The 72,089-nt window shown below is 40.1% G+C and overlaps 2 protein-coding genes across 5 annotated transcripts; both read right to left on the bottom strand.

Annotated features, from left to right (window-relative positions):
* Positions 1 to 19,455: 19,455 nt before the first annotated feature.
* Positions 19,456 to 58,254, bottom strand: trpv4 (transient receptor potential cation channel, subfamily V, member 4). Of its 3 annotated transcripts, XM_061986393.1 has the most exons (18): positions 58,137 to 58,254; positions 54,353 to 54,433; positions 49,272 to 49,533; positions 49,103 to 49,196; positions 46,409 to 46,584; positions 38,575 to 38,727; positions 36,620 to 36,760; positions 30,680 to 30,978; positions 30,108 to 30,287; positions 29,842 to 30,000; positions 29,189 to 29,281; positions 29,032 to 29,105; positions 28,652 to 28,817; positions 28,512 to 28,578; positions 27,076 to 27,380; positions 26,706 to 26,833; positions 21,967 to 22,088; positions 19,456 to 20,989 (listed from the first exon to the last, which is right to left on the bottom strand). In XM_061986393.1, the coding sequence occupies exons 2-18, from the start codon at positions 54,359 to 54,361 to the stop codon at positions 20,889 to 20,891; spliced, it is 2,529 nt and encodes an 842-aa protein (XP_061842377.1). In that variant the 5' UTR covers positions 54,362 to 54,433; positions 58,137 to 58,254; the 3' UTR covers positions 19,456 to 20,888. The 3 variants fall into 3 exon arrangements, 2 of the variants coding, with proteins under 2 accessions (XP_061842377.1, XP_061842375.1); XM_061986391.1 differs by having other exon boundaries at positions 49,103 to 49,533; XR_012050746.1 differs by lacking the exon at positions 26,706 to 26,833 and having other exon boundaries at positions 20,955 to 20,989; positions 49,103 to 49,533.
* Positions 58,255 to 58,606: 352 nt separating this feature from the next.
* On the bottom strand, positions 58,607 to 67,937 carry gltpa (glycolipid transfer protein a). 2 transcript variants are annotated; one of them, XM_061986399.1, is made up of 5 exons: positions 67,627 to 67,937; positions 64,314 to 64,372; positions 64,087 to 64,220; positions 63,868 to 64,018; positions 58,607 to 59,392 (listed from the first exon to the last, which is right to left on the bottom strand). In XM_061986399.1, the coding sequence occupies exons 1-5, from the start codon at positions 67,727 to 67,729 to the stop codon at positions 59,210 to 59,212; spliced, it is 630 nt and encodes a 209-aa protein (XP_061842383.1). In that variant the 5' UTR covers positions 67,730 to 67,937; the 3' UTR covers positions 58,607 to 59,209. The 2 variants fall into 2 exon arrangements, with proteins under 2 accessions (XP_061842383.1, XP_061842382.1); XM_061986398.1 differs by lacking the exon at positions 67,627 to 67,937 and adding an exon at positions 66,896 to 67,110.
* Positions 67,938 to 72,089: the final 4,152 nt, after the last annotated feature.

Genomic DNA, 72,089 nt, shown 5'->3' with positions numbered 1-72,089 from the left:
GTATCCGTAACTAAAGAGTTGGACAATATCGGAATATCGGCAAAAAGCCATTGTTATATTGCTACTACGGTACATTTTTGTCTATTTTATACCTGCATTGTCCTTTCCATCCTTACACTTTCCATCCTTTGTAACTGAGCTACTGTGTGGAACAATTTCCCTTGTGGATCATTAAAGTTTGTCTAAGTCTAAGTCTAAGTCTAAATAAGACCGCCCACCAAACGGCGCATCCAGAATAGATGGTCAGAAAGTGGCATGAAACCGGTCTATAAAACATAATCTATACACAATTTTAACCAAAGAACCACCATTACAAGGAAGCGTTAAATGTTTAAAAAAAATCGTAATAGGACCCCTTTAGGCTTGTACAAGGCTTAAGTGACACATGTGAAGGACAGAAGTGAGCGATATGTGAATGATCGAACATTTAGATCTATTTGAATACTAACATGTTTTCAAGGGCATGCACGAAATGCTCGCCACATGGCCTGAGGGAAAAAGTGGGGGGCATGGGGGGAATGGACTAATGCGGGTGGTAAAGATCTTTAGTAAATCCTGCGAAGACCTTTAGCTGGTGTAAAGGTCACGCCGCACCTGAGAAGGGAAGCCAGTGTGGGCCATAAGGGAGGGAGCGTTGGTGAAAACAAAGGCAGCTGCTCGCTCTGCGGAGTCTTGGCGCTGCTTCTCTATAACCTAAACATATTGGAAGCGGGTTGAAGGGGGGCGGGGGGTTGCTCTGGTACCTTGTGTCCCCTGGCTGGCCCTCTTGGCCCCCTGGGGCTCCTTCCTCTCAACATCTATTACTGGCAGGAGCCGATAAAGTCATAGGAAAGTTCCAACCATGCAAGAAAATACTTTAATCAATAATTCACATGCATGTGTGTGGGGAAGAGCTGTGCACCCCCCCAATATGAATTTACTTCTTCAAGTGCAGCATGAGCACATACATATATATAAAGCCCGTACAGCAGGGGCTTAGGGACTTCTATATCTTCAGCATCACAAGCGTATAGGTTCAGCTGAACAAACTTATTGCCTCCAAATATTCTTATGTAGATTTTCTCTATCCAATGCAAACATAAAAGTCTGGGGATTGTATCATTTCCTCCAGTTTCTTTTATTGTTTGAGCGCAATGTTCCTTTGGGCTAACAGTTGTTGGGTTTTTTTCTTGAAGGATCTGGAATGCACCAACAATGACCATGGCTGAGGGTGCGGCAACCTTGAGAAAATAATATATATGGAAATGGGAAATCTATAAAGCATCTCTTATTGTTCTCCCTGCAGTGATGTATTTATGTTTGGGGAGGAGGGGAGGAGAAAAGAAAAAAAGAAAGAATGCTGTCTCCTCTGGATGAAGAGATGTAAAGTATACCTTTTCTTTTTTGGGAATGATATATTTTACATTTGGAAATAAGAGGTGTGAATATGAAACAAAGCTGGTAATATCCTTTCACCGCAGGAGAGGCGGTCAACTTTTAAATGTGCCTATGGAGCCAAGCATCCTGGTGATTGCTTACCTTCTTTCCTTCCGCAGTTGTGCAATTTCCTCCTAATCTCCACACAAGCGTCATCTTGAGTTTGCTCAAACTGCTACACAGTTCCTACCCCCTAACCAGCCGCCCTTCCATCCAGAGAAGTGGTCTGTTCCTTGCTTTTTTGTCAATCTCAGGACTGAAATGTTTTTATTTCATGTAGATTTTTGCTCCTTTCTTATGTATAATCATTTGACATGAGTAAAAAAAGAACAACTTCTATACAGTATGTGCCCCCCTTCGTGCCCCCGCTTTCTGTCGCCCTACTTAAGTTGACCCCTCACTCTTTCTTTTGCTTTATTTACAGTAATGAAGGTAAGCATATTAGTCTTAGGAGGACGCACGTCCACACCATATGTTGGCCACGGCAATCCCCTTTTCACCTTCAAGGGCTCCTACAGGGGAACCTTGATTTACAAACTTAGGGATCGTAAATAAAATTGTTTGCATATTAAAGCAAATTTCTCCATAAGAAACAATGTAAACATTGCCAGATTCAATGCACATGAATTTGCAAACACTGTAATTGACATACTAAGTGAGGCAACAACATTCAGCAGCCAACCCAAAAGGTGAGAGGTGAATGCTGACCTCTCTGGTGCGTCGCTGAAACATGTTCGTGTGCAACATAAAGACCAATTTCCAAGTTCCTTTAATTACACCACAAAGAAGCACTCTACAAAAGTCTGCTCCCCAGGATAAATGCTGAACAATATAACAATTTCATAAAACTAAAGTCGTTGTTTCTAGTACATGCTAGTGTAATGTTGAGCTTCAGCAGCTGTGCGGTTTGTTAACATAAGTTATGTTTAAAGACAAAATGTATTATTTACCGTATGTTGAGAGAGTAACCAGATGCTGAGCAGAAACATACATAAAATATATACAGTATGTCAAATATTGTTATGTTTACTGAGAGGAGGTGACGGCAAACAGACACCAGGGGGCAGTATATACAATTATTTATTATATATAAATATATATAGTCAACATATATATATATATATATAAATAATAATAAACAATACTACTAAACTAAGGAAATGGAGTGTGAACTAGAATACAAGAGTGTGTGGTGTAAGACTATGTGTGTAGTTAACTGAAGTGAGTGTTACCAACGTGTTGAACGAGATACGAGGAAGTCCATGGGGCAGGCAGGTTATCCGGGGCGAGAGAGAGGCGTCGGAATCCAGGGGCGAGCAAGAGGTCGAGGAACGAAGGAAGCAGTCAGAGTCCAGAGGGAGATCCAGGGGAAAATGAGACGCACAGCTCACTTTCCAGGCGACGGAGGGTACTGCGGGGACACGGGAGAAGACAAGGGACAAATCAAGGCACAGAGAGGAAACACGAATATAGCATAAAGCTTGTTGCTTACGGTACACCATGAGAAAGCTAAGTTCCCGCGCCGATCCTTGGGTCCACTGGTCCTTTATTGAGCTTGCCCTCATCAGACCCAGGAGTGTAGATTGCCGGTGAGTGATTGCAGCTTGCGGCTGCTGCAGGGCACCCATGTGCGCACCCATGGGCGTGTCCCGAGGTGCGCACAGACGGATGAGCGGCGTTGGCAGGAGCCTGAGCCGTAACAGTACCCCCCTCCTTATGGACAGCTCCCAGATGTCCTACAGGTCGTACCACAAAAGGCACAGGAAAAAAAATCAAGGGAGGGCGGAGGGGTGAATTGGTGGTGGGTCGCCGACCCAAATGTCCCCGAATCCACCGAGGACGAGTCTGATGACGGCGGCGAGAAGAACGCCGCTGAAGCCGGCGAGGCGGGCGACCAAGGGACGGCCACCATCTTGGCCGTCGGGAAGGCGGACGTGATTGGTGCCATGGTGCGTCTCGCCGGAAACGAGGATATGACGTCGGCGGCGGCGTGGAAGCGGCAGACGTCGGCGGCGGCGTGGAAGCGGCAGACGTCGGCGTGGAAGCGGCAGACGTCGGCGTGGAAACGGCAGACGTCGGCGTGGAAGCGACAGACGGCGGCGGCGTGGAAGCGGCAGTCGTCGGCGGCGAGGAAGCAGCAGACGTCGGCGAGGAAGCGGCAGACGTCGGCGGCGGCGAAGAAGGCGTGGAGGAAGACGTCATCGGCGAGGCAGGCGTGGAGGAAGACATCATCGGCGCCGTTGAAGCGGCAGACGTCATCGGCGCCGTTGAAGCGGCAGACGTCATCGGCGCCGAGGAGGGCAGCTGAGGAGTTGGCCGAGGTGCTGAAGCCGGTGCTGCCGGCCGAGGGACAGAGGTCGGGGCCAACCTGGGAGCTGGCGGAGACGAGGGGGCCAGCCTGGGAGCTGGTGGAGACGTGGGGGCTAGCCTGGGGACTGGTGCTAGCTCGGAGACTAGCCGAGGGGTTGGTGCTAGCTCGGAGGCTAGCCGAGGGGTTGGTGCTAGCTCGGAGGCTAGCCGAGGGGCTGGTGCTAGCTCGGACGCTAGCCGAGGGGCTGGTGCTAGCTCGGACGCTAGCCGAGGGACTGGTGCTAGCTCGGACGCTAGCCGAGGGACAGGTGCTAGCTCGGACGCTAGCCGAGGGACAGGTGCTAGCTCGGACGCTAGCCGAGGGACAGGTGCTAGCTCGGACGCTAGCCGAGGGACAGGTGCTAGCTCGGACGCTAGCCGAGGGACAGGTGCTAGCTCGGACGCTAGCCGAGGGACAGGTGCTAGCTCGGACGCTAGCCGAGGGACAGGTGCTAGCTCGGACGCTAGCCGAGGGACTGGAGCTAGCTCGGACGCTAGCCGAGGGACTGGAGCTAGCTCGGACGCTAGCCGAGGGACTGGAGCTAGCTCGGACGCTAGCCTCGGGACTGGAGCTAGCTCGGACGCTAGCCTCGGGACTGGAGCTAGCTCGGACGCTAGCCTCGGGACTGGAGCTAGCTCGGACGCTAGCCTCGGGACTGGTGCTAGCTCTGACGCTAGCCGAGGGGCTGGTGCTAGCTCAGAGGCTAGCCAGGGGGCTGGTAGCTGTGGCTGGGAAAAGCGAAATATAGGTGGAATAAGTCTGGCAGGGAGTAGCCTGTCTTGGTGCAGCTGCGCCACCCCATCAGTACAGCCACCAGTACTACCCCCCCCCCTCCGAAAGCGGATGCCAGACGCTTCTTGCTGGCTGAGGAACAGTCTCTAAGGGTGGGAGGAGGGTATCCAGGCGACGAGAAAATTCCTCCTTGCTTATATCGCTACTAAACATCCCCTTCCAAGACATGTCGACAGGGCAAGAAAAATCCTCCCGTGTGGAGCGAAAAAAAGAAAAAGACATTGTGAATGGGGCAAAAAGAGGAAGAAAAAAAATTCACAGGGGCGAAACTAAAGTCACTGGGGCGGGGCTAAGGAACTGTGCCGTCAGGTCCTTAATAATTTTGGCGGGAACTTACTGTTATGGTTTACTGAGAGGAGGTGACGGCAAACAGACACCAGGGGGCAGTATATACAATTATTTATTATATATAAATATATATAGTCAACATATATATATATATATAAATAATAATAAACAATACTACTAAACTAAGGAAATGGAGTGTGAACTAGAATACAAGAGTGTGTGGTGTAAGACTATGTGTGTAGTTAACTGAAGTGAGTGTTACCAACGTGTTGAACGAGATACGAGGAAGTCCATGGGGCGGGCAGGTTATCCGGGGCGAGAGAGAGGCGTCGGAATCCAGGGGCGAGCAAGAGGTCGAGGAACGAAGGAAGCAGTCAGAGTCCAGAGGGAGATCCAGGGGAAAATGAGACGCACAGCTCACTTTCCAGGCGACGGAGGGTACTGCGGGGACACGGGAGAAGACAAGGGACAAATCAAGGCACGGAGAGGAAACACGAATATAGCATAAAGCTTGTTGCTTACGGTACACCATGAGAAAGCTAAGTTCCCGCGCCGATCCTTGGGTCCACTGGTCCTTTATTGAGCTTGCCCTCATCAGACCCAGGAATGTAGATTGCCGGTGAGTGATTGCAGCTTGCGGCTGCTGCAGGGCGGGGACGCGCCGCGCGCGTCCCTGGATGTGCGCACCCGTGGGCGTGTCCCGAGGTGCGCACAGACGGATGAGCGGCGTTGGCAGGAGCCTGAGCCGTAACAAATATGTCCCATAAAATCTGTTCACGGAATAAACTGGAAGAACCAATGAATTCTGGAACATTGAATATGCATGTATTGAGAAAGGGTATGAATTTTGGGCGTGGGATTTGTTGACAAAATGCGAAAAGTAAGGAAAACTGAGTATTTGTCAATAATATCAATTGCTGGGATGTTACTTACGTCACGTCCGGCTCACATCCTGCCCAATGAATACTTGTGGTGGTCAAGCTACCTCGGTTTTAAATGGGTACGAGGCGCCATTTAGCCTTCCTCAAAGAAAAAATGCCCTATGCTTGTGTTGTTTTCGGCTGTAGCGTTCAAATCACGGAAAGGATAAACGTTTCTTCAGAGTTCCTTGAGAGGTCATCAAAAGGGGCGGAAAAGTGCCAGATTTGTGGAAACGACGACAAGAAAATCATGCAGCTCACATTCTAGTCCAAGGGAGCGGAGTTGAAGAATGCAGGAGTTTGCAATAATCACTTCATTTAAGGTTTGTTTGCTATACTTTTAACGGTTATTATTTCACATTTAAGTATGATCTTGCTATTATTTATATTTCTTAACCACGTTTGCTGCGAGTGTTTTGAAAAGTAAAAACTCGGCGTGTCTAAATAAAAGAAAGCAAATGTGAGCAAAACCTAAAAGAGTTAAGCTCTTACCAAAGGCAGGAATCATATATGAAGCTTTCAGCACATACACAATGTTGACATCTATCGTTATATTTTGATAAAATGCCATTTAAACATTGAAGCCAGATGTTCATTTCCATGTTTGGTGACTTTATATACTGTGGACCAAGATGTTGAGTAATCGCTCGACATACATCGCGGACAATAACTGATAGAGTCTGTTAGAGACTGAGCCAGTCCAAATGCAATCGCTGTTTTCTGAAGTTTTCCCTTGTCCAAGTTATACAAAGTACACGTTACCTTATTTATCACATCCACAGGAGCCCGCAATCTCATTGTCTCCCCTTCGACAAATGGACAATGTTTTTCGCTAAGTGAAATCACAGCTGACCAGGACATTAGAAAGTTCTCTTGCCATTCCTCTGGCACAAAACACTCGTTGACAAACATTTCCCACAAGGATGCCGTTCTTCCAGGCCTTATCCAAAACCGTCTTATATTGCTATGTTGCCGTCTGAGATGTGGTGTATACGAAATAGCTGCAATCGCGCGTTTCCTTCTCTTAAGGTATTCATGTGTGATTTCTACAAGCGCCTGTACATGTAGAAGAAGGGGAAACACGGGGATGTCTGGATGACTCGTCTCCATCTTTCTGTGTTTACCTCTGAGTGGATACTGGTTGTTTTGAAGCTGGCTGTGGCGCTTTGTTTCTGACATCTCTTCCTCTCCCAACTCAGTTTATAAACGATCAATGAGTCCATACTGAGCTAAGAGCCGGAGATTCATAAATAGACGGCGCACTTACCCATGTAAAAAAATTCCCAAGGAGGAGAACCTTAAACGTTGGTTTAGTGTGGCTGACATGGAGTTTAGGCTAAATAGTTACTCGTTTAAGGGGTTATCCAGCTTAATATAGACAGGGTCTATGTCTGCTCGGACATAGTGTTATCTAGACTAGTGGTGGTTACATAGTGCAGTGCAGACAAAAAAAGACTGTTTAAATGTAATACAGAATTGCTATGGTCGTCACCCAGCCACTACAACACGGCTACAACGTGGAAATACGTCATCACATCCTGGGTAAGTCCTCCAAGTTAGAACTGGACTTTGATGTGCTGAAACCACAGACATGAGTTGTTCTGTTATACTGTAAGTTGGTCGACTTGACAGTCGCAACTACGTTTATTAACCATAGGGGTGTAACGGTACACAAAAATTTCGGTTCGGTACGTACCTCGGTTTAGAGGTCACGGTTCGGTTCATTTTCAGTACAGTAAGAAAACAACAAAATATACATTTTTTGGTTATTTATTTACCAAATTTGTAAACAATGGCTTTATCCTTTTAACTTTGGGAACACTATAATAATTCTGCCCACGTTAATCAACATTAAACTGCCTCAAGTTGTTGCTCAGATTAAATACAATGACAAAACTTTTCTTCTCCATATAAAAAGTGCAACATTAAACAGTTTCAAGTCAACTCATCATGCTTAATTTATTACAGCATTTGGGAAGCCTGTAGTTGATTTTTATTATGTAAATGTTATGTTTTCATCAACATGTGATAGCAGGGACCCTGCCATTCAAAACTAGGCTGCTGCATTTCTAATGATTAATGTAACTATAGCTGAAAAAATGGTACAATAGCAATAGGAGAGACTATTCATCCCTGAACACCATACAGTTCATGTAGGCTTAATGATGCAAATACATTATTATATCAACTATCAGAGACAGAAACTCTTCATTTAACATAATGTCCTTTTTTGCTGCTTCAACACAGCTCAATCAACACAGAAAAATGTAAAGTGAAATAACAGACAGACAGGGCTTTGCTGTCCGTAACACATACACACACACACACACACACACCGCAAAATGAGCTAACGTTACGCTAAAAGCGAATTAGCCTTCACCTCAAGCCAGGACTGCGAGCGAGCTGAACTTCCTTTTATATTTCTAGAAGGTCAACGGTCTCATAGTGATGTTACTAGGAGTTGACTGGGAGGTGTTTATTATAATTTGGGGAGAGTCCGCTGCCTGATAATTACCTGCTGAACGCTAAGCACTGACTACATGCGCTCTGAATACGGACTGCTGATTGGCTGTTACCGCTCTGAATACGCACTGCTGATTGGCTGTTACCGCTCTGTTTGTAACCAATCAGATGGTTGTGTGGGTGGGACTATGCTGGGTGCTGTGTAGAGGACTGACAGAGACAGAGGCAGAAGGAAGCGGAGGCGGCTACTTAATATGTTCATGTGGAAACTCGTTCGGTACACCTCCGAACCGAACCGAAACCCCCGTACCGAAACGGTTCAATACAAATACAAGTACCGTTACACCCCTAATTAGCCATGTTGTTAGAATTGCATGTCCAGTGTTGTCATTTGCTCGCAAGACTCATCGATGTCATGTGGAACTGTGTTATTGATCTCGAACATGAAGTGCATCAACAGAGTTCCCCTCTACTTAGCTTCGTCGTTTTGTTAGCATTAAGTGACATGCCAGTACTTGTAAGTCCCCAGACACGGCTGCAGAAAATTATTTGGGGGGGGGGGGGGGGGCATTACATTTTTTGAGGTGGGCACATGCCAACAATTTATTCCCACTATGAGAGCGCGCACGCTTCTTAGAGCTGCAATGCTGGGGCTTCGTCTGCCCACAACTGATTACTACGTTAAGACAAACACTTTACATACGTGGTTATCGTAAATATATGTGTTTGAAATTATTTAAACCTTTATCGTATCTGAAAAGTGAAAAAGTTGCCCATTTCTATGGTAGCAATTGTGAAGGACTGTTGTTGATCCGATGTTGATCTTTCTTGTTTAAAAGCTACATACAATATTAACTGTTATTCTTCATACACATAATAAATATTAAAAAAGTGTTTGGATGTATTCATTAAATCTATGTATTCTTGGTTGCCAAGAAGGAATTCAAAGGAATATTTTGATAATGACACATGTCATCTGTGCATAAATTATTAGAATAACCACAGGAGATGCACAGATGAGATGTGTCGATCTTAAAATATTATTTGGAATCAATAAGATGTCGTTTGGGGTTGATTTTAGCTTTTTAAAGGGTACTTCAACACGTAAACATGCAGTATGTATTTCATTATCATATATGTAACTCTCTTGAATGAATACATCCAAACACTTGATTAATAATATTCATTATATGCATGAAAAAAGAACAGTTATTATTGTATTGTTCTAAACAAGAAAGAGGTTTTAGCACATCAACATTGGATCAATAACAGTCCTTTACAACCTCATCAACACCATAGAAATTGCCAACTCCGTCAATTATCGGACATAATAAAGGCTTAAATATTTTCAAACACATATCCTTACGATAACCACAAATATAAGTGTTTGTCCTACATGTAGTAATCAGTTGTTTTGGCATGGAATCAGTTTTTGGCGCAACACCAATAGCAGCAATTAATAGATTTGACGAACAGTTGTGTCGATGTTACAATCAAGCACTTGCCTGCTGATGGCATCATAGAAGTAAAAATTAAATGTGTCCTCTTCACTCTCTCCCAGGTGTACACATATTACCATTTGGAACATGTTAAATCCACACATTTTGGTTTTGGCGGTGACTTTCCTTTTTCACAAGAAAAAGCATCTGAATGGCTCTTGTTCATAACTAACCCCCACCCCTCTTCCAATGTACGCTATCAAAGAGCTGTGATTGGATGCATTCCAAACTTGCCCCACCCATGAACAAGACAAAATAAATATGATATCAACCTATCCACAAGTGCATGTATTTGGAGGTGGGAGGAAGCCGGAGTACTGAAGGGAACCCACCCAGTCACGGGGAGAATATGCAAACTCCACACAGAAAGACCCCGAGCCCGGGGATCGAACCCAGGACCTTCTTATTGTGAGGCACCAGGACTAACCCCTGTTCCACCCTCCTGCCCCCTTGTAATATGTACAGTATAAGACATAAATTAGACTTACGTACATTAACACTTAATGTAGACCAAAAATATGTAGAAAATGCTTTGGGGGAAAAAAAAATGATTTAGCGAAGTTGCAATATTTGAAGCTCAATGTGGTGATGCTTTGTATATAAATATTCTGCACTTATTAGGACCCAATATACACAAAAACAGGTACCTACAGACGAGAAAAGTGGGTTTTGCATAATGTAAAACACCAAGAATACCTTCAAAAAGTATCAATATTAATGTTTTCTTCCTCTTTTGTCTCCTCACTCACAAGCTCTCCTCCTACTTAAAAACATCAGATAAGCTGTAGGCCTCGTGTAGACTGATGAGGCCGCCGCCTCCACCAGAGCGTGCGTTACTGGGAGACTGCACACTGATTTCATGCACACTCACTCAAACAGAAAAAGAGCTCTGTGGAGCAGAAACGCTTCTCTTATTAGCAAAACTCATTCACCTGCACGCCACATTGGCTCCCTGGCAATTTCACAATAAATCATGAGAGATGCCGATGGAGGCCCTGCAGCAGGCTGACGCCGCCAGTGCGACACCGCCATGCCCTCGCCTGTCACTTTAGCCACCCTGAATCATTTTGGGTTCAGCAAACTCGTTTCATCTCTGACGAACTGAAAGGTCATCTCACAGGCTATATGCCAGCAATATGTCTGCGGCTCCCAGTGCTCCCAGTGATTGCTCATTCAATTTAGAAATACCGCACCCTGGTGAAATATTTCACTGGGGATCATGGGAAGTTTTTTTTTCATGCAATTATTTCAGCAAAAAGCAACTTAAAGCAGCATGGGGGATTTATTTGTTTTTTAGATTGTGGCGTTTAGAAAGTCAACATTGTGCTGTGCAGAAATAACTAGAATCTACGTGCGAGTCATCAGCCTATAAACACTGTTCAACTGGCACCCAGGGCCAAACCCGGTCGAGGAATGACACCATACCCCCGAGTTCAGTTCAAAACTTGGGAAACAAACATTTTTGCAGCGAATTCCTAAAAACACTAGAGTGCTCCTGTTGTATAGAGAAAGTTGGACCACTGTAAACACATTGGCAGATCCTTGCATTGACATTTTCACCTTGCTAGCAAACATAGAACACTGGGGTCTATTAGGACCCTCCCTTTTAGGAAGAAAGAGCCCACCAAAATCATTTTGTTCTAAATCTGTCTAAAAGGATGAGAGGTGTCTCCAATTGAAGAATAACAATTTATTCTACAAAAAGTTGTAAGTACAATCAATAGCAATACCAGCACTGTGAGAGAGAGCCGAGCTATTTCGAAGTTGGAGCCATCTCTAAAATGGTCGCCTGTCTCTCATGCTTTCGTCCACTTAGGTTACTGTGCCTTGGCAGGGATCGAAACTGAAAGTTAGCTTGACGCATGTGTGTGTTCCGCGCGTTCACACATTGTCCCCCAATAAGGATGGTACTTCATGACACCATTAAACCAAAGAGAATAATATATGAGTGAGAGTGCATATATATCAAAACAGGGGCGAGCTCATCATGCGAGTATCTCTTCTAGCAGAATGAAGGCCAATTCCAAGGTGTTCTATTCTACAAAATATTCCTCTAACAGGTCCAAACTTGTGATTTAGACTGAGGTGTTCCTAAAGGCACCTGTTTAAGTCCTCTCTTTGTTGGCAGTTACACATTTTTTCATAATGCAGGCATGTGGGGGGGGGGGGGGGGGGGGGGGGGACTGACGACAAAAAGAGCAACATTTCTATCGTCACGAAGGACAGTAATGTAAAATTGTATACCATTGCATGCAAAGAAATCAGAAAACATTTCCCATTTGGCAACTCTAACGCCACACCCCCTCGGGTAATATACTACCGGTGTTGTAGACTTCTGTTTACATTCAGCACGTCAAAAATATACCTTCTTGCTGGCTACTATTAAATGCTCTAGAACGACAACCAGTGTTTCCCACACATTCATTTATTTGTGGCGGCCCACCACGAAAGAATTACGTCCGCTACAAATGGATTTTTCGGCTTTTGACTCGCTCGGCCGCTCATAAAAGCAATGGGGCTGTCTGTGAATGTTGCTTGTAGTTACAACTCCGGTGCAGTAGGTGGCGGTAGCCTACTATGCATTGTAACTCCGCCAATAGCACTTAATTCACCTGGTAGGCCAGAAGAAGAAGAAGAAGAGGGACGGACGGACGGGATCAAAATACGAGGGTAATATAGGTTATAGGTAGATAGGTTATAGCTGCATCGCTCGCGGCCCGTCATATATTTAACGTTAATCCGCGATTTCACCGAGCGTTTCACTGACGGTGAGCAGCCTGACGCTGCTTCATTAACACCGCCGCTGTTTGACTCGGGTTCCGGGGCAGACGCACGTAATAACAGTCTCCTGTTACCATACCGGCGAGCTAACGTGTCCAGGTTATAACCCTGTTGTCAATAAACACACACGGACTGAAGCTAAATTGTCCACTGTCCACTGCAGCATGTGAATGCAATGAAAAGAATAACATCTGAGCCAACCAGCTGTTAAAATGTTGTCCAGGTTAATGTTTTGGCCATTAAAAGCCCTTCATTTCAAGATTTCAACTGTGATCGAGCTTTAAACAGGTGGCTGACCTGTTCAAATGAGTGTAACTGCTACTGGTCAAATAATGTAAAATAGCATTTAATTTTACATGTATGCAATGCCATTTAAATGTAATTATGGATAATAATAATAATAATAATAATAATAATAATAAATACTGTGTAGTGTTGTAAATAGTCATCGGGAAGAATTTTAGTAAGATATAAGCCATGAGCACTACACAGCCAGAAAAAAACCTAGGCAGGACAAGTAAAAACATTGGGGCAAGTAGATTTGAGAAGTCGGGCAAGTAGAAAAAAACCTTAACGTTGAACCCTGCATGTGTTGAGCTGCTGCCGCTTAAGGTTAGACGGCACTGTACATAGAGCGGTTCTGCTCGTTAGTAATAAATTCTAATGTTGGATGTTCACTCCTTCACACAGATGAGTATAGAAAAATATTTTCAACGGCCGAAAAGGGCTCGACTTGGAGAGGAGGTAGGCCTACAGTCCGGACCACAGGTGCGACCATCTTATTTTAATATTGCCGATTATGGCATACAGATTAAGAAAACTCAAAAATCCTATCTCAAAATATTAGAATATTTCCTCAGACCAAGTAAAAGAAAAATATTTATAACAGCAAAACAAAATCAAACATTTGAAAATGTCAATTAATACACTCAGTACTTGGTTGGGAATCCTTTTGCACGGATTACTACATCAATGTGGCGTGGCATGGAGGCAATCAGCCTGTGGCATTGCTGAGGTGTTATGGATGCCCAGGATGCTTCAATAGCGGCCTTTAGCTCCTTTGCATTATTGGGTCTGGTGTCTTTCAGCTTCTTCTTCACAATACCCCACAAATTCTCTATGGGGTTCAGGTCAGGGGAGTTGGCAGGCCAATGGAGGACAGTAATGCCATGGTCAGTACACCAGTTACTGGTGGTTTTGGCACTGTGGGCAGGTGCCAGATCATGCTGGAAAATGAAATCATCATCTCCATAGAGCTTTTCAACAGATGGAAGCATGTAGTGCTCTAAAATCACTTGGTACACAGCTGCAATGACTCTGGACTTGATGAAACACAGTGGACCAACACCAGCAGCTGACATGGCTCCCCAAACCATTGCTGACTGTGGGAACTTCACACTAGGATTTCAAGCAACTTGGATGTTGCTCCTCTCCAGCCTTCCTCCAGAGTCTAGCGCCTGGACTTCCAAATGAAATACAAAACTTGCTTTCGTCTGAAAACAGGACTCTGGACCACTCTGCAACTGTCCAGTGCTTCTTTTCCATAGCCCAAGTCAGACGCTTCTAGAGATTTTAGAGCACTACATGCTGTTTCATTATTTTCGATTCAATGAATAAAGGGTTTGTATGTTCTCTATATCCAACATTATGTATTATTCTAACTGATCTTTTTTGTAACACCGTTAATGAATGAAGTGTACTTTTGTAGTTACTTCCCCATATTTCTACACAATAACTCAGATATTGTAACACTAGCGAGCAGTGGAGAATATGGAGTGATTTTTGGTCTAGATGTTTTGCTTCATTCATTATTGACGTGTTTCTTGCTACTTTATGTTGTATATTTTTTACATGAGATTTCCAGTTAATTTTATCATCAATTATTATACTTAGAAATTTGGTTTCATTTACTCTTTGAATTTCTATTCCGTCTATTTGTATTTGTGTTTGACTTTCCCTTCTATTGTTACCAAATAGCATTATTTTAGATTTTACTGAGATTCAAAGATAGTCTATTTTTGTCAAAACATGTGTAGACTGCAAGATGACGCCAGTAAAGGAAAGTAAGTCCTGAAAATGTGCGCGCTTCCGCCATTGTAGTCCATGGCGACACCGTAGTCGATAAGCTTTTTCCTTTTCTCTACCTTCTTGATATGTGGCATTCATCTTCCGTTCTTGCCATTTCTATTATAAAGTAGCGTAAAGTTCTTACTTATATCTGTCAAGAGACTAGCTATGAAAGCGCTAAAAACTGTAGTGGGTTTACATTATTCACCCACGGAACCTTAGTTATTAGAGGGTTCCGGTCAGACGTTTATTCACAGGTCACATTTCCGGCGTTGATGTTGCATTAGTGAGCCACAGATGAGGAGATGCTGCTCCGTTATTGATTTAAGTAATGTCTGAATGTCATTAAAACAGTTAGCTCCATCTTTTGACACTTCTTCAACTCCCGTCCTTGCACGCTACACCGCTGCAACAAAGATGACGGGGAGAAGACGCTGTCGAAAGTGAGCCACGTAGGTAAGAAGAGATGCTCAGAAAGCTACTTGAAAATGGTCTGTATAACATAATCTATGCAACATTTTGACCAGAGAACCACCATTACATGTTATGTAGACCACAAGATAGTGTTTTAAATTTAGAAAAATATCATAACATGACCCCTTTAATGCGCCTTATAATTCGAGCGATATATCGATATATCGCGGGTTTGTCTCTGTGCGATATAGAAAATGACTATATCGTGATATTCGAGTATACGTTCTCACGCAGTTGCTTTTAGCTGCGGGCATTACACTACAGGCTCTTCTCACTCTTTATTGTCTCTCCTTCTCACAGACAGCAAGCGCACCTTCTTACATACGTCACATACGTATACGCCCTCGCGGAGCAGAGAAATAGCGGCATGGGTAACGTTAGCTCTGGTGCGAGTGGTAATACGAGAGAAAGAAGGTGGGAATCTGGTAACAAATGAAGGAAGAATTACTTCCCAAGAAAAACAGCAGGGGGTCAATCGTCTGGCGGTGGTTTGGCTTCAAGTGGGAATATGTCGAACAGACAACCGTAATTTGTCAAGTGTGGGGCAAAAGCGTTGCTACAAAAAGTAGCACCACTGCTAATATGTAGCATCATTTGAAAAGTCACCTGCTAGAGAATGAAGAGTGCTTGAAACTCCGCATAGCAACATCTCCGTTCGGTGCCACACCAACAAAATGCTGAGGCAACCATTTCTACATCAACACCGTATGAAAAAAATAGTCAACAACAGAAGGAGCTAACGTCCGCGGGAACCTACCACATAGCGAAGGACATACACTATTTGATTTCCTATTATGCGGCTCATTTTTATTTGACAGTTATTGAAATATCTTGTGTGACATCATGCACAAAAGTGCACTTTATTTGTTTTAAACTATTGTAGTGGCGTTCTGTACAAAAAGCGCACTTTAATTTAGTGTTGTTTTGATATGTCATCTTAGTGACATCATGCACAAAAGTGCACTCATAGCTTGTTTTAAAATGTCTCTGACAATCTTGCACTTTCTGTTTTGAAATGACATGAATGTTTGTGCCACTGCTTAATAACTGTCTAATAAATACAGTTTTGGTCAATTGACTTAGTTGTGATTTCCCTCTCTGCATGAAAGTTTAAAATGAGCATATATTAATGCAGTATGAACAAGAATGTGTTAATGTAGACACATAGAATCATCATACTGGTATAATTATATGCATCAAGTGTTCATTCAAGGCTAAGGCAAAATATTGAGGTATATATCGTGTATCGTGACATGGCCTAAAAATATCGCCATATTAAAAAAGGCCATATTGCCCAGCCCTAATTCGGTGCGCCTTTTGTATGAAAATAGACCTGGATAGACCCGCTCATCGGCAGTGCGCTTTTTAATCCGATGCGCCCTATGGCATACTTGCCAACCTTGAGACCTCCGATTTCGGAAGGTGTGTGTGTGTGTGTGGGGGGGGGGGGGTTATATATATATATATATATATATATATATATATATATATATATATATATATATATATATATATATATATATATATATATATATATATATATATAAGAAATACTTGACTTTCAGTGAATTCTAGCGATAAGTATATATTTATTTTATTATATATATATATATATATATATATATATATATATATATATATATATATATATATATATATATATATATATATATATAAATAAAAGAAATACTTGAATTTCAGTGTTCATTTATTTACACATATACACACACATAACACTCATCTACTCATTGTTGAGTTAAGGGTTGAATTGTCCATCCTTGTTCTATTCTCTGTCACTATTTTTCTAACCATGCTGAACACCCTCTCTGATGATGCATTGCTGTGTGGAACGCACAAAAGTGCTTTCATCAAATGCACTAGATGGCAGTATTGTCCTGTTTAAGAGTGTCACAACATTGCTGTTTACGGCAGACGAACTGCTTTACGGTAGACGAAAACGTGACTGCTGTTGTTGTGTGTTGTTACCGCGCTGGGAGGACGTTAATACAACTGCCTAACAATAAACCCACATAAGAAACCAAGAACTCGCCCTCGATCATTCTACAGTTACAATGATTAGGCAGGCACATTGTTTATATTGTGGGAAAGCGGACTCAGGTCCGCATGGAGCTGCAGGGGGCGTGGCCTCCAGCTCCGCCTGAATTTCGGGAGATTTTCGGGAGAAAATTTGTCCCGGGAGGTTTTCAGGAGAGGCGCTGAATTTCGGGAGGGTTGGCAAGTATGCCCTATGGTCCGAAAAATACGGTACACCAAAGTCAAATGTCTACTGTGGAGGACGCTGGTTCGCCGTAACATACAAAATGAGACTAATAGAGAAGCTTTCTGGAAATCTGGCCAACAAAACAATTTAGTTGAATATCCCTGCCTTAAAGCTTAACTAGCTGGACAAAGGCTGAAAATGATGTGCCGCCAGTTGCTAAGCTTGTCGATTATCTGGCTGTCAACTTTCTGGTTCTCGCCTCGTTTGTCGAGACACATTGGTAGCAGTCAGCACACACATTTTGTCAACAGCTCGCACTTCCTGTGCTATGTGTCTCCAGAGTTGCTGACAGTGATACTTGCAGGACCCAGGCCTGGCCTACTTAAGGGGCTGCGGAGAAGAGGGCAGGCCCAGTTGTCAGCAGCGCTAGGTGCTTGCTGCTCAGATAAACCTGCAGGATTAGTGGCCCAGTTAAAGTTGGGGCAAAGAGGATTAGCCTCTTCTCTGAGGTGGCGAGAGATTCCTTGCGTGTCCTTCAGCAGGGGGATGAGAGGCGCGGGAGGGGACGCCAGGTGAGACCCTAGTTATCATGAGTGAGAATCTCCTTTGTGGGGAGGGGGGGAAAAAGGAAGGTGAGGTGTAACGATTAAAGGTGAAAAGCAATGAAGCGCGGCATAAATGATTTCCAGCTTGTGCCTTCATTAGGAAGGCACAAGCCTGTAATTACTGGCCAGGTGTTACAGTTAGGTCAACCATGCTTCCACAGAAAAATACTTAAAAGCCGTGCAGGTTTTTTTTTTCCAAATTATAACCCATTATGGTAATGGACAGGGAAATTGTCAGATTTACACATAACAATTCCTGTTTACTGCTGTCATTTCAACCTAAAAGGGCCTCGTACTGGTAAGTAACGCAGGATGGACCTCTGCTGCCACCTGCAGGCCACAGCTACATAGATGCCTCAAAAGACAAACAAGGTAACGTTCATCAGTTTCTAATAAATCACCTGGGAGAAAGCGTCTGTACAAAATACGGTGGCCGACAGGGGCAAACGCGCAGAAACGTTCAAAACAAATGTAAACAGCAGAAATCACGACAGATTAAGTCACTAGCTCTAGAGTATTGTTTTTTGTTGTTTTTAAAAAAAGAAAGTTTAGTAAATACAGGAAATGTACCTTTTCAGTCCGCCAACTTCCCCGCTCATGTGTCAGGCGCCACTGGTAGGTCTTACTTTCTGGTAGCATGCTAAGTACGGAGGGCCAAATAGGACCAAATTAAATAAACGTGTCATTAAATGTTTAAACATTTTTTTAAATAAATAATTCAATCAAAAAAGATTTTAATTATGGAATAATACGATTACTAATTAATTACATTTAATTTTACATGTAAAAAAAATTAATGAAACAGTTGATTACATTGTGTATTCAATACCAATTCAACTTAATTAATGGCACGTAAATATTTATTTAGCATTTTTTTAAATGTATATCGTATTTCTGTTGTGTATTCTCGTATTGTTTGTTTTTACTTTCAACACAATTTTTATTTCAAATATGAAATGTTTCTGTTTCTCCATTGTAGGTTTTATAAAGATTTCCATTAAACGTGTATGCAAATTCTATATTCACAAATGTAAAGTAATGTCACGTAAGCCATTTTGTAGTTTTATTCCGAAATTTAAAAAAAATTGTGCAACTCACTAATGATGGCAAAAAAAAACTAAAAGGCCATGAAAACTTCTCACATTCTTACAAGACATAATAAAAGACTATTTTTTTAAAGGTTTGTTTGGTTATATTTTAAGTGTTATCTTTCACACGTTTCTTGTTTCTTTTGTTTTCTCTTTCATTGTGGTAGTTTTAATACCTTGATTATTGTTTGATAAATCTAGTGAAAAAATATTTATGTACATATTTTAGAACATTTTATGGAAGCTTTTTTATTTTTTGTTTATATTTTTGCCATTTTGAAAGATGGTGTTGTTTTTTTTTATGTCAGGTTTTCTACCGCATTCTTAAAATAAAGTACTAGGGGAAGGGGAGTGGAGTGTGTATTGCATGTGTTTTGGTAGTTTGCATGTGTTTTGGACGTTGCATCGCATTTACATCGTTGGCCACTGTACAAAAATAATAAAAATGTCAATTCAAGAAACATCAACATGTTTATTGTTTGTAGCGACAATGTATTAAATGGTACAAAAACATGTCTTTAAACAGTAATGTAAACGTCGTAAAATATGACCTTCAATGCAAATGAACTGCACACGACCCTTCAACTGTTCTCATAGAACAATAACACAACTCCATACATCCAGTATATGCATAAAAGTAGGTAGCACAAAAACAAGATGCTGTGCAGGACAAGGAGCCAACTGCACTGGAAAAACTCCATCAAATACAATGTACATAATAGCGAGGCCTCGATGTTCATTATGCAAATACCTCACAGTTGTGCGAGAAACAATAAGCGAGGAAATTCAAAGGCAAACCCTCACACCGAAGGTACTGTCTCGTATTTGCTTGACAACTATAAACTCGCTCACCAGGCCCTTTTTTGCACAACAATGTCTTTGTTCTGCAACAATAATGCAGATATAAGGAATTAGACCAGTGCATTGTTTTACTTCCACTAGAGCTACCCTGCCTGAGCTGGAAGCCGAGACGCGAAACTATAGTTATTTTTAAAAATTCTTATTAATGCCACATAGCAATATAATACACCCAGCATGCACACACTGTATGGTCACCTCATGTAGCGATCCCTTCAATATAAAGCAAACAATCCTAAGCTCAGATCAGGCTAAGTCTATAAATATTTATTGCTATATTTTCCTCCCGTTGTGATTATGTATTTATAGATTTTCCACAGTGTTTCCACTGCTAATGCCATAGTGTAGTAATTAGGATTCTGTAGGACAAGCTATGACTCAATGATGTATGGAATAATCCCTGAGTAAAATGCAGAGGTACAGAATATTCAATGATATGTTTTATATATTTATATGGGCAGCACGGTGTGACAGGGGTTAGTGTGTGTGCCTTACAATACGAAGGTCCTGGGTTCGATCCTGGGCTCGGGATCTTTCTTTGTGGAGTTTGCATGTTCTCCCCATGACTGCGTGGTTACTCCCACTTCCTCCCACTTCCACAGACATGCACCTGGGGATGGGTTGATTGGCAACACTAAATTGGCCCTAGTGTGTGAATGTGAGTGTGAATGTTGTCTGTCTATCTGTGTTGGCCTTGCGATGAGGTGGCGACTTGTCCAGGGTGTACACCGCCTTCCATCCGAATGCGGCTGAGATAGGCTCCAGCAACCAACGCGACCCCAAAAGGGACAAGCGGTAGAAAATGGAGGGATGGATGTTTTATAAAAACGTTTAAGGTCAGGGATTCATTAACATTGTAGCATTAGTATCTGTGCATTGTAGATTCTTTGGCACTGCTCTGTACAATCACCCAGGCTGTCAGGAAGTAGTATTTACAATAATGTGAGTTGTGCAAATGAGTGCACTTATTGATCTACTGTAATGGTCCCCGCCGGAGTGATCATCCAAGCAAAACAACACTCTGCTGTCCCGTTACAAGAATCACAGAGTTAGTCCACGGAGGCCATCAGTGCCTGGACGTCAGGGGCTCCATCTCTATCACCAGATCACGAGGCCGCGGACCTCGACTGAACTCCACTGCTCGAGGAACTACGGTGGACCAGCGGTCTGAAGGAGGACAGAGAGAAAATGGATGTCTTTTTAAATCTATCCCAACAGGCACAAGACATTAAAACAATGTTAAGAACTTGTTGAATTAGGTCCTGACGTTGAGCAACTCAAACATAATGTTGAAACAACATGCTTTTTGTCGACGTCTAATCAATGTTGGGTCCTGACGTTGATTTGACCATTGGATTTTGATCCTTTCCCAACCAAAATTCTACAACACAAATACATCGTTGAAACAACATACTTTTTGACAACGTTTATTCACTGTCAGGTTGTGACAGTGATTTGACCATTGAAATTCCCCAACCACTAACGTGGATCCAACGTTGGACATCAACGTTATTGTGACGACCGGGGCGCATGGTGATGCGGGGTTTCGTTCTCCCAGGATGCAACGGACTTCGGACACAGCGTGAAGGTAAAAGAAATGATTTATTTAGGGAATTAATCAGAAGAAACAAAGAAAAGGGTGCTCATAGCACATAAGGTAAAAACTAAGGATGGCTAGCGTGGGAGCTAGCGAGTAAAAGAGCCTAGCGTGGAAGCTAGCAGGTACAGAGCAAGAACAAAAGTCGTCTACTGTTGCAAAAGGCAAACTAGGAAACAAGACAGAATGACAGGGAAGGCAGGCTTAAATAATAATGTCAGTGATGACAAACAGGTGCGCGTCGGGAACACACGCGGCAGGTGAAAATAATAAGCAGCCATGGCAACAAACTCAGGTGTACAAAACAGGCACTCAAGGAGTCCAAAACTAACAAAAAACACAAGTACCTCGAAAACGTAAACAAAAATATGATCCGGGCAGCGGATCATAACAGTTATCTCAATTTACAAATGCATCTATTTTGCAACGTTGTTTCAAAGTCTGTTTTAAGGACATCTATGTATAATTAACATTGTATCAATGTCTTGTGCCTTCTGGGATATTAGTCACAGTGTGGTGTGGAATGTGTCTGCACTAAGAATCTCACCTCTCCTCAAGCTTTTGACACCCTGTTGAAGCCCGTTGGCCTGGCAGGTCTCGTTCTTGCCTGGATCCTCATTGATGATTGCCAGGTTTTGATTCCAGTGGCACCAGTTCACCTCATCCACTCTGTTCAAACATGTGGTGTGGATGTTTATTTCTGCCAGTAGGTCATGGGCTATTCCACCAAATCAGTGCCATTTGTGTCTCCAGGAAATGAATTGTGTAAAATTAACAGCATTTTTTTAATTAAGCAAAGTGTCCTGCACATTTATCTGATTTGAACTACCATGAACACTGGAAAAATACAAATTGTTGTCTGTCACTACTTCCTAAAATCCGTGTTTTCAGTTCCACTTATCAGGGACCAACTGAGAGACAGAGTCTCTACAACGTATCCCCAAAATCTTCTACCAGTCAGACATACCTTGAACATCTACCTACGTAGGCGTCCGGGGGCACACCATCTTTTCCTCTCGATGTGGAGAAGCAGCGACTTTTCCCCGGGTTCGTCCCGAAAGACAAAGCTTAAAGTTGCCATGTGTAATAATGTGGCCAGTGCTGCAATTTCGGTCAAAATTCTGTAGTCCCCTCCAACACTCCATGACTGAGGTTGCCAGATATGCAGCCGAATCTGAATCCTACTCCAAGTAACTTCAAATGGCAATCGACGAGTCCTACGCTGTAGGTTTCTCTTGTTTATGCTTCTTGCAAGATGGTTTACTAAGCAATTATGCCACATTTTACTGATGTCGATTAAATAAATGATAAATGGGTTGTACTTGTATAGCGCTTTTCTACCTTCAAGGTACTCAAAGCGCTTTGACACTACTTCCACATTTACCCATTCACACACACATTCACACACTGATGGAGGGAGCTGCCATGCAAGGCGCTAACCAGCACCCATCAGGAGCAAGGGTGAAGTGTCTTGCTCAGGACACAACGGACATGACGAGGTTGGTACTAGGTGGGGATTGAACCAGGGTCCCTCGGGTAGCCAAAAGTTACACAGCAACATTTTGGTCAGGAGCCGGGACAGATTGTTGGCATTACCCTGCTAAAATGTCTAGTTTGACCGCACGGACCACCATCAAAATAATAATATATTATATATCGCATAGGCCTACTTTGATGGCAAGCCAGGGCCAACAGTAAAATTACCGCCACATTTCGTTCAGCATAACTCCATGTTGCATCCAACCTGACGCACTGCATTCCCTTCCATTTGCGCACATCACCATCTTTCAGTGCAGAGTGCAATTCTATGAGCCAACCCACATTACGCATAAACCACGTTACGCATAAATCATATAGTCTACTACCATGTCAATACACAAAGTATAAAATCATTACATGTAATGCATTATATTGTGCCAAGCAAATACCACCCCATATGTGCCTGATGCACATACAGTACCAGAAACCGCAATTAGCCATGCTAACGTTGGAACGTATTTCCTCAGCGTATTAGCACGAGAACGAAATAGGCACTGACACTACCCATATCCACATAGGTTTTGTTTGTCAGTTGGATGACACATCGACATACAGGCTAACGGGCATATATTTCCCCCGTTAGCCTACTGTATATGTCGATGTGTCATTGACCGGGCTAGCATGCTAAGCTTCGCTCCTGAGCATTTGTTGCACGAACATACTAGCTTTGTTAGACAAGGTCATAGACTGTATTGGACAATATAGTTTACATACGGAATGTCCATTTCCATTTATTACAAGTAATAAGAAAACGTAAATGCCTTACTTAATTATCAAGGAGGAAATTAGCAAGTTTGGCATCAGATGAAAAAATCTTCTCCACCTTCAATCGTCTCCATCTTTCAAAGGCATCCCCAATACAAATCCTTGTTTTGTTCCTGGCTTCGTCATGAATAAGTTGAGAATCGTAACGACGCCTTTTAGATTTACTAAGGTCTGACGTGTTTAGTAACTTTACCAGTGGCAGTAGTTCGACGAAGGTGGCGGTGCGTAACTGGCAACCTGGAAGTAACACACTCACGGACTTTCTAATTGGTCAAACGGTGGAGGGCGAGGCATCAAAATGAAAACAATAACAAGATTTCGGGGCTGTAAATCCAATTTTGAAATGAGCATATCCCGGCTGAATTATTGTAATCAGTTATAGAGGTATTCGAAAAGAACATGATTTAATAATGCCTTTTGACATATCAGGGCCATTTAATGATGACTTGTCATGAAATTATAACATATGGCACCTTTATGTGTCAACATACTATTGTCATGATCCATGTCCCGGATCATGTGTTGTGTTCTGTTAGTTTTGGACTTCATAGCTCCCTTTTTTTGTGCACCTTTGTTTGTTTTAGTTACCATGGTTACTTATTATTTCCACCTACCTCTGATTAGTGTTCGCCCGCTCACCTGCTGCCCGAGCACTAATCAGAGGCATTATTTAAACCTGCCTTGCCCTCCAGTCAGTGCTGGAGTATTGTTTGTTGTATGCTGTGGACTCCCTGTTTCATGCAATGCTCTGTTCATGCTTGTTTTCTGGAGATACCATAGTTCATGCTGATGATTTCATTCTTAGTTCATGCTGCTCGTGCCTTGCCAAGTAAGTTTTGTTTATTTATGCCACAGTTAGCGACTTTTTGTTTCATGTCCATAGTTCAGGCTAAGTGTTAGCTTTTGTTTCCTGCGTTCAGTTGTGCCTTCGCCTTGTGCACCTTTTTGTTTTCACCTTTTTTTTTAACATTAAAACCATGTTTTCTTGTACACCGCCTGTCATCTCTGCATCATGGGGTTCGTCACCTCCACATCATGACAACTATAAGTATAAATACCATGTGACTATATTTCATGTATTTAAAATGATATGCTGAAATCTCAGTCCTGTTACTTAATGCGTTGTTTTTGGCTAAAGATCCTTGTCAAAAATAAAATTGCACATTTTGAGTAGTTCAATATGTTCTGCTTTTTGTACCCTTGAACATGCCTTATAGCTTGGTGGTATGGTACAGTCCTGGAAAATGTACAAACATCTACTTTGGAGTACAAGACATTAAATTTAGTACCAGTGTTGGGACTAACGCGTTACTAAGTAACGCGTTACTGTAACGCCGTTAGTTTCGGCGGTAACTAGTAATCTAACGCGTTATTTATTTTTTTTTATTCAGTAATTTAGTTACCGTTACTACATGATGCGTTACTGCGTTATTTTACGTTACTTTTGATGTAGTATCGGCTAGAAACAGAAGCGCTGCGGTGTCTTTCTTCTGAATCTTCCTCTGTCACAAGCCGGAGAGAAGAAAAGAGGCGCGGTCTATGTGTGTGTGTGGGGGGGCGGGTTGAGGGGAGGTTTGATCCGCGGTTTGATATATGAAACAAACAAAAAAAGTTGTTGTCACGTTCTGTCCACACACAGCGTGGTCATGGCGAGCGCAATAACGGAGGAGCTAGAACGCCCAGCGCCATTGAATCGGTGTGTTTATAAGTGCAGATTCGGTTGTGCAAAACGAGGGTTTTAAACACATGCTGATAACGTGCTTGAACCACGTTACGACATCCCGTCGCACACCCACTTCAGCAATAAGATTGTGCCAGATCTTTATGAGCAGGAGAAGAAAAAAGTTGTGGATGAACTATCCCGAGCATCATCTGTTGCGCTCATGACAGACGGGTGGACGTCCAGCGGAACTATAAGCGCTCACTTCATCACAGCAGACTGGGAGATGAGAAGACACGCCCCCTCTACGAGAGTCACCTTGCGCAGGTACTGACACAAGCAGTGGAGGAATGGAAGATAAAGATATCCCAGTCACACGTGATAATGCCAAAAATCAAATAATTACAGAGAATGAGGCAGGACTGGGACCACAGATAGGTGCTTTGCACATGTAGTGAATTTGGCATCACAGAAGGGAATCTCAGTCAATAGGATGGAGCGCCTCTTTGGGAGGATCAGGAAGGTTTCTTACTTCCACCCAAGCACAACAGCTGCTCATGTGCTTAAGACAAAGCAAGAAATGCTAAAGCTGCCTGCTCATACATGATGTCCCAACGAGGTGGAACTCCACTTATGATATGTTGGAGCAGCAGGCAGCTATATACTCTGCATTGACCCACAACACCCTGAAGACAAATGTCACCCTGTCTGATGATGATGTGAGAGTGGCAGATGAGGTCCTCTAGGTGCTTAAACCCCTCAAAAGTGTTACATCTCTACTGAGCACTGAAACTTCACCATCTGTGTCAATGATCCTGCCACTGAAAACAAGTATTCTACAATCCATGGCTCCAAGTGTGGAAGACAGCCGCATCACTCCAGATGTCAGGCTTTATTTCACTACCTATGTTTCAAGGAAGATGATGTTTCTTCTTATGTTGCACTTAAACTTGTTTTTTATTAATGGTCATTGGTCCAAGTTTAAAGAAAGGAGGAATGCCTTTTTATGTTGCACTGTTTTTCATTAATTATGTTAAAAGGAAAATAAAAATGCATGTCAAGTTGATCAACAGATTGTATATATTGCAATAACAGTACTGAAATGAAGGCAAAAAGGGCATTAATGGGAGCTTTAAAAAAAAAAGAAGAAAAAAATAAGTAACTAAATAGTTACTTTTCACAGTAACGCATTACTTTTTGGTGTAAGTAACTGAGTTAGTAACTGAGTTACTTTTGAAATAAAGTAACTAGTAACTGTAACTAGTTACTGGTTTTCAGTAACTAACCCAACACTGTTTAGTACACAAATTAATGAAAAATACCTAAAGCACCAGCGTCGGTCAGGTGTCCCATTGCAGCTCTTGCCCACGGTCACCATCTCGCCGACTCGAAATGACTTTCGAATGCAAACTGGGAATGAGCGTTCGATGTCCAGGATGGTTGTTGCCCACTTCAAACAGACATTATTCATCATTATCCACTGTAGTGGGTGTAGTTGGAGTTTAGTCGACACTTATTATTGTAACATAACATTTACAAATAACTGATCTGCCTCAAATTGAGGTTCTATCTGTAAGTATCAGAAACTACTGTTAGTGTGTTTTAATGCACCCCAAATTATTCTGCATCCCTGTGAATTTCACTATTGATATTTGTTTTTATTTTGTTTTTAAAACAACTGTCCCAACTGACCTGGAGCTTCCAGATTTTCTTGCTTTCCTTTGACACCTGGCCCACCGTCTCCCCCATCAAGGCGATCAACATGTTGAGCAGCAGCACAAAGGTGAGGATGATGTAAGTTACTAACAGAATGAGGAAAACTGCAGGGTACTGAGCGCTGTGGATCATGTCCAGTTCTCCCATCCCAATTGTCAGCTTGAAAAGGTCCAGTAAGAAGATGCTGAAGGTGTCGGGGTCCCTGCACTTGGGGTATGTCGGGCAGCCTCCTTCACAGTCCGTGCCCGGTGAAGGACACACAGTGAGGAGGGATACCAGAGCTGATGGGAGGTTAGAACAAGTTTTTGAGTTAATCTACCCAGTCACTGGACACTTTGTTAGGAACTGTTAGGTACCTTTCACATTTAAACCGAATGGTACCAATTTTCAGTACTTTTGTGTGTGTTCTCGTTTTAATAAATCTAAATTTGGTTTATAATGAAAAAATTCTTATTTAACATTTATCAGGTGAGCTGATTACAACTGACCTGTTGTTATAGCTCATTTTCTTACATTTCTGAGTCACATTTGCAAGTATTATAATAGTAGACTTTGCATGTAGGGTTGTCCCGATACCAATATTTTGGTATTGGTACCGGTACCAAAATGTATTTTGATACTTTTCGATTATTTTCTAAAATAAAGGGGCACACAAAAAATTACATTATTGGCTTTAATTTAACAAAAACATCTTACGGTAAATTAAACGTACATTTCTTATCAGGAGTTTTTCCTAATACAGGAAATAATAACCAAAATCCCAGACAATTCCTTTAAATCAGGGGTGTCAAACGTACGGCCCGGGGGCCTGATCAGGCCCGCGAACAGGTTTTATCCGGCCCGCGGGATGAGTTTTCTAAGTCTAAAAGTTAACCTGAAATTTTTGAATGAAAGAAACAGCTGTTCTAAATGTGTCCACTGGATGTCGCAATAGCAATTCTTTGTATCTTTGTAGATGATGCTACATATGTACAAAATAAACCACATGATGTTAGTACATCAGTCGAGGAAAATGATCAAACTACATAAATAACATACTGTAATTTAATTTTTATATAGTTTTTTTATCTTGTTAGATTGAAATTCAACACCAATGAGTTGACTGATGAACATTATCACATAATTTATTCAGAAAATATAAATAACGACAAATAAAGATAGAATACTATTAACCACAACATGTACGTGTAAAAAAAACAACAACAACATTATGATTGTACAATTTCAGAATGTGCTTGTTCTATTTTTAAAGAAAGAAAACAATCTGAAGATGTCTTTATTTTTAAGTTATCGTGCCGGGATTTTACCGGTCCGGCCCATTTGGGAGTAGATTTTTCTCTATGTGGCTCCCGATCTAAAATTAGTTTGACACCCTTGCTTTAAATAATGCAAAGTTACAACTGTCAGATTACCTGATGCATATCCAATCATGAAGAGCACGTACACCAGCAAAAATCTGAAAAGGTCTTTAAACAGAATCTGGGACACAAAAGCAAACATGTCTTAGTTGCAGTTGAGAATTGATCAATATAGATCTGTAGATGCAGTCCACCTTTTGGATCATGATGCTGTAGGTGCCAGTGAGCTTGAGGCCTCTGGTGAAGTAAAGCGTGTTCATCCAGCCCAGGACCAGAGCAAACACCATCACAGACACATAGGCTTCAATGCCGGATAGGTAGAGAGCGGCCGTGACTATGATCAGTATAGAATAAATGAAACTGAAAAAGACACATTACATTCCTGTTAACACATTCACAAAGGTGTTTGATTTATTTAGCACCCTTTGTTTTAGCCGTGGGTTTAATTAGAGATGTAAACGTGAAAACACGGCAGGGAGAAGTTCAACGAGACGAGAATCAATTAACGCTGCAGAATTTGCCCCGGGTAAGATGTGAGGATAGAGGAGGGTGTAGGAGGCAGCTTGAGACTTACTACAGCAGTTGAAAGGATCCATCAATAAATAACGACTTCACCCCGGGGCGCTTCTTCAAAAAGAGGTCCTTAATCTACGATGAGTTGCAAACGCATTTCCATAAACACAACGACAAACACAAGTGAACAATCAAGTAATATAACGTGCACCACTCACGTTGGTTAGGAGGAAGAAGATTCCGGACGCTAATGTGATGACCTCTCCCGCCATCCTCAAGTAGTCAGTGGATGTTATGTAAGAATACGGGGGCTACGGGACATTTGGGAACTGTAAAACTACAATAAAACCATGCAAAAAAAACACTAGAACATAACATTAAGGATACCTACGCATCAAATTAGATCCATACACAGATACAAATGTTTAAATTCACACTGTAAGCAGGTACAGTGTTCAGTTTGAATAATGCTTATTTTTGCATTGGACTTACAGTAGTAAATAAGCCACTACAGATAGGCAAAACATCTGAACAGTGGTACCTCAACTTAAGAGTGCTTTGAGATAAGAGCTGTTTCTCAGCTAATTGTTATGTTTTAGGTTGCAAGCGAAAATTTTAATTATAAACATCCCTGTCATTAGTAGGTAGCGTAGAAAATGTCACAGAAAGATCCACCTCAAACATGTAGTCTTAATCGCCAGCACTAGCTTATGGCTAGAAACCAGCGTGCATTTCTGGTTTCACTTGTGTGCTTATTGTTTGCATTGGTTGTAAATATGATACATTGCAGTCACCACACGTGTAGACGTGTATGTGTACCTACAGTAATGTTGACCCACTGGTCTGTATTGTTTTGTTTGGTTTTACCCACCGTTCCCTGTGTTGGGTGGTGATAAGCCACCAGGGTGAAAGTGATCATGGTGAAGATGTAGGAAACTACGCTGATGTAAAAGGTGACAGCTGCAAATTTCTGCCACTTGGCCCTCAGCAGTTCATTGATCGGCTCCACCGCCAGCATCTCATGGCGAGTCTGACAAGAGGACCGCAAACATGAAGAGACACCGAGTTTTTTAATAGACGTGAAAGAAAGTGTATTTACTATGGCTAGAAAAGATGGATGCTTGCAGTTAGTTTCACCTCATTGCGACTGTTGTAAACGAGGATCTCCAGCACAGATGGTTCCTCTCCACACGTGTCTAATGAAGACAGATCATAGAGGGAGGAGTACACCGGTCCGTAAGCCCAGTCCTTAAACTTGCGTGACAGATGACGAACGTCCTCGTCTTTGATTTCACGACGAATTATGTGTTGAAAAACCTGCCAAATAATCAATATCCCAATGAAGCAAAAGATAATGAAGCACAGATACATCATATTAAAGTGCCTTTCTAACGTTGACAACTTTGGCATTCATATTTTTATTAGCTAATCAGCCTGAACGTTTATAATACAATTTTGGTTAACACCTGGTTTCATATCATTTGACAAGGTTGAAATCTTTAAGTAGGTTAGAAATAATTATTGAATACGATTAAAATCAAGAGAAAGATTACTAATTCAGCGTTCATATTTCAGTGGGCCCTGGGGCCTGGGACCCTCAATAGTGGAAAAGTTAGGCCCAGAGGTCAAAAAGTTCAGTAACCCCTGCTTAAAGAGACAAGTATGGCGCAACAGCTTTGTTAGTTTATTATTGCGGTAATTATTCTTACCCCTATCTTTCCCAGCTTGGCCGCCATCATAAGAGGTGACATGCCATCGTTGTTGAACACACTCTCCAGGCTGCACTCTGGGTACAGTTTGGCGCTCTTGATCAGAAGCAGGTCATACATCTTTGTAAGGAAACGGGTGTTGTCCTTGGTGTTGTCGGCAATGTGAACTAGGGCGTGGAGAACTGTGTTGCCACGGGAATCTTGACGCCGCAGGTCGATTTTCTTGTGGGGATTCTCAGTCAGGTAGTGCACAATGTTAGGCTGGTTGGTGCACGCCGCCAGCGACAGAGGCAGCTCACCTGCGGGAGGCAGAGGGAACAGTTGTGAATTGACAAGGGGAGGACGAAACACACGCAAAACAACAGGAGGGTTAATTAGGAAAGGTTGCTGGCTTCTGTTTGTTTTTACAAAGCATACTAAACATGGACCAAAGATTGGACTTTAATCCCTGCTATGAAAACCACACAATTAGCAGTTGTTGGAGGGAAGGACGCATTGGGGCTAAGAGTGCCAAAAGCAGCTGCAGAAAATGAACCGTTGCCATAGGTGACAGATTACTTTATCACCTCACATAGAAACGCTCCTCTTCATGGATTTGCATGGGTGCACGCTGAGTGTTAGCGTGAGTAGAAATCCCATTAGCCACCAGCCCTGCCAGGTTTCTGTTCACCTCGCTGCAAAGCTCCGCGGCAAATTACTCACACTGCGCGCAAACATTCTGGGATTTGGGAATGACAACTGCGTTACCAGCAAATAGAAATCAGCTCGTGTGTGACGGCTGAGGAGCAAAATGCACAACTATAAGCAAAGTGTTGAAATTGAGTGTAAGTAATTCTGATTAATGAGTTATGACTTTTTGGTGTGATTGTTGCCAGTTTATTTTATTATTATTTTTGATTTAGGCCTATAGCAAATCATTTTAGTTTGGCTGTTTTGGTTTATTTTTTTATAGTTTGGGCTTATTCATTTTTTTATGGTATGGTATGATATGGTATGGTAGGGGTATGGTACGGGTATGCACTGTAAAAAAAAAAATCCTATTTTTATGGTTAATTTACTCTAAATTTCTACTGTAATTTTTCTATTTTTTTTAAATAGTTTATAAAACTGTAGAATTGAAGACATTATCTGTAAATAAACAATCCGCCTGTTATTTTTAAGTAATATGCCAGTAATGACAAACTATGTATATTTCTATTTTTTTTACAGAAAAATACCAAATTAATTATACATAGCATTTTCTGTTTTCTTAAATTACTTTCAAATTCATGTAAAATTACAATATTTTTCCGCAAAACATTTCATGAAAATTTCTGTAAATATAATGTTTTTGATCATTATTTGGTTTACAATGTTTTACTTTAATTTTATGGTTTTCGTTTGGCAGCCGTAGCTGCCAGTAGATGACCGTTTTTTTACAGAATTTTTTTTTTACAGTGTAGGTATGGGTATGTTATGGTAAATGTTCGGAATGGGAGAAGCACAATAATTGTTTGATGTTTTATTGTTTTGATAAATAAACTATGTTTTCATTCGAATTAGACTTTGTTTTGGACATTTGGACAATATATTTTCCCATTCTATAAGCAGCAGTGGCCCTTTGATTTTATTTTGGTAAAAAGTTTAATTCTAAACCTTTTTTTTATCTTTTGAAAAAACAAGCACCAGAATTTTTATTTTTTTTATCTGATTGTTGTCGTTTGCGTTGGTGTTAAACTGCAAAAAGTGTTCAACTTCTTTTGTTCTACAAACATGCGGCACAATACAACATTGACGTCCCAGTACAACCACAATAATAAACATATTATTAAATCATATGATTCAGGTCTTGCATTTGATTGTATTGGTTTTCCAAATGTTATGTAACATTATAGTGCTTCTCAATTATTTTTTGTCGTGCCCCCCCTAATTTTTTGTGCCCTTAAACTGTAGCGACTGGTTTCTCTACACATAAAAAACATACATACAAAGTGCAATAGTGGACAAGGTTGCCACAACCAGTAATAAAACGTAAAGCACAGTGATTTACAGTTTCCAGTTTTTTCAAATAAGTGTCGGGTGCATTCATAAACAGCAAGTCTCCATAATCTAGCAAAGGCATAAAAGTAGTCAGAATCAAGCGTTTCCTAACTTGTAGGGAACAACAGGACTTGTTTCTAAAGAAAAAAAAACATATTTAATTTTAAGTTTTAGACACAAGTTTTTCTATATGTGATTTAAAAGACAAGTTCTCATTAATAATAAATAAGTGCTTGTATATGTAAAAATGTACTATGTAATAGTACTTGTATATACTATAATACCGGTACTATGTACTTTGTACTTGTCGTGACTATTTTAAGTTCAACCTCATGAGCAGTTGTATTTTTGGAATGTTCAATGGCACTCATTTGCCATTTGAAAATAACATCTAGCATTTAGCACTAGTCTCAGCTGAGTCAGCTGGGACTGAACAACATCAAAAGCAGACTGCAGGAGCTCAAAGGTTTGCGCTACAGCAGGGAACGAAGTATAGTTGAATATATCTGCATAAAAATGGAACACAGCATCCGACACATCATAGAAAGTATTTACATAGATAGAAAACAACAATGAATCTAATATGGAACCCTGAGGTACACCCTTTAGTTCAAGGAGGAACCAGCAACCTGGACGCATCGGGTTCTATGTGACAGGTGATTAGAAAACCATTTTACGGCATGCTGAGGTAGGCCAATCCTGTGAAGTCTATCTGCCAAAATAATATGGTCGACTGTATCAAATGCTTTTGAAAGGTCAATATTTTTTGCAATCCAATACCTCAATAATGTAATTCACAACTTTAACAGCCGCGGTTATGGTGCTATGTTTTTTTCTAAAATCTGATTGATGTTGAGAAAGCAGACCATAGGTGTCGAAGAATTCTTTAAGTTGTTCACTAAAAAACTTTTCATGAACTTTAGCTAGGACGCATAACCTGGAGATGGGTCTATAGTTATTAACAGCTGTGGAATTTCTCTCCTCCTTTCAACAATGGTAAAACATAAACTGACTTCCATATGATAGGAATTTCATTACTGGACAAGGAAATATTAAAAATATGCGTGAGAGGTTCTGCAATAAAATCAACGGTTGACTTTAAAAAGAAGGGTTCAAGTTAATCAGGACCTGCAGATTTACCAGGATCCACTTGTTTTAAGGCTCTCTTGACCTCAAACAGATCAAGAGGAGTAAAACTAAATGTATTGGCTATGGAAGTGTGAAGTACTGGTCTATTGATTATAAAACTCTGGCCAATTTCTGTGTAAATACAAAGACTACACTATAATATACAAACCCTGTTTCCATATGAGTTGGGAAATTGTGTTAGATGTAAATATAAACGGAATACAATGATTTGCAAATCATTTTCAACCCATATTCAATTGAATGCACTACAAAGACAAGATATTTGATGTTCAAACTCATGAACTTTATTTTTTTTTGGAAAATAATCATTAACTTAGAATTTCATGGCTGAAACACGTGCCAAAGTAGTTGGGAAAGGGCATGTTCACCACTGTGTTACATCACCTTTTCTTTTAACAACACTCAGTAAACGTTTGGGAACTGAGGAGACACATTTTTTCAAGCTTCTCAGGTGGAATTCTTTCCCATTCTTGATTGATGTACAGCTTAAGTTGTTCAACAGTCCGGGGTCTCCATTGTGGTATTTTAGGCTTCATAATGCGCCACACATTTTCAATGGGAGACAGGTCTGGACTACAGGCAGGCCAGTCTAGTACCCGCACTCTTTTGCTATGAAGCCACGTTGATGTAACACGTGGCTTGGCATTGTCTTGCTGAAATAAGCAGGGGCGTCCATGGTAACGTTGCTTGGATGGCAACATATGTTGCTCCAAAACCTGTATGTACCTTTCAGCATTAATGGCGCCTTCACAGATGTGTAAGTTACCCATGTCTTGGGCACTAATATACCCCCATACCATCACAGATGCTGGCTTTTCAACTTTGCGCCTATAACAATCCGGATGGTTCTTTTCCTCTTTGGTCCGGAGAACACGACGGCCACATTTTCCAAAAACAATTTGAAATGTGTTCCAAATAAGTGTTTGATGAGCATTCCTCAACTTTATCAGTATTTATTGCCACCTTTCCCAACTTCTTTGTCACGTGTTGCTGGCATCAAATTCTAAAGTTAATGATTATTTGCAAAAAAAAAAAAAAAAGTTTATCAGTTTGAACATCAAATATATTGTCTTTGTAGCATATTCAACTAAATATGGGTTGAAAATGATTTGCAAATTATTGTATTCCGTTTATATTTACATCTAACACAATTTCCCAACTCATATGGAAACGGGGTTTGTATATTTAATAACTTAAGTACAGGATTAAAGTCTGTATACAACATATCCTTTGCAAAAATCAGTGATTCTCAATTATTTTCTGTCAAGCCCCCTCTAGGAGACAAAAAAGGTTCACACACCTAGGAATGTATATCGTTAGGATTTTATCGATACCAATATTGATATTCCTTATCGATATCGGTATTCATCTGTACTCTTATCGGTTCTAAATGTACTTTGTGTAACTAAAGATGTGAAAAACTGCAAATTCTATGAGCATTTTATTAGAACAAGAGGTTGTGCACCAGCAACATTGTGTTTCATGTACACCTGCTTTTAGGTGTTAAACAAGTCAAGAGTGTTTGCAATGCAGTTGTTCTGTCATCATCTTGATCGTTTTTTGTTTTTTTTTGTCATAAAAAATACAATCATGTGTGCTTACGGACTGTATCCCTGCAGACTGTATTGCTCTATATTGATATATAATATAGGAACCAGAAATATTAATAACAGAAAGAAACAACCCTTTCTGTATTTCAACTATTTTCCTTGAACAAAATACCCATCGAAAGCAGCTTCTTGTGCAGACTCCTCATGTAGATGTTGTTATTCCACAAGTAAGAGGTCATTTTAAATCAGATTGCATTCATTGTATCTTCTACATTTACATTTTTGTTTTAATCACTGTTTAAACAGGAATATTCATTTTGTAGACAATTACAGCATGAGGTAGTTCACATTGTATATTAACGGACAGTTAACTACTACGTTTTTTTACGTGGTAGCATAATTCAATAGACCCCACTATCGAGTTACGCAACTTGTTGCTTTTTTTCGAGGAAGCAAAAAAAAAATACCGGTTCACTGTATACATCCCTACACACACACACACTGAACTGAAATCTTTAAGAGAACCTGACAATATTTACAGTATTTATATCCTCATATTTATATCCAAGCGTTATGTATGTATAAATCCTGGTAGAGATTAATAGATTAATTCAAGCAGTGCTGCCACCTAGCTGGAAGCTGGTGTATCGTCCAAGAATTAAAAAAGATGCTAATAGTGGAAGTCCCTTGCCTCTGCGGCCCCCCCTGACACCTCATCTCGCACCCCCAGAGGCCCGCCCCACTATTTTAAGAAGCATTGCGTTATGGGGAATGCAATGCAATTCTCCATATCCTCCAACAGAGGCCAGTGCAAGGTTTTACTCTTGATGAAGCCTCCCTCCTAAACACAGGATGTTTATTTTCCACTGCAGAACACAGACACCTTTCTTTTGACACTTGAACACATGACACCCTGTTTGTGTTGGTTGAGCATTGCCAAGATGCCTTCTAGAAAGTGTTGAGCAAGGTGGAGTCTTGGTAGAAGTAGCAGTCATTGCCAGTTAAAGAAAAGTGGAAAAAAAGGCATTTAGGAGTACCAGCTATTCTATACTGGCAACTGCCTTTTATGCAGTAAATGTGGAAAAAGAGTAGCTGGTGAAGTCACACGCACAACATGCATCATTTCCTGAACACTTACTCCTTGTCTGCAGTGTGTTATCACTTAAAGAACAGGTTTATTTAAAACAAAGAAGCACAGTTCAAAGTAAACCAAGTTTATTACCAAAGTAGAAATAGCCGCCCTCGTCTCTAGGCTGGAAGAAACGTCCTCTGGCCTGTGCGTGAACATCGGCTCCTTTCTCCACCAGTAGTTCCACATATTGCTTACAACGCCGCTCGATGGCGATGTGGAGCGCCGTTTGGCCTGACAAACAAGCACCACAATTTTAGTGCGAATCATTGTTTAAAATATTCACAAAGGATCACACACAAACACTCTAAACAAGCCAAATAAGTTTGTCTCACAAGGAGGAAATCCAAGAAAGTAGAGGACTTATAAGGACAGATGTCTTATAAAGCTGAGTGACATCTGCAAAGTGTTGCTATGGAAACCATGACACTTAACTGTTTGGGATGTTGTCACCTTACCAGGCAAGAATGACAAGTTTCATTATCTTCAAAGTGCACTTTACTTTCTGTGCAGAGGATGAAATTGAGCAAACCAGTAAACTAATAAATAACAGCTGATTTATTCACACTTTAAAAAATGTCCATCATCAATATTCATCTGATTAAAATGTTTTGACACAATTAACTTGTCTGGATGGCAGAATGAGTCAAAATCTCTGAAAAGTCTCTGGCAACGTATTTCGGGCAGTTTCACCAAGTAGTTTTACCGTCACAAATGACGATGGTTGAGAAAGGTCACAACATTTGCAAACGCCACAACACAACAACTTTAAACCACAACACAAAAACTTTCAACCACAACACGATTCAAAAGCCACAGCAAATACAAACGCCACAAAACAGCAACATAAAGCCACAACACAACAACTTTAAACGGGAACTGCACTTTTTTGTGACTTTTCATTCACAATCCTAACGTGAGACAAGAACATGTGTCTTTTTGTTTTTTGCGTATTCTAAATTGTAAAATATGGTTCTTACTAAGACAGCTAACAATGTCGTTGATGGGAGTCATCCATTCCGCCGACAAATCCCTCTAAAATACATCCAAAAACCACCAACAATATTTCATTTATATGTCATGACCTACATAGTAACCAACTATGAGTGTCATTGTTATTATTAGAGCTAAGGCCGAGGAACTACTTTTAGTAACACAGCACATTGATCACCGAGAGGTAACAAGCTTATGCAGCTATTGACGTACTGAGCAACTGTAACGCCTCTGAGTTGGTAAAAGTTTGTGTTAGGTTACAAATCATGCCTCTCACCTGTATAGAAGAATGTTGTGCCCGTGAACTGAGAAGTTGGTCAACTATGAAATTAAATTTAGACCTGAAGACATTGTGAGGAAAACGCGAAATTACCCTTTTTGCTCCCATTTTTTGTACCTGAATGAATGTTATGATTCATTCATCATCCAAACAGGGAACACAACTCTTGTGCTGAAAGATATAAACATCCCATCAGTAATGTTTCAATATTACTAATATTAATATCAATAATTTCATATTTAGAACGCACAGAAAAGGGAAAGATGTGCGTTCTAGTCTCACATAAGGATTGTGAATGATGGCCAAAATTCCCCCCAAAGGTGCAGTTGTCCTTTAAAGTTGTTGTGCTGTGGCGTTTGCATTATGCACACTCTGCAGGAATTAATTGTCTTCCATCTTGAAATAGCACATTAATAACACAAAAAGTGTAAAACGTTTTTGTTAACGTAAACACGATGCTAAAGTTGTTTAATAAACACATAAAGTGCATTTACTGTATATGCCATTCTTTCTCTTTGCTCATGCAAAATGAGACATGATTAATGTAGATTCAAAATGAATTATATTTTCATTACTGCGATAGATAGATAGATAGATAGTACTTTATTGATTCCTTCAGGAGAGTTCCCTCAGGAAAATAATGATTAATCGAAATGAGTCCCCATCAAACCTAACATTTTACATTCCATTTTTTCACAATATGGCCTCGCCCACCTCTGTAAACACGGCCAGCTTTGACAACCGGGTGGAAGGTGAAAGGACTGCTCAACAATACCTCTGTAGTAGACGTCCCTGAAAGGTGTGTTGATGAACTCTCTGAGGTTTCCAGTCTTCTCTGCTATGTCCACCAGCAGTGGGATGGTGTCATTCCGACCACTGTAGAGGTTCAACAGGGCTTTAGGGAGACATGTCTTACCAGTGGATGGCTCTGATGGGAAAAGGAAATAAAAAACAAGTATAAGGTTTCAGGTACACCTAATTAATATAGATATAGTTGGTGTACTATATCTATTTTACATTTGAATTTACAGCATGCTCAAGTGCAACATTGTATTGCATACACACTGTGTTTTTTTTATCGTAGGTTATTTCTCGCCCTCCAAAATTATACTCTACCTGTACTTTGCTTCTGTGTATCAAGCATTTACTTTTATTTTATTTCAGATCATCGGACGGCGTGGCTAAGTTGGTTTCTCCATAAAATAGATAAACAGCTATGATACATTTCGATATTATTTAAAAGAAAATTGGTTATGTTTGATCAAATTCTACCCAAACCTTTACTTAAGTGGCTGGACAGGACAGATTATAGAAAAAACTAAATATATATATATATATATATATATATATATATATATATATATATATATATATATATATATATATATATATATATATATATATATATATATATATATATATGTGTGTGTGTGTGTATATATATATATATGTATATACATATGTATATGTATATATATATATATATATAAACACAAAAAATAAATAAGTACAGAAAATTTTATATATATATATATATATATATATATATATATATACATATAAATATATTCATATATATATTATGTTTCTTTTTTTAGATTGATTTTTTTTAATCGATTAAAAATCGTTACACATAAGAATCGTGATTCATTCGAAAATCTTTTTTTTTTAACACCACTAATATATACATATATACACATGTATATATATATACATATATTTACACATATATATCCATCCATCCATTTTCTACCGCTTATTCCCTTTGGGGTCGCGGGACACACACACATATATACAGGTAAAAGCCAGTAAATTAGAATATTTTGAAAAACTTGATTTATTTCAGTAATTGCATTCAAAAGGTGTAACTTGTACATTATATTTATTCATTGCACACAGACTGATGCATTCAAATGTTTATTTCATTTAATTTTGATGATTTGAAGTGGCAACAAATGAAAATCCAAAATTCCGTGTGTCACAAAATTAGAATATTACTTAAGGCTAATACAAAAAAGGGATTTTTAGAAATGTTGGCCAACTGAAAAGTATGAAAATGAAAAATATGAGCATGTACAATACTCAATACTTGGTTGGAGCTCCTTTTGCCTCAATTACTGCGTTAATGCGGCGTGGCATGGAGTCGATGAGTTTCTGGCACTGCTCAGGTGTTATGAGAGCCCAGGTTGCTCTGATAGTGGCCTTCAACTCTTCTGCGTTTTTGGGTCTGGCATTCTGCATCTTCCTTTTCACAATACCCCACAGATTTTCTATGGGGCTAAGGTCAGGGGAGTTGGCGGGCCAATTTAGAACAGAAATACCATGGTCCGTAAACCAGGCACGGGTAGATTTTGCGCTGTGTGCAGGCGCCAAGTCCTGTTGGAACTTGAAATCTCCATCGCCATAGAGCAGGTCAGCAGCAGGAAGCATGAAGTGCTCTAAAACTTGCTGGTAGACGGCTGCGTTGACCCTGGATCTCAGGAAACAGAGTGGACCGACACCAGCAGATGACATGGCACCCCAAACCATCACCCAACCATGCAAATTTTGCATTTCCTTTGGAAATCGAGGTCCCAGAGTCTGGAGGAAGACAGGAGAGGCACAGGATCCACGTTGCCTGAAGTCTAGTGTAAAGTTTCCACCATCACTGATGGTTTGGGGTGCCATGTCATCTGCTGGTGTCGGTCCACTCTGTTTCCTGAGATCCAGGGTCAACGCAGCCGTCTACCAGCAAGTTTTAGAGCACTTCATGCATCCTGCTGCTGATCTGCTCTATGGAGATGGAGATTTCAAGTTCCAACAGGACTTGGTGCCTGCACACAGCGCAAAATCTACCCGTGCCTGGTTTACGGACCATGGTATTTCTGTTCTAAATTGGCCCGCCAACTCCCCTGACCTTAGCCCCATAGAAAATCTGTGGGGTATTGTGAAAAGGAAGATGCAGAATGCCAGACCCAAAAACGCAGAAGAGTTGAAGGCCACTATCAGAGCAACCTGGGCTCTCATAACACCTGAGCAGTGCCAGAAACTCATCGACTCCATGCCACGCCGCATTAACGCAGTAATTGAGGCAAAAGGAGCTCCAACCAAGTATTGAGTATTGTACATGCTCATATTTTTCATTTTCATGCTTTTCAGTTGGCCAACATTTCTAAAAATCCCTTTTTTGTATTAGCCTTAAGTAATATTCTAATTTTGTGACACACGGAATTTTGGATTTTCATTTGTTGCCACTTCAAATCATCAAAATTAAATGAAATAAACATTTGAATGCATCAGTCTGTGTGCAATGAATAAATATAATGTACAAGTTACACCTTTTGAATGCAATTACTGAAATAAATCAAGTTTTTCAAAATATTCTAATTTACTGGCTTTTACCTATATATATATATGTATATATATATGTATATATATATGTATATATATATGTATATATGTATATATATATATATATATATATATATATATATATATATATATATATATATATATATATATATATATATATATATATATACACACACACATATATATCCAACGAACATAACAAGAAGGTAATGAATCAACAATCTCTTTATTATCAAAACAACACACAACACAACAAAAACAGCAAGCTCAACCGTCAACGCGCACAGACACATAAAAGTCCTTTTGGTGCTCTTAAAGATGTTGAAAACCATGTTGCTACTATACTTTTAAAATGTAAAAAAGTGGCGACCGAATAATGGGCCTCGGAAACAGGATGTGGCGTAGGGGCTCCGCCTGTCCAAAATGGCTGTGCCCAGAGTGTACTGTACTGCACAGAAAGTAACATCCTCCAAATGGCTACGCAAAATGAATGAATGAATGAAACGTTTGTCCACCTAGACATTGTTCGCACAAAAGCATATTTGGCTCGATCTAAAAGTTAGTAAATCGAAAAGTTTGCAAATAGAGGGGTTTGACAATCAAGGTTCCACTGTATTTTTATCTAGAAATTCTATTACATCGACAGTTTCAACAAAATTGTTGTCCATACAAAGTTAATAGTCACCGTTGGCTGTTGGTGTGACCCCGGGATGCAGAGAAAAGTATAGCAACGTACAGGTAAAAGTAATTTTATTAGTAACATCCATCCATCCATCCATTTTCTACCGCTTATTCCCTTTGGGGTCGCGGGGGGCGCTGGAGCCTATCTCAGCTACAATCGGGCGGAAGGCGGTGTACACCCTGGACAAGTCGCCACCTCATCATTAGTAACAGAGCAAGCAAAATAAAGCACGTAGCTGAAAAAACAACCACTAACAACATGTATGTGCACCATAATAATAATAATAATGGATTAGATTTTATATCGCGCTTTTCTATTATTAGATACTCAGAGCGCTCACAGAGAAGTGGGAACCCATCATTAATTCACACCTGGTGATGGTAAGCTACATTTGTAGCCACAGCTGCCCTGGGGTAGACTGACGTAAGCGAGGCTGCCAGTTTGCGCCTACGGCCCCTTCGACCACCACCTATCATTCATTCATCATTCATTCACCAGTGTGAGCGGCACCGGAGGCAAGGGTGAAGTGTCCTGCCCAAAGACACAACGGCAGTGATTTGGATGTCAAGAGGCGGGGAGCAAACCTGCAACCCTCAGGTTTCTGGCACGGCCGCTCTACCCACTACGCCATACCACACCATGTACAAACAACAAACCAGCGTCATTCGATAAACCCTCCTGATTGGCAATCAGGGACAGGTGAGGGAGAACAGGGGCTAAGTAACCGCTTAACATGCCAACAAATAAAATGGAACTAAAGAAAATAAGAGCGCAAACAGGAAATAATAAAAAACATAGGAGACTAATGAACAAAGTCCAAAACTTTCATGAGGTATCATGACATTAATAATGCTAAATTGCTGCTCAACATCAGAAAGTATTAAATTAGCAATGTTTGTATTATTTAGTTAGAGTTTACATTGTGACGACCGGGGCGCATGGTGATGCGGGGTTTCGTTCTCCCAGGATGCAACGGACTTCGGACACAGCGTGAAGGTAAAATAAATGATTTATTTACGAAATAACTCAGAATAAACAAAGAAAAGGGTGCTCATAGCACAAAAGGTAAAACTAAGAAAGACTAGCGTGGGAGCTAGCGAGTAACTGAACCTAGCGCGGAAGCTAACAGGTACAGATCCAGAACAAAAGTCGTCAACTGTTGCATGAAAACAAACTACGAAGCCAGAACGAATGACAGGGAGGACAGACTTAAATAATAATGTCAGTGATGACAAACAGGTGCGTGTAGGGAACAAACGCGGCAGGTGAAAATAATAAGCAGCCATGGCAACAAACTCAGGTGTACAAAACAGGTACTCAAGGAGTCCAAAACTAACCAAAAACACAAGTATCTTGAAAACGTAAATAAAAAATATGATCCGGGCAGCGGATCATAACAGTACCCCCCCCTTAAGGGACAGATTCCAGATGTCCCCTTGAAAAACTAAAACCCCCCCAACTATAACAAAGTTCAAGAGTCCAGGGAGGGTGGAGGGAGGATTTGGCGGAGGGTCGCCAGGTCACATGTCCCCGAATCCACCGGGGACGAGTCAGGTGGCGGCGGCGAATGGAACGCCGCTGCCGGAGGCGAGGTGGGCGACCACGGAAAGGCCACATTCGTGGCTGCCGAGAAGGTGGGCGTGAGTGGCGCCAAAAGTTCAGCAGCCGGAGAGTTCTGCGACTACGTCTCGGGTGTCGCTGCTGTTTGCGTCCATACACATACCTCCGAGAGCGCCACTTGCGCAGCCAAACCACTTGAGGTCGCTGATACGACGATGAGGGCGAGAGAGCAGATGTCGCCGTGGAAGCAGGAGGATGCGTCGTCGTCGCCGTGGAAACAGGAAGCGTCGTCGCCGCCGTGGAAACAGGAAGCGTCGTCGCCGCCGTGGAAACAGGAAGCGTCGTCGCCGCCGTGGAAACAGGAAGCGTCGTCGCCGTGGAAACAGGAAGCGTCGTCGCCGTGGAAACAGGAAGCGTCGTCGCCGTGGAAACAGAAGGCGTCGTCGCCGTGGAAACAGAAGGCGTCGTCGCCGTGGAAACAGAAGGCGTCGTCGCCGTGGAAACAGAAGGCGTCGTCTCTGTCGGCGTGGGCGGAGCCAGAGGCGGAGCAGGCGGCTCGTCTGTCGGCGTGGGCGGAGCCAGAGGCAGAGCAGGCGGCTCGTCTGTCGGCGTGGGCGGAGCAGGCAACGGAGTATCTGCGAGTGGTGGATGTCTCAGCTGGGCTGCTGGGTTGGCCGTAGGGGGAATCATCACCTGCAGCGCGGTGAGAATACTTCCCAGCTGTCTCTCCAAAGCGTCAAGGCGGGCGTCTTGGCGTTCCGCCATGGCGTTGACGCAAGCCCCAAGAACGCCAAACTGTTCCTCCTGTTGTCCAAGTTGTTTGGCCTGTTGGTGCAATGCCCTTTTTACTTGGTCGGTCACTGCGGGGTCTCGTGTGCATTGCAGCGATGGAGCAGGAGGTGGAGAGGATGGTGTTTGCAGGACCACCAGGGTTGATGGTGGCGTCAGAGGGGCAGGCGTCCGGGCTGTCATTGTCGTTGCCGTGGAAACAGGTGCTGGTGCGGAAACCAGACTTGGAGTCGGTGCTGGTGTGGAAACCAGACTTGGATTTGGTGCTGGTGCGAGAACCAGCCTTGGAGCAGGTGCTGGGTGTGACTTTGGCGGAGGTGGCCTGGCCGGGGGTTGCGGCTTAGCATGCCGAAGGTCTGGTGGCGGAGGCCGGCATGGAGGTTTGGGCTTGGCTGGGCGCAGCTGTGCCCGCCCACTAGCAAAGCACCCAGTACTAGCCCCCCCCTCAAGAAGCGGATCCCAGACGCGTCTTGAGCAGTCTGGAACAGTCTTTAGGGGTGGGAGGGAGGAGGTGAGGAGGTGGGTAGGCTCCTCCCCTTTTGATTGTCCAAATTGTCTATTCTGCTCTTCAATAGTGGACTGTAGGGACGACCAAGAGGGAGAAAACAGAGGAGTGGGCGGAGCTTGAGCCATAGGGGGTGGGGCTTGAAAACCAGAATGTGACTGGTACTGACTAGACTTATAATTAACAAAAATGTCCTGATAGTATTTAATTGTTGAATTAAAGTCATTTGGAGGCGGCTGACAGAAAGAGTTGACTGAATTTAAAAAAATGTCTTCGTCTATGACGTCATCACCAGTGGACGGGATGACGTCATCCGCGCGGGTCTCCAGCTGACTGACAGCCCAATCAGTGAACTGTTTGGCAAAGTGAGTGATGGGATTACCAAACATCGCGGGGGGGAATCCTGGGCTGCTTGGCTGTGTTCCGGAGGGAAGAATTGCGGGGGTGGCGCGTCTCTGTCGCGAGCTGAAGCCGTTTTGTGCGACTTCCACCTTCGCTGACGCGTGCGAGCGGGCTGAGAGCGGACCTCCCCGGGCCAGATGGAGTCGATCGGGACCAGAACACCTCCAGGTCCCCATATCATCTCCTCATCTGGAGAACAGCGGAGCGTCTCTGCTTCCATCGCTCGGAGGACCATCCACGCACCTTCATCTACCTCCGTCAAGCACGTTGCGAGAGAACTCTTTCTTGCTTGCTTCGTACTGTGACGACGTATTGTGACGCGGGGTTTCGTTCTCCCAGGATGCAACGGACTTCGGACACAGCGTGAAGGTAAAATAAATGATTTATTTACGAAATAACTCAGAATAAACAAAGAAAAGGGTGCTCATAGCACAAAAGGTAAAACTAAGAAAGACTAGCGTGGGAGCTAGCGAGTAACCGAACCTAGCGTGGAAGCTAACAGGTACAGATCCAGAACAAAAGTCGTCAACTGTTGCATGAAAACAAACTACGAAGCCAGAACGAATGACAGGGAGGACAGACTTAAATAATAATGTCAGTGATGACAAACAGGTGCGTGTAGGGAACAAACGCGGCAGGTGAAAATAATAAGCAGCCATGGCAACAAACTCAGGTGTACAAAACAGGTACTCAAGGAGTCCAAAACTAACCAAAAACACAAGTATCTTGAAAACGTAAATAAAAAATATGATCCGGGCAGCGGATCATAACATACATTGTTGTAGAACTGCAACACAGATGTGTTGCAGTTTCTAATACTGTGTTTTGTTGACCTATAGCTACAAACAAGAAACACTTCTAGAACCAACCCTTAACTTTCTTGTACTCCAACATATCACATGGCTTATATGTATCTCTCAAAAATGCTCTTACATTACATCCATCTATTACAGCCACTACAGGAGCCAAACTATCACAATCCAGGCCTATTTTTATAGTATCTTAAATATTCTTGGAGACTGTTTGTTTAGCAGGCTCAAAAAGGCGACAGTTTGCTGTGATTTTTCTCTGCTCCTTGTTATAATCCTAGAAAAAGACGCCCTGGCACACACAGGAAGCTTTTCTTGGGTAGGACAAAGTCTATGACATCATCACTTTTTCCCGTTCACTCCTATCTGGGTTGAACACAGCAAATAGTGCAGAAGAAAAGCGGAAAACAGAGGATCAAAGGTCAACAAGGGGGAGATAACAATTGGTTGTGCTTTGGTGCTAAAGACCCAGTCACATCCACATCCTGTACTGCCACACATCCCGCCTTACCTCGGAACTCCTCATCCGTCAGTCTCTTGTCGTTATTTTGCAAGTACTCCAACAGACCTTCCATGGCTTCGGGGTCCCCACGTGACACACAGTCGAAGAGAAGAGGGCGATTGAATACTTTCATAACCTTTGGGGCGTCCTCACTTGGACCGTCCTCACCAGATGTCTCTGTTTTACTACAAAGACACAGAAGCCACAAGCATTGCGATCAAACACATTGCAAAGTGTGAAAAGTGATTTAACGATGAGTTACAACAACAGAGATGATGAGCCAACAAGTCCAATCTCAGGTCTAACATCAGTGACCTGTGACCTGACAAATCTTCATCTAAATATTACCACAGTCGCACACCAACATCTTGTAGAACCAGAAGCTGTTATTGCTAAATTGATTCTATCTTTACCTCCTGTAGGTGTAGCAGCTAAGTGCAGGGAAACCGCTCCCTAAATGCATGTAATATACAATGTCAATTACTGAATGACAGAGCACTTCAAATTAAATTTTACAGCAAACTTATTCTCAGCCACTTCCTGCTCCGTCACTGATAAGAATATAATGACATAAGTCCCCATTATTTTTCACTAGCCCACACTGTTAGTGCTCGTCTCACAAAGGTCTGGTGCGAGGCTAAGATTCTGATCAAAGTAGAGTTGGGGAGGTTTATACATATATTTCTCAATGACTTTTTGGTCTTTTCAGTAATTTTTTGCTGTATTTTGGCCATCATTTTTGTTGTTTTACTCCATTATACATGCTTTGTCCTAAGAGGGTTTTTTCATGTTATATTTTAACATTTCAATGTCCAATTCTTTCACGAGTGTACGATACACTGGTAGTTAGTCCACAATACTCTAAAACCAAACCGGATATATAAATCCTTAATTTTTCAAAGGGCATGACATTTTTTTGGATTCATATATGAATATATATTTATATATATATATACAGTACAGGCCAAAAGTTTGGACACACCTTCTCATTCAATGTGTTTTATTTATTTTCAAGACTATTTACATTGTAGATTGTCATTGAAGGCATCACAACTATAAATGAACACATGTGGAGTCATGTACTTAACAAAAAAAAAGGTGAAACAACTGAAAACATGTTTATATTCTCGTTTCTTCAAAATAGCCACCCTTTGCTCTGATTACTGCTTTGCACACTCTTGGCATTCTCTCGATGAGCTTCAACAGGTAGTCACCTGAAATGGTTTTCACTTGAGTGACAATCTACAATGTAAATAGTCATGAAAATAAAGAAAATGCATTTAAATGAGAAGGTGTTTTCAAACTTTTGGCCTGTATGTTTATTTAGTTTTTGTTATTAATATTATTTTTTAATATTATGTATATATTTAATTTTTAGGGGCAGGGGTTGGTTTTTTGGGGGGTTTTTTAGACGGGGAAAAAGTGCATGTTTATTAGAGGGAGGTTCCACTATATAAAACTGGAAAAAAATCTAAACATTGTCATTTTTGTTTATCTATGCATTGTGTTATACGGCACTGTTAATGCGCAGTAAGGCAAATTATAAACAACAATTATGTTATCCCTCAATCAAATTCAGCCCGACACAAAAATACCAAACATGTAATGTTTTTTTAAGCCTTTGAATGCCTTTTGATAAAATGATGTCCTAGTTTTCAAATAGTACACATTTGCATAACATTAGTTATTGTACTAATTTAAACATGCAAAACTATCTTATCAAAAGCCCTTCAAAGGGGTCAACATTTTAAAAAATGTTTAATGTTTTTGTATAGGACTGACATTTATTGAAAATGTTAATTTAATTAATAAAGAAAAATTCTAAATGTTTTTACGCCTTTTAAAACTTTGAAAATAATTAAATTGTAATGTTCCCACAGGGTTATTTAAGTAATTGTTTTTTTTTACTGGAAAAGATCATTTGAACATTTTCCCCAATAATTTGTTTTAGTACAAAAAAGGCATCAAATTAAATCCAAGCTTGATTTAAAAAAAAAAAAAAAAAAGTTTAAAAATCACATAAATAAAAAAGTGTGTTTTTTAGCAGAAAAAAATTCTGCTTCGGGCCCCAGGTTAAGTGTCCTAATACTTTTTCTGAGTGGCCTTGTGGTTAGAGTGTCCGCCCTGAGATCGGTAGGTCGTGAGTTCAAACCCTGGCTGAGTCATACCAAAGACTATAAAAATGGGACTCATTATCCCTGCTTGGCACTCAGCATCAAGGGTTGGAATTGGGGGTTAAATCACCAAAATTATTCCCGAGCGCGGCCACCGCTGCTGCTCACTGCTCCCCTCACCTCCCAGGGGGTGGAACAAGGGGATGGGTCAAAAGCAGAGGGTAATTTCACCACACCTAGTGTGTGTGTGACTATCAGTGGTACTTTTTAACTAACTTTTTCTGACATAGAAGTCTGTGAGCAGGGAGTGTGCTGGGAGGAGGTCAGCCTAAATATTACCTCAACGTCCGCAGCAGCAACCAACAACATGTTCTCTGTTCGATCAGTGAAAGAAGCCCACAGTGTGTGAGACGAATGTGGCACACCTCTGTCTACATACTGTATGCGCGCCACTGCTATGTAGAAGTTTGTTATGACAATATTTTTACAACCCTTGTCCCAAAGAAAATAAATTCACTAATAACTCAACTTATTAAAGAAAGGATCATCTCCAGATGGAATCCGTGTGTAAATGAGTGTCGTTTCTTACCCTCGGGGCAGCTTCTTCCTGCGTCGCTTCTGGTTACTTGTGTTCCTGTAGGTGCCATAGTCAAAGAGGGAGTCCATGGGTGCTTTCTTTGCACCTGGAACCACATTTGATTCATACATGGTGGATTCCAGCAGATCCATTGGGTTGGAAATGCCCTTCTTGAAAGCACCTTGGAACTTCATCCGCAGGTTTTGTCTGCCGTCTACAGGCTGGCCAGGCTGAATCGCCAACACCTGCACGGGGGAGCCCTCAGCACTCTCGAATAGGTCGGAGAATTCGGACAAGGGAAAGGTCGCTTCGTTCTCGGGCTGGGCGGCAACGCCATCGCCGGGGTCGACAGAGAGGGCTTGCCTGGCTGGTGCGGAGCTGACAGTGTCGGCCTTGGACAGGGCGAGGTGGCACCTTCTCAGGAGGGTCGCAGCAGAGCGGCCCTGGAATAAACACAATCAAATGAGCGACGTCTGTGTCGCCAAAGTATCCACAACCTGTAGAAAGATGCGTATATGCCATGAAGTTGCACATTTCCACACTCGTTTCGCTCTTGATACACCTCAACTTTGCCATTAAAAAGGGGGTAGGGCAGCTTTTTGTGTGTACGCAAGCTTAACACATGAGGTTTGCTACCATTATCTTATAGCTAGCTTTATTTTTTTAAATATGGGAAAGAAGAAAGTGAATGATTTTCATTGAATTACAGAAAGAAACCACCAAAAACATGATGTTTTCACCAACTTGGCGAAGCAATTCAAGCGTATCACATGCTAGTCTGCACCATTACTTATGCAGAATGAGTCTAATGCCAGCCAAAAATATTAAAACAATATCTAAACGGTGGATATTTATCCATGAACATATAGAAAATCTGCTGATGGTGCGTTTGACGGGGAAGCAGCTGGAAGAAGAAACCGTAGAAGTCCACTCTCTAAATACATACCGTAATTCATTATTATTACATTATTTCATAAAACTACTGTAGTTGTTAGTAGTACATTATATTGTATTATTTTCCATACAATATTTCTTATCTAAAAAAACAATGTTCTTTTTAAAAGAAATGTTTGAGTTTGAGTTTATTTCGAACATGCAAGCATACAACATGATACATCACAATTTCCAGTTTCTCTTTTCAACATGTTCGAAAAGGAGTAGGAAGAAGCAGAGCTTATTTAATCCTACCCCTTTTCTTTTACATAACAGTTGCTAAAACTTTTGTTCGCTTCCTGTTCTCAATGTATTCATAATATACTCCATAAGTAATCACAATAAAAAATAAATAAATAATACTCGATGAAGTAAATTACATTTCATATAGTGAGATGCGTAAGATTATTTTGAAAATGAATGGATGGCAGAAATAAAGTCAGAATGTTTATCATGGTTCTTTTTCTTTGTACTTTGTAAACACATTAAGTTTGAAGAGTTTCTTGAAGTGAATCATACTAGTACATTGTTTGATTTCTTTGCTTAATCCATTCCATAATTTAATCCCACATACTGATATACTGAAGGTCTTAAGTGTTGTACATGCATACAAATGTTTTAAATTACATTTTTCTCTAAGATTATATTTCTCCTCTTTTTTTGAGAAGAATTGTTGTATATTCTTGGGTAGCAGGTTATAGTTTGCTTTGTGTATAATGTTAGCTGTTTGCAAATTCACTATGTCGTGAAATTTCAGTATTTTTGATTCAATAAATAAGGGGTTTGTATGTTCTCTATATCCAACATTATGTATTATTCTAACTGATCTTTTTCGTAACACTGTTAAATTTTAAATGTTAAAATGGCGCTGTTTTGGGGGGCCATTTTGATGTCAATTAATTTCAATGGGAGCTGATTTAAGAAGTATTTTAAGTTAAGAGCTCAAATTAAGCTTGTAGATTGAGTTACTACTGTTTTTTTAATATTTGTATAACTGTTAAGAAATGATACTACAAACATATTCATATAAAAACTGATTATTTTTATGTCTAGCATTTCCTTTGGGAAAGTGTTGTTTCAAAATATTCAATCCATAAACTGTTGGATTGTTGAAAGTTTTATTGCAGTACAATACACCAACTCTTTCTCAATTGACTTTGACATAATTGACCTCTCAACTTTGTGTTTGTTTTAATGGGGGTTTTTTCAATACATGTCAGATTTCGTACAATTTTGAAAAGAAAACATGGGGAAAAAAGGCATAAGAGAATTAAATGTTGAATGCCTCGATGACAATGTGGGTAGCACAGTGACTGTAGTTCGCGTAACTCGTGGTATGAGGGGCCAAATAATCACTTAATTAAATATTCAAACACGTGTTACTGTTCAAACTGTGTGTAATGGTACAATGGCCAAAAATATTTAATATACTTGTTAAATAAAACATCTGCTTTGTTTTAATAAACATTTAGGCCTACTACAGTACTGCATTTTATTGCTTGTCATTATGGTGGTACTTGGAGAGCCAAGTGTTTTCTGAGGTGGTACTTGGTGAAAAAAGTTTGAGAACCACAGATGTAGCAGAAATTATCCTCATTTAGCGTGTTGTTAATACTGTTTTAGTATGTTTTTTTTGTTACCGGTATACTTTTTTGTGGTTGTGTGCAAAGTAACAATAGTGTTACTGCATTGTCTCTGAGTATCACAATAATAACGAAGAACTAAGCAAAGGCACCCTGAATATGTCCATCCAGCTTATTTTAAAAGTTGGCCTCCTTAAAGGGGAACTGCACTTTTTGGGAATTTTGCCTATCGTTCACAATCATTATGAGAGACAAGAAGACAAAAGGTGTTGTTGTTTTTTTTTTGCATTCTAACATGTAAAAATCAGCTAGCTAATCAATCAATTCTACCTCTAAATCACTTTAAAAATGCATTCAAAAACCTACAACATTACTTAATTTATGTTTCTTAACCTGTATAATAACCAAGCTGTAGCAGCGTTGTTATTGTAAGAGCGAACACTGAGGAACTCTTTTTCTAGCGTCGTAACACATCTGCATGCTTTGGTATTAGCCATAAAAAACAACTACAGAAAGAAATAGGCTAGCTTCTACGTCAGCACCCGAATCGTGTTTGAGTTTGTAATGCACAACACTGTGATAGGACACCAATCTGTACTGACTGAAAAACATGAACAATCATATTACAATATCTGTCAAGTATTAGACCACATTGCATGTTTTGTTTGTACACAGCTAGCCAGACAGCGTATGTACTGTAGTTGTAATAATACGAATAGCGTGTTGCGTGTATCATGATTGATATATACTCCAGCTGGCCGGGGACGTTTTTTCCGGTTTATTTAGGTAAGCACTCCATTTATGTTGAAATAGCTGGGCTTCAAGTTCCACTTTTACAGCTTCGAGTCACTCTCTCAGCTTCCGTCTGCTCCAACGTCTTACTCTTCCTTCAGGCTGGCTTCTAGAAGCAGTAGTTCATCCTCCGCATATTCAGCTTCAAAAATATAAGGTTGGGAATCCTCATTTTTCAAAAAATAGTCGTCTTCGTTGTCTCTTACCGAATCGGAATTGGGCTGCTATGGAAACGGAAATAAATGAGCGGAAGAAATCACTCCCGGCAATGATTATAATGATCAGGATACGGTAAATATTGTGCATATTACATATTGTTACGAACATGTGTGTTACCACATTATATACAGACTTGCAGTGTGTATATAAAACATTGATGGGGGGGTTTGAAGTTTTTTTAGAGCAGGGGTGGCCAACGTACGATCCGGCCCGCAAACAGGTTTTATCCGGCCCGCGGGATGAGTTTGTAAAGTATAAAAATTAGCCGAAATTTTTGAATGAAAAAAACTGGTGTTCTAAATGTGATGTCGCAATAGCAATCCATTGTATCTTTGTAGATTATCCTACATACAAAAAATAAACCACATGATGTTAGTGCACCAGTCGAGGAAAATGAGCAAACTACATGAATAACATCCTGTAATTTGATTTTGATATTTTTGTATCTTGATGGATTGAAAGTTAACACCAATGAGTTGACTGATGAACATTATCGCATAATTTATTAAAAAAATATAAATAACGACAAATAAAGATAGAAGACTATTAACCGCGAGGCAGCACGGTGGGACAGGGGTTAGTGCATGTGCCTCACAGTAGTAGTTCTGAGTTCAATCCCAGGCTCGGGATCTTTCTGTGTGGAGTTTGCATGTTCTCCCTGTGACTGCGTGGGTTCCCCCCCGCGACCCCAAAAGGGACAAGCGGTTGAAAATGGATGGATGGATGGACTATTAACTGCAATGTGTAAGTGTAAAAAAAAAACTATTTTATTTCCAATTCTTAAATGCAAATCAAAAAACACATTTCGGGCCATTTTTTCGATTTTTATTTCTATTTAATGACAGTTTTTTACAGTAGGACTCCTGCTGAACAAAGATGTTATCGTTATGGTAAAAACATGCTGAACGCAAAGGAAAAGCTAAAATACTGTTTCCGATTCAATTGATCATCACAAAGATAACCACGCATTTTTTAAATTTTGGATGAACATATTTTTGATGTTTGTGTTTCTCTGGAAAAATAAAAATACATAAAAGGAAAACAGCACAAAATCCAATTTTATGGAAATATTTTAATGAAAATTAACCCTTTTTTGTTTGTTTTCAAATCTGCCATATATAGTAAAAATCGAAAAACGGCCCTAACTTTGTTTTTTGATTTACGTTTCAGAATTGGAAATAGAATGAACGGAAGGTACACAAACCGAATACTATTAACCGCAACATGTAAGTGTAAAAAAAACAAAAAAAACATTATAATTTCTACATTTGTACAGAATGTGCTTGTTCTATTTTTATACAAAGAAAACCATCTGAAGTTGTCTTTATTTTGAAGTTATCGTGCCATGAGCGCCTTGCATGGCAGCTCCCGCCATCAGTGTGTGAATGTGTGTGTGAATGGGTGAATGTGGAAATAGTGTCAAAGCGCTTTGAGTACCTTGAAGGTAGAAAAGCGCTATACAAGTATAACCCATTTATCATTTATTTATGATTTTACAAGTCCGGCCCACTTGGGAGTAGATTTTTCTCCATGTGGCCCCCGATCTTAAATGAGTTTGACACCCCTGTTTTAGAGGCTTTGTGACTTGTGTGACTCCATTAGCCGCATCATCCAAGCGTCTTTATCAACATTAAAATCCTAAAAAAAAAGACATATGTGACCTTTTCTCTCATAATGATTGTGAACGATATGCAAAATTTTAAAAAAGTGCAGTTCCCCTTTAAGGCTTTTGTACCTCATTCATCCCTTTTATCACGACTGTGCGCCAAATTCCTCTTCAGGCGGACTGGAAATGATGCTGAAGCATGTGGGCAACCTAAAAATAAAAAAAAATAGGAGTTAACCACCAGGCTAATTATTGGAGTTTACGTTTTAAGACACGTCTGAGCAACATAAAAAGAGCTGTTTTCTGAAGTCTGGAAAAGTGGAAAACAGAAAGGTGGCGCCAAAAGAAATAAGGTGACTCTTGTGTCTGCTCTGTTATTGGTCAGGTGGACCAGCAGGCAAAATCACGCCACATGTACTTTTAAGGGATTTACTCTATACATGGAATAATCTCTCATTTCCCAGCCACGGTGGGAACATAAACACAGGGGCGTTTATACAACATGTCGCCCTTCAAAGCATCCTCTCAAATCCTGTGTTGGCTCCTGTCATTTCAATCTAATCTAAGCCCTGAGAAGGAGCAAGACAAACACTAGCGGGACGGAGAGGGGGGAGGTTGATAAAGAGCCATTACCATTGTAAGGGTAAATGGGGGTGTTGTACTTTTTGTGAAGTTGGAAGATTTTATTTTCTGCCATTTAAATGTGTGATTTATAAAACAGTTATTATTTAAAATTAATGTAGCCGTGAAAGTTCAATAATAAGGTTGTTTAATCCGAATAAAGAACGTCAAAGACTACCTTCACCCCTATCAAAAATACAAAATGGTTTGTTCCACTGAGAGGGCGGCAAACGCCTCACTCAACACGGAAGTCATAACGCCATTAAAGCTTAAGCATTTTGGAACAATGATGAGGTAAAGGTGGAAGGTTAAAATATAATAACTATCTGTTGCAGCATAGGAGAAAGTTAAGTACAAGTGTTTTTTTGCGTCGCAATGCCCATGATGTGGTGCGTTCACAGACTCTCAATTAAAAGGGAATTGCGTTTTTTTTTTGTGTGTGTCTATCATTCACAATCCTTATGTAAAATATGCACAAGTTTTCTTTTTTTTTTTTTGCATTCTAACTCATAAATAAGCTCTAGCTAAAGTCAGCCAAAAATGGAGCTAATGTGAGTCGCCCTATTGCGCCTATAAAGCGCTCTAAAAACATCTAAAAGCCTCCATCATTGTTTTATATACATAATGTAAGTAAATGTGTAATGTGGTTAAAGGCACATTCATAATAACGATGTATATTTACGTATTTTGCTTATTTTATGTATACGGCGGTGTAATCATTTCACAGACGCGTCGCAACTTCCGTTTTCCCTTTAACAACCAACACTAAGCATCAAGGAGCAGTATTACTTAGTGCTAAACAAGATATACAAACTACGAACATAAAACAATCCCTTACTGTACAATGTCTGCTCTCATTGGGATGACGACTAATGGGATGTTTATATCTTCCCGTGTAGATGAAGAAATAATCATAATCCTCCTGAAGGATTAACAAAAAGTGCCTCAAACTAGAGGCTTTGACTTGTTTTTCTTGCCGTCACTGGGTTTAAGTTGAATGTCAAAATTGACCAACTTCTCGGTTTATGACGACATCCTTCCCCTTTACAAGTGAGGGGTATGACTTAGGATCTCAAATTAACTTTCACCAGCTCAGAGGCGGCGCATATTCTTACTGGCTCAACATGTCAATATAGCTGCATAAGCTAGTTAGTTTGCCACTAAAGATAGATTGTCTTTGTTAGCACTTATAATAACAATATCGCTAATGTAAATTGAGTATTATTGGCGGTTTTCAGATGTTTCTTTGGAGGGCTTTATAGGCCAATTGGTGTACTCACATTAGCTGCATTGTTAGCCACCTCTTTCTGGCCATATTTTATGACTTAGAATGCATAAAAAAAGAAAAACATGTGTTCTTGTCTTACATAGGGATTGTGAATGATATGCACAATTCCTGATAATACTATGTCATTCAGATCGTCTCTACTGTACAAGAAATACAGAAAAACTTGACAGATTTATTGTATAATCATAATTAAGTGACTACTGACAGATTATATGATTATTTAAATTCATATTCTGGCATCTTTATATTGGATTTGTTGGCATCTACAGTACAGGCCAAAAGTTTGGACACACCTCATTCAATGCGTTTTCTTTATTTTCATGACTATTTACATTGTAGATTGTCACTGAAGGCATCAAAACGACGAATGAACACATGTGGAGTTATGTACTTAACAAAAAAGGTGAAATAACTGAAAACATGTTTTATATTCTAGTTTCTTCAAAATAGCCACCCTTTGCTCTGATTACTGCTTTGCACACTCTTGGCATTCTCTCGATGAGCTTGAACAGGTAGTCAACTGAAATGGTTTAACTTCACGGGTGTCATAGTTTTGGTGCCCTCAGTGACAATCTACAATAGTCATGAAAATAAAGAAAATGCATTGAAATGAGAAGGAGTGTCCAAACTTTTGGCCTGTACGGTATATGTAAAAAAAAACATAGTATTTATTATAAATTATTATGTAGGTCAGTGGTCCCCAAACTACGGCCCGCGGGCCGGATACGCCCGCCAGATAATTCTTTATTATTATTTTTTTTAATCATAATTTTTTTTAATTGTTCTTTCTATATATACCGTATTTTTTGGACTATAAGTCACAGTTTTTTTCATAGTTTGGCCGGGGGTGCGACTTATACTCAGGAGCGACTGATGTGTGAAATTATTAACACATTATCGTAAAATATCAAATAATATTATTTAGCTCTTTCACGTAAGAGACTAGACGTATAAGATTTCATGGGATTTAGCGATTAGGAGTGACAGATTGTTTGGTAAACGTATAGCATGTTCTATATGTTATAGTTATTTGAATGACTCTTACCATAATATGTTACGTTAACATACCAGGCACGTTCTCAGTTGGTTATTTATGCGTCATATAACGTACACTTATTCAGCCTGTTGTTCACTATTCTTTATTTATTTTAAATTGCCTTTCAAATGTCTATTCTTGGTGTTGGCTTTTATCAAATAAATTTCCCCCAAAAATGCGACTTATACTCCGAAAAATACGGTGTGTGTGTGTATATATATATATATATATATATATATATATATATATATATATACACAGGTGTGTATATATATATATATATATATATATATATATACACACATACATACATTTTGTACCGCTTGTCCCTTGCCCCGGCCAATTTTTTTTTAACCCAATGCAGCCCCCGAGTCAAAAAAATTGGGGACCCCTGATTTAGGTGGTTAATCCATCTTTAATAAGTCAAAAACCTATTTAAGGTTTTACATGTGTCTAAAAAAAACTGGTTTCAACCAAATCAATGCCACAATTTGTTTTTTTAGTGCTTGTAAACATATTAAGTGGGTGTGTATGGGGGGCCCAGATATTGGTGCTACTCCCCTGGCCATGACTCACACATCATGCCATTACACTTCATTTCACATATCACAGTGAACAGACACAGATGATGATGATGATAAACTTTTTACAAAAGATTAAGTAATAAGCAGCACGTTTTGCTCCAGCTTTCTAAATTAAAAAAAATAATAATTTTGTCCCTATTAGTGACATTTTGACAGGAACACTTCAACATTTCATGCTCTAGTGATGTGATATCTCAGTAACTCATAATAATGCCAGATTACAGTTTAATGTTAAATAACACATTTTGATTTTAAATCACATGTCAATTGTAAACAATAGCAAACTGGAAATTATGAATTATGATTTTTATATCGGTAACTAAAATCAAGTTTATATATAGTTGATCGTATTAATAAGAGCAAAGAGGAAAATGTACACTTTACCTTAATCTGTTGTATTTCTTAATCTCCCCGGTTCTTCTTTGCCACTCTCCACAGTGTTGACCTTTCCAAAGGTAAAATTCTTCAGTTGAAAGAAAGTGTTTCTGCTAAAAGAAAAAACGCCCCAAACGATGGAAAAGTCCATCTGAACAGTTCTTTCGGTGATTTAGGGCGGAGTGAATTCTCTCTAACTTGCCTCTTAAATTCCAGCGAACGAGGAAGTTAGAGATGCGGTACCATAAATGACCGCTGGATGGCGACTCTGAACAGAGATCCAACCCAATCCAACTTTATTTGTGGAGCACTTTTTAAAAATTCTAATGGATCAAAGTAATGTACAAAATGATGAATAAAAAACATAATAAAAGGCACAGAAACAAAAACCTAAAATGAAATAAAAATATGTGGATAAAAGAAAATGAACTGGATTAAAATAATAACCACTATAAAAACAAATAAGATTGACTCAATAAATAGCTCAGCTAAAACCAAATAAAACACTATAAAAGTAAAAATTTCATCAACATCTTAAAAAAGTGCCTTGCTCACTTACTACTTCCGGGACATATCAAGAAGACTTTGAACAGATGTGTGCATGCTTAACACATGGTGTATTCTCTCATTTATTAGCTATCATACAGTATCAGTCGATATAGTCACTTGTATAAGACAAAACTTAGTAGTTACAATATTTTGAAACACATATTGATGCACACACTTAACTGTCTACTCATTCAGCAGCCTGGTGTAATATATAAATCGTTGGTAAAAGCGGATGATGAAACCTAATTAATATATCAAAACATCTATCTCATACTGCATGTCGTTCTGATTTGTTCTGCACAGGCAATTTCAGTATGATAGAATGTATTTGGTCTTAATGTATACAGTGAGTGATTTTGCAGGAGTACAATATATACATTTGCAAAACTTTAGTTGAGCACATGGGTCAGTTTAGAGCAAGGGTGTGAAAGCGCGGCCCGGGGGCCATTTTGCATATTGCAAAAATAATATCAATGCATTAATAATGAGATATATTATTAGATATTGCACAAATGTGCTTTCCTCGCCTGCAGTCACACTCTGCAGTCAAGATCAGCGTTCATTTTGTTATACAGCTCATAAATAACATTGACTGTGGCAGAGAAGTTGATCAGGAATTTTTTTACTTTCTCCAGACATTCTTCTTCCTTGACATCCCGGCCTTTGGAGAGCGCCTTCAGGAAGTCCGACTTGTACGGAGCGGCAAAGAGAGCTGCCTAAAAGCAAAATAAGGTAAATTCAGCAACACTACAACAGACCCTCTATTCATTTTCCATATGGGTTTGACTTTAAACACCGCCACAGTAGATCTAAAAATACAATAATCATCATGTGATTGAAGTGTAGAATGTCAACTTTAATTGAAAAGGTTGCACAAAACTATTGGATGGCATTTGATATGTAGAAATTATAAACAGGTTTATGCAGTATTCCTGTTTTGATTAATTCAAAAGTATTTGTAGACCGATACATGGCGTCAAATGTTGTCTTTTTTATTTATCTCTCGTTTATCTCTGTTATTTAGTTCCAGACATGACCGCAATTATTAAATTTATTCGAAGTAGGAATCATTAATTATAAATCAAATATTTTCATAGCTTGAATATAAAAAAACTGTTTACGACCTTGCCCTGTGATGAGGTGGTGACTTGTCCATGGTGTACGCCGCCTTTCGCCCGAATGCAGCTGAGATAGGCTCCAGCAACAACCGCGACCCCGAAAGGGACAAGCGGTAGAAAATGGATGGATGGATGTTTACGACCTTCTAAATACATTTTTCAACATTATAAGAGCCCCATAGACATGAAATTACACTCTCTTTAATCCAATATATTCATGCTGTCTGAGGCTGAGCCAATCAGTGGCCATGATACTAAAGAGCGTGACCAAATAGGTTTGGTCAAATCCAGTGGCCAATACTACTGTCGTGTTTGTGCTTTTTGTTTTTTTTACCCATTTGTTAGCTTAAAAATGCATATTTTAGGGCAAAAATGCTGTAGAATCTGCTTAAAAAAAATCAACAATGTGGGAAAGCCACAATATTTAAAGCACGGTGTGGTAAAGGACAACTGTACTAAAAAAAACATGGTTTATGTTTCCAATTATTTCCATTGTTAAATAATTTTGCATAAAATGCATGTAATATTATAGGGATGGGCGATGTGGCCTGAAATCTATACCGTAATACAGGGGTCACCAACGCGGTGCCCGCGGGCACCAGGTCGCCCGTAAGGACCAGATGAGTAGCTCGCTGGCCTGTTCTAAAAATAGCTCAAATAGCAGCACTTACCAGTGAGCTGCCTCTATTTTTAAAATTGTATTTATTTACTAGCAAGCTGGTCTCGCTTTGCTCGACATTTTTAATTCTAAGAGAGACAAAACTAAAATAGAATTTGAAAATCCAAGAAAATATTTTAAAGACTTGGTCTTCACTAACTGACAAAGAAACAGATAACAGATTTGGTGTCCAGTTCAAAGTGTGACATGATTTATTTAAAAATTTGAGAGTTGACTTTTGTATTTTACATGAGTTATTATTTGTACAAACATGGTGCAAAGTAATTCATGATTTGTTAAAAAATGTTAGTGGCTAGCTAGTTAAAATGGGATATTGTGATTTCACAAGACTGTCTTAGAAGTGATCATTTGAAAATGTTCAATTTGAAAAATGTGCACTTAGAGAAAATATAAAAATAAAGTGTTGCATATTGATATTTATCTGTTTCTATATATATTTATTGTGAGAAATCATTAAGATGATCAGTGTTTCCACAAAGATAAATATAATTAATTATGAATAATAACATAGAGTTAAAGGTAAATTGAGCAAATTGGCTATCTCTGGCAATTTATTTAAGTGTGTATCAAACTAGTAGCCCCTGCGATGAGGTGGCGACTTGTCCAGGGTGTACCCCGCCTTCCGTCCGATTGTAGCTGAAATAGGCTCCAGCGCCCCCCGCGACCCCAAAGGGAATAAGCGGTAGAAAATGGATGGATGGAAACTGGTAGCCCTTCGCATTAATCAGTACCCAAGAAGTAGCTCTTGGTTTCAAAAAGGTTGGTGACCCCTGCCGTAATACTTATTGCATTCTCCTGCAATAATGATATACATCACGATTTATTATTCAGTATATAAATGATTATAGAACAATTTCGAAACATATTACAAAGGCTCCTAATTTAGCTGCCGATGTATGTGGTAACATATTCCCTCATTTTCGGTTGTATCATTCTCTCAAAGCTATTTATAATCTCCTTGATAATTTACTGTTAACAATTACCGTATTTTTCTGACTATAAGTCGCAGTTTTTTTCATAGTTTGGCCGGGAGTGCGACTTATACTCAGGAGCGACTTATGTGTGAAATTATTAACACATTACCATAAAATATCAAATAATATTATTTAGCTCATTCACGTAAGAGACTAGACGCATACGATTTCATCGGATTTAGTGATTAGGAGTGACAGATTGTTTGGTAAACGTATAGCATGTTCTATATGTTATAATTATTTGAATGACTCTTACCATAATATGTTATGTTAACATACCAGGCACGTTCTCAGTTGGTTATTTATGCGTCATATAACGCACACTTATTCAGCCTGTTGTTCACTATTCTTTATTTATTTTAAATTGCCTTTCAAATGTCTATTCTTGGTGTTGGGTTTTATCAAAAAAATGCGACTTATACTCCAGTGCGACTTATACATGTTTTTTTCCTTCTTTATTATGCATTTTCGGCCGGTGCGACTTATACTCCGGAGCGACTTATACTCCGAAAAATACGGTAGTTACTTTCTGTTGTAACACGGCTCCATCTACACATCTGTTATGAAGTAATACGCACTTTTTCTACTCTGGTTTGGATATTTTACATTAGTTTTGGGCTATACTACAAATTTAGATATCGATCCAATATCAAGTAATTACAGGGCAGTATTGGTCACAACAATGTTCATACTTAACATTTTTAGGGTCCTTTAATGATTCCAGTTTTGATCACAACTGTAATCCGACAAAAACACAGGATGGCCGTGTAACAATATAAACTATATAATGTCTTTATTCCCTTTTATTACATTCAAAATGTATAATAAAGTTAATAGTGAAAAGTAACTGAACAAGATGTCTAACTTTGTAAACCACAACGACAAAAATCTGTTTTGTGAAAATCAAAAACAGCTTTTGGTACTACCGTCATATCGTGATAATGCTGTTGACGACACATTCTAGCTGCGTTCCGCAAATTTGACGACGACAAGCAAACGACGTGTCCTCAGTGTAATGTAGCGTCTTCGCTAGCAACAGCCCTCCACAGTATATCATTTCTTTATTCCCTTTTATTACATTCAAAATGTATAATAAAGTTACCGTATTTTTCGGACTATAAGTCGCTCCGGAGTATAAGTCGCACCGGCCGAAAATGCATAATAAAGAAGGAAAAAAACATATAAGTCGCACTGGAGTATAAGTCGCATTTTTTGGAGAAATGTATTTGATAAAACCCAACACCAACAATAGACATTTGAAAGACAATTTAAAATAAATAAAGAATAGTGAACAACAGGCTGAATAAGTGTACGTTATATGACGCATAAATAACCAACTGAGAACGTGCCTGGTATGTTAACGTAACATACTATGGTAAGAGTCATTCAAATAACTATAACATATAGAACATGCTATACGTTTACCAAACAATCTGTCACTCCTAATCGCTAAATCCCATGAAATCTTATACGTCTAGTCTCTTACGTGAATGAGCTAAATAATATTATTTGATATTTTACAGTAATGTGTTAATAATTTCACACATAAGTCGCACCTGAGTATAAGTTGCACCCCCGGCGGCCAAACTATGAAAAAAACTGCGACTTATAGTCCGGAAAATACGGTAATAGTGAAAAATAACTGAACAAAATGTCTAAGTTTGTAAACATCCATCCATCCATTTTCTACCGGTTGTCCCTTTTGGGGTCACGGGGGGGGAGGTGCTGGAGCCTATCTCAGCTGCATTCGGACGGAAGGCAGGGTACACCCTGGACAAGTCGCCAGCTCTTAGCAGGGCCAACACAGATAGACGAACAACAACAATAATGACAAAAATATCCATCCATCCATCCATTTTCTACCGGTTGTCCCATTTGGGGTCGCGGGGGGGGGGGTGCTGGAGCCTATCTCAGCTGCATTCGGACGGAAGGCGGTGTACACCCTGGACAAGTCGCCAGCTCATCGCAGGGCCAACACAGATAAACGGACAACAACAATAATGACAAAAATATATTTTGTGAATATCTAAAACAGCTTTTGATACAACCGTCATATAGTGATAATGCTGTTGATGACACATTCTAATTGTGTTCCGCAAATTTGACGGCGACAAGCAAACGACGTGTCCTCAAGGGAATGTAGCGTCTTCGCTAGCAACAACCCTCCACAGTGCGAAGCCACTTCTAAGTGCGCAATCCTCGCCTATGTATGGGCAAATTAACGACGTTTCTTACAAGTATCATTATCACTGGAGCATGAGGAATAGCTAAACATGCTACACTACACACCGTAGGAGGATACAATACTAACCGGATTGATACAAATATCGACAGTAACGATACCAAGTATAATCAGTGTTTGGTCAGTGATTAGATCCATTTTTATATTATTTGTATCATTATAAAGTGTGGGAACTCACCCTGAAAAGCTGCTGAACCCACCAGCTGTGGTATCGCTTCAGAGTCAACTCATACGCTTTGGTCACGTTGGCTCGAATGAGGTTTGGGTTGTTTTCATCTTTTTCACCATCAAGCAGGCTCTGCAGGAACACTTGGATAAAGCGAAGACCCCTTGGCACAGGCGAGGGGATCATGAGTACAGACTTCATTCAAACCATCAAAATAGACCTTTCTAAAACCTTTTCAGCCACATGAGTGCCAATGTGGCTCCGACGTTGGGCCACTGCGATCCATGCATGTCCTTCTCCACCTCCAGGATTTGCTGAAGGGTCCTGAAGCGTCCTGGATTGGTGTCATAGACCGCCTTGATTTTCTAAAGAACATACGTTTTAACACAACACAGGAAGTCTTTCAAACTTCAAAAGAAATGTCAATCCATACGAGAAAAGTGTATAGCGGCACTTACTGTAACATTCCCTAATATGTCGGCTTTGATGGGAGCAAAGATTGTCGGGCCAAGGCAGTCTGGGAACACATTTGATCCATAACTTTAGAGAGCTTGTATGATAGATAGATAATTGTTCAGGATCATTGTTTTATTTATTTTGAACATGCTTAACAAATGAATTCTACTCTTTTTCTATAACTAGTCATTCACTGATAGTTTACTTCCTTTGTTTTAATGTTACCATTTTATAATGGGAGAGAAAGGAGTTGACAAAGTGTAAAATGCTATAATACTAATACAAATAATAAAATAACACTAATAAAATCATTGAGTAAGTAAAATTGTAGTATATCAATGATCAAATAATGATGTATGAATTAAAGGGTTTTTGCCCTAAGGTGGAAAAAACCCATATATTATACAAACTTATAAGAATACATAGTAGATTGTAAATACTAATGTAGTATTGGTATTTTTAGTTTATTTATCCATTTATATACTTGAAAATGCCTAATTTAGGTCCAAAGTACTCGGACCGTGATGTGGCGATGGATGACTCTAAATGGAAAATCAGTTTTACGAACTGTGACTGAACTGCCAGCTTAATTATTACCCTCTATGGCACAGGTGTCAAACTCAAGGCCCGGGGGCCAGATCTGGCCCGTCACATCATTGTATATGGCCCGCGAACGCCTATGAAAATAAGCATCAATGAAGTACCTGATCTTTTTGTACTAAATGTCTTGTTCTTTCCATTTTGACAAAAAATATATATATATATATATATATGCACTGCATGAAATTCTGTGATGAGGTGGCGACTTGTGCAGGGTGTACCCGCCTTCCGCCCATGTGCAGCTGAGATGGGCTCCGGTACCCCCCGCGACCCCAAAAGGGACAAGCGGTAAAAAAATGGATGGACTGCATGAAATTGCATACATTTTAAAATGTTAATATTATGCAATATTGCAACAAATAATACATTACCAAAGTTTCCACACATTTTTATTTGTTAAAATAAAAATCAATATCTGCTTGACTTATGGTTTCAAAGCAAGTTATCCGTAAAATTGTACACTGTAAAAAGGACAATAGATATTATGTTAAAATTACTATGTTTGTTTACAGCACATTCAATGGAAAACTGTAAATTTAAAAAAACTCTACCACTGTTTTTATTATAAAAAGTTGCCGACTACCCCTTTTTACTGTAAAATCTACGGTTGTTGTTACTGTAAATGGAAAAATGATACCACGTTTATTTTACAGTAACAAACTGGCAGCTCAGTTGCCAGAATTAGAAAATAACAGTGGTACTGTTTTTCTATTTACAGTAATATGTTGAACAAACTACCTTAAATTTTACAGTAAGATTCTGGCAACTAAGCTGCCAGTATTTTACAGTAGAATAACTGTGGTACCATTTTAAAATGGTAAATAAACAGTGGGTACTGTTTTCCATCTACTGTAATATAATGTTTTAAAACATCTGTAGATTTTGCATTAAAAAAATGGTGACCTGAATTTTAATGTGAAATATACAGATGTTTTCTTTTTTTACAGTGTACGTAAAAAAATATATTTGACAATAAAATGCATAGGCAAATTCGTAAATGATTCTCTGTTAAAAGCGGCCCTCTAATGGCAGCCATGACTGCGATGTGGCCCTCAATGAAAACAAGTTTGACACCCCTGCTCTATGGTCATCATTTTTACAGAGTATAACTGTAAATGGAAAGGCATTACCACTTTTATTTTTAGGGTAAAATTCTGGTGACTGGGTAGCCATTTTTTTTACCGTAAAATCTACGGTCGTCATTTTTACAGTGCATTACTTACACCAAAAAAAACTCACAGCTTTTATTTTTAGGGTAAAAGAGCTGCCATTTTTTTTTAACCTTAAAATCTACTCTTGTTGTTTTTACAGTGTATTACTGAAAATGGATAAACTATAGCACTTTGATTTTTACGGTACAATTCTGGCTCCTCAGTTGCCAGTTTTTTTAAACGTAAGCTCTATGGCTGTTGTTTTTACAGTATATTACTGTGAAGCAAAAAACGGTACCAATTTTTGGAGGGTAAAATAAAGGTGTCTGAGCTGCTATTTTTTTTAACTGTAATATCCCGAGAGGGACAAGCGGTTGAAAATGGATGGATGGATGGATGGCTCTACAGTCATTTTTACTGGACATGACTATAGATAGAAAACAATACAGTACCACTTATATTTTTACAGTAAATTTATGTTAACTGAGCTGACAGGTTTTTTTTGTTTTTGGTTTTTTTTTGCTGTAAAATCTATGTTTTTTTTACAGTGCATTACTGTTATGAATGTTACCATTTTTATTTTTAGGGTAAAATTTAGATGACTGAGACACCTTTTTTTTTTTACATTATAATGCGAGGTCATTTTTTTTAAATAAGCATTACTTTAAATGGAAAAACAGAACCTCTACTTCACTGTCTGTTTTGACCGCCTCATTAGCACAGTATTATCAGTAGGTGTTTTTTTAATTAGGCAACTAGACAGGGGGAGTATTTGATGTCAGTAAAGTGAACAATGAGATATGTGGACCCCACGTGACTTCCACTTGACCCACGGAAAGACTTCAGGCCCTTCCTGCTCATGACATCTCTTTTCTTCTGCATTGGAGGCATTTTACTGCACAGGATCCATATTATAAGTGGACGCGTGGCAAAGGAACGTGTAAAAAATGTGCAATTTGCCATGACAAGAGCACAAAAAGGGCTGCCAAACAAAAGGGAAAGTCCAACGCATTGCCAGTCACATCATCATTTTACGGCCGAGCGGGCCTGTAATGTGTCACGGCCAAGAGATTTCTAGGGCAGGAAAAAACAATGGGGGACAAGGAGAAAAGCGTTTAATATGGACATCAGATTTGGTTCCTCTAAAAGGTTTCACATGGCAATAACCTTTGGCATATTAATACAGAATGAAGTGGCACAAAGATGCCCTGGCACTGGTGAATGGGCAAGCGGAACACAACACCGTACTAATCAATTTTCTTCAAATCCAGGGCAGTCTATTAAATTATGCATGATAAAACAATGGGGGGGCTGTCTGGTGAAGTAGGTGATCTAAAGTGTTTAGCATTAGATCAAAGCATGTCTATTTAGAAAGGGCTTGACAAGCAATTAGAAAACATGTAATTCATTGCTATTACACCGGTCAGAGGCACTTGAATGGGGAAAAAATACATGGCACGCATGTTTGATATTACAGTATTACTATTCTCATATTCAGACATTAAAGCATACTTGTTATAATACTCTACTTTGCACAACAGGTTTGCAAGGAGGCATTACTCACCAAAGAAAGGAGGAAGATATGACACAGCCTCAAGAAAAGGCCTGGTTTCCACTTGTCTGTCAGCTGGCAGTGGCCGGAACTGGTGCTCCAGTAGCAGAGCCATGGCTTCTTCTTCTTGTCTTCAACAGTATTTGACTCCACTCAGAGGTGATGCTGACAGACTGTTACACTTAGAATGACCTCCAGTAGACTGGCTGACACACAGTCAAAGCGGACACACACACACACGCACACGGGCGCGTGCGCACACACACTCACCTGACAACTGATAACACCAACAATAGTCAAGTCTTATTGTGAAAACCACATTACAAATTCTACTGCTTGAATGATTCATACAGTTTGAGTGGGCCCACATCACATGTTGATGTATACGGTAGGCCTACAGTACACAGCAGCTTCCACCGTGTTTATTTACTATATTGCGTATTACCGCTGATAAAGTGATGTGTCAGCACTTTTGGTTGTCTGGGCTATTGTAGCCCTGAGCAAAATGTTGTACGTGGCCCTATTTCAGTCTTGAGAATTTCTAGGGTGCCACCAGATATTGACAATATAAACAGTACACAAAACTGTACATTTTAATAGACATGAACTTGAATATACAGTATTATACAAAAAATGGTTCTGTTGATATATTGATGCTCAGCTATGCCAAGTGCCCAATATTATATTTTCAAAATCAATACAATATGTATTTTTAGGGCTGTTAAACAATTAAAACATTTAATCCAGATTATTTGCATTTTTCCATGGATAATATAATGGTACAGTGGGAGAAGGAAACGGCCTGGAGGCAGGGACGTCGTTAGCTTGTAGCGTGTTTATTAAAATATATAAATGACGTGTGTGACTAATCCAAATGTATACGGTGTGACTATGTGTAGCGATTATATGTGGAGTGTTACCGGGTGGTGTTGAAGGTGCGTATTGGGATCGGTGTAGAAGTCCAGAAAGGGCAAGGCAGGTTCGGAGGTCCAGGGACAGGCAGGAGGTCAGGGGCTGGAGCGGGGAGTCGTTGTCCGGAGGCAGGCGTGAGGTCGAGATCCAGGAAGGCAACAGGGAGTCCAGAGGGGATCCAGAGAGACGAGACACACAGCTCAAAACCAGGGGATGACGAAGGGCTGCTGGATGACAACACAGGACAAGACACAATGAGCACAACGGAGGGGAAACACAAAGAGCGAGGAAGCACATGAGCAAGGAAGCTAGGCTTACTGTGCAGGTACAAGTAGCTATGTTCTGGCACTGGAACGCAGGACGCGCTGGCTTATGAAGACAGGAGTCTCATCAGCGTCAGGTGTGTTGATTGCAGAACGATTGCAGCCTCTGCGCGGCTGCCGCAGGAGAGGAACGCCCGTGGGCGTGTCCCGAGGCGCGCTCAACGGAGCGCATAGCAGAGTGAGAGGGGACAGGTGTTTGAACCGTAACATATAACTCGTAATTCATTTTAAAAATCACAGATTTAAGTTTTTTCTGTGTACCTTAGACCAGGGGTTCTTAACCTTTTTGACCCCGGGGCCCAACTTTTCCACTACATAGGGGCTCAGGGCCTGCTCAAATATTAACAATGTATTTGTCATCTTACTTTTGATTTTAATTGTGTTCAATAATTAAATCTAACCTGCTTACTGTTCACAACCTTGTCAAATGATATGATGCCATGTGTTAATCACAAATAATTCCCCACATAAACCTTAGGCTTTGGTCAGGCTGATTAGAAAAATAAATACTATACCAACCAAATATCCTGTATAAAAAGGGACTCATGAATAACCGATGAAAAATACATTTATGTTTTACTAAACTACATAAACTAATTTATTATTGAATATGTTTAACTAAACTGTCAATAAAATTAAAGTGCAAATAAAAATACACCACTTTAGTAATGATTTTTGCACCTAAGAAACTTCTCTTAGAGTTTAGCTCCAGACTTCTTCTGTTTGTTTGAGATTGTCATTACTGCCACAAGTGGTGGAAAATGGTATAACAACTGAGTGCAGTACAAACCACAGCTGGGAAAAATATATTTTTTGCGGGGTTCTATAGGGGGCGCGCCCTGGGCACAACAATGGTTAAGACACACTGCCTTAGACAGATCATCTTCAGGTTTTTATTTTGTCAACTATAATTTACGGGGGATATTGTTTTTTTTAAATATGTAAAGTAAGAACGAATTTAAAATGCAAATGTATTTCAATTTTAGGAGTTAAATGGTGGAACAAACTCAGTGATGAGTTGAAGACATGTAGTTTTTTTTTAAGCTTTAAGAAAGCCTTGAAAGGTGAAATAATGGAAAATTATAAAATATAGCAACGATTACTTTCACCCCATTGATTTTTGAACGTTGATGTTCCAGGGAATCTAATTTTCAGTGAATGTATAGGATAGGCAAATGTAAGCCTTGGCTTCAGCCTATTCCTTTTTTGGTCATTCTTTTTCTTTTTGTGTGTGTATGTGTATGATTGTTAAAATGTATAATCTGTGCTGTCAAATTGATCACACAAAATGGTTGATTATATGACCGAAATAAACTAATTTCATTTAATTTCAACATGCGACTGGACAAATGGTTTGCTTTATGCAAAAGTTTGTTTTCTAAACATTATGCTTAAACAACAATTTTTATCATGTGTCACGTAGTGTTGCTTGCAACGTTACTCCAAGATGCAGAGACAGCAGGCAGCGTGCAGCTCGGAAGTGCACAGAAAACGAACACCTGTCGAGGTAGCGCGGTCACAAAAGAATGATCATCCAGTCCAGTCCAGAGGAACGGGGCTGATTGGCAACCAAGGACAGGTGTGTTCTGATTGCCAAGCAGGGCCGGGTGAGGCAGGCAGCGCTCATGAAAATGAAAGCAAACAGGAAGTGGAACTAAGAAAACAGGAACGAGAATACTACCAAGCACAAGAAAATAAACATAAGTCCAAAATTACATGGAGGATCATGACACCGCGGGCTACACTTTGGATATCCCTGTTTTAAACGTTTTTCAATCAGGAGCTGACTTGATAGAGTGGTATAGAACACAACAAAAACATAAATTAGTATTATATAGAGCTATTAGGAAAGAGTACAAAATACACTGTCATTGTACACTGGTACTGTAAGTATGTGAGAACACCCTAGAGCAGGGGTGTCAAACTCATTTTAGATCGGAGGCCACGTGGAGAAAAATCTGCTCCCAAATGGTCCGTACTGGTAAAATCACGGCACGATAACTTTAAATTAAAGACAACTTCAGATTGTTTTCTTTGTTTAAAAAGTAATATTGTTGTTGTTTTTTACACTTACATGTTACGGTTAATTGTGTTATATCTTTATGTGTTGTTATTTATACTTTCTGAATAAATTATGTGATAATGTCCATCAGTCAACTCATTGTTGTTAATTTTCAATCTATCAAGACCAAAAAAATAATATCATATCAAAATCAAATTACAGGATGTTATTTATGTAGTTTGCTCATTTTCCTCGACTGGTGCACTAACATGTGTTTTTTTTTTTTTTTTTTTTACATATGTAGCATCATCTGCAAAGATACAAAGAATTGCTATTGCGACACATTTAGATCAGCTGTTTCTTTCATTCGGCTCATTTTTATACTTGGCAAACTCATCCTAACCTGCCTCTCGCCAGATCCTTGTCGTTCGCTGAGCTCCACGCATGAATCTGGGAGTTCTCAATAGGAGATGTATTTCAGAAGGCGGGGCCTTGTAAAAAAAATCATTGTATGTGATTGGATAAAACACTTGTCTGTTTTCTTGAATGACGTGCTATTTCAACCACTCACATCCAAATCAACCCGTGACGCTGATGAGAGCGACGCTGGGAAATCCAAACCCGGTCGGAAGAAGAGCCAAAACATCCTTGCCACCAATAAATGCCTTCAAAACCGTTCTCTGTTCATCTTTTAAATAATTAATATTCGATCGATGTCACAAAACAGTTGCAATAGCAGAATCAATGTCAGCACACGCCTCCTCGCTCATTGTCGTTTGAATCAAACAGTCCCTTTGGCGCTACGTCACATCTATGAAATCCCGCCCGGCGATCCTGATTGGTTCATTATTTTTTGCTATCTTTAAAGAGTTTGCAATGCCCTCGTGCCCAGATCTTTGTGTGGAGCTCAGCGAACTACAAGGATCTGGGGAGAGTCAGATTAAACTCATCCCGCGGGCCGGATAAAACCTGTTCGCGGGCCTGATCCGGCCTACGGGCCGTACGTTTGACGCCCCTGCCCTACAATATATATATTTTGATGAATTGTATACACTGACAACATGCAAATTAAGGAATTTTTCAGAACATTCCCATTTCACCTCTTTTATTATGGTTTGGGGTAGAGACGTCCGATAATGGCTTTTTTGCCGATATTCCGATATTGTCCAACTCTTAATTACCTATAGCAATATCAACCGATACCGATATATACAGTCGTGGAATTAACACATTATTAT

This window comes from Nerophis lumbriciformis, linkage group LG12, assembly GCF_033978685.3.
Source record: "Nerophis lumbriciformis linkage group LG12, RoL_Nlum_v2.1, whole genome shotgun sequence".
NCBI classification, from domain to species: Eukaryota; Metazoa; Chordata; class Actinopteri; order Syngnathiformes; family Syngnathidae; genus Nerophis; species Nerophis lumbriciformis.
Note: the sequence above shows the minus strand (reverse complement) of the source record. Positions and strands in the feature narration are given on the sequence as shown.

Bases quoted from the DNA above. Each gene is read 5' to 3' on its own strand.
- trpv4 (XM_061986391.1), bottom strand. The intron at 30,001-30,107 runs GTGAAACTAACT...TCCTCTTGTCAG, and splicing joins TTTACAACAGTCGCAATGAG to ACTCGCCATGAGATGCTGGC. The intron at 28,818-29,031 runs GTAAGTCTCAAG...TGTCTTTTTCAG, and splicing joins GGATCCTTTCAACTGCTGTA to TTTCATTTATTCTATACTGA.
- gltpa (XM_061986398.1), bottom strand. From the start codon at position 67,025: ATGGCAAATTGCACATTTTTTACACGTTCCTTTGCCACGCGTCCACTT. The intron at 64,221-64,313 runs GTAAGTGCCGCT...TATGTTCTTTAG, and splicing joins ACATATTAGGGAATGTTACA to AAAATCAAGGCGGTCTATGA. The intron at 59,393-63,867 runs GTGAGTTCCCAC...TTTTGCTTTTAG, and splicing joins GGGTTCAGCAGCTTTTCAGG to GCAGCTCTCTTTGCCGCTCC.